The sequence below is a fragment of the Glycine soja genome, chromosome 15 (assembly GCF_004193775.1).
Source record: "Glycine soja cultivar W05 chromosome 15, ASM419377v2, whole genome shotgun sequence".
Classification (NCBI taxonomy): Eukaryota; Viridiplantae; Streptophyta; class Magnoliopsida; order Fabales; family Fabaceae; genus Glycine; species Glycine soja.
In genome coordinates this window covers 41,574,940-41,647,028 of record NC_041016.1, presented here as the reverse complement: position 1 = coordinate 41,647,028, position 72,089 = coordinate 41,574,940, and the positions used below count along the sequence as shown (strand labels likewise).

General features: G+C 33.4%; 6 protein-coding genes across 9 annotated transcripts; all 6 read right to left on the bottom strand.

Annotated features, from left to right (window-relative positions):
- Positions 1-8,377: 8,377 nt before the first annotated feature.
- Positions 8,378-13,492, bottom strand: LOC114387009 (transcription factor MYB33-like). 3 transcript variants are annotated; one of them, XM_028347107.1, is made up of 6 exons: positions 13,230-13,492; positions 13,056-13,132; positions 12,047-12,100; positions 11,301-11,675; positions 9,434-10,427; positions 8,378-9,117 (listed from the first exon to the last, which is right to left on the bottom strand). In XM_028347107.1, exons 4-6 carry the CDS (start codon positions 11,652-11,654, stop codon positions 8,864-8,866), a joined length of 1,602 nt encoding a protein of 533 aa, XP_028202908.1. In that variant the 5' UTR covers positions 11,655-11,675; positions 12,047-12,100; positions 13,056-13,132; positions 13,230-13,492; the 3' UTR covers positions 8,378-8,863. The 3 variants fall into 3 exon arrangements, with proteins under 3 accessions (XP_028202908.1, XP_028202906.1, XP_028202907.1); XM_028347105.1 differs by lacking the exon at positions 12,047-12,100; XM_028347106.1 differs by lacking the exon at positions 12,047-12,100 and having other exon boundaries at positions 13,056-13,492.
- Positions 13,493-18,577: 5,085 nt separating this feature from the next.
- Positions 18,578-27,053, bottom strand: LOC114386157 (serine/threonine-protein phosphatase 7 long form homolog). Its single transcript, XM_028346149.1, has 4 exons — positions 26,929-27,053; positions 24,638-25,486; positions 24,492-24,552; positions 18,578-18,631 (listed from the first exon to the last, which is right to left on the bottom strand). The coding sequence occupies exons 1-4, from the start codon at positions 27,051-27,053 to the stop codon at positions 18,578-18,580; spliced, it is 1,089 nt and encodes a 362-aa protein (XP_028201950.1).
- Positions 27,054-41,054: 14,001 nt separating this feature from the next.
- LOC114386155 lies at positions 41,055-41,639 on the bottom strand. Its single transcript, XM_028346148.1, has one exon. It carries the CDS (start codon positions 41,637-41,639, stop codon positions 41,055-41,057), a length of 585 nt encoding a protein of 194 aa, XP_028201949.1.
- A 78-nt stretch (positions 41,640-41,717) lies between these two features.
- LOC114386154 lies at positions 41,718-42,035 on the bottom strand. The gene has a single exon (XM_028346147.1). The coding sequence runs from the start codon at positions 42,033-42,035 to the stop codon at positions 41,718-41,720; it is 318 nt and encodes a 105-aa protein (XP_028201948.1).
- A 5,436-nt stretch (positions 42,036-47,471) lies between these two features.
- Positions 47,472-51,694, bottom strand: LOC114387791 (putative disease resistance protein At3g14460). 2 transcript variants are annotated; one of them, XR_003661411.1, is made up of 3 exons: positions 48,479-51,694; positions 48,218-48,343; positions 47,472-47,648 (listed from the first exon to the last, which is right to left on the bottom strand). XR_003661411.1 is itself a non-coding variant. In XM_028347993.1 (2 exons), exon 1 carries the CDS (start codon positions 51,655-51,657, stop codon positions 48,505-48,507), a length of 3,153 nt encoding a protein of 1,050 aa, XP_028203794.1. In that variant the 5' UTR covers positions 51,658-51,694; the 3' UTR covers positions 47,820-48,343; positions 48,479-48,504. The 2 variants fall into 2 exon arrangements, 1 of the variants encoding a protein (XP_028203794.1); XM_028347993.1 differs by lacking the exon at positions 47,472-47,648 and having other exon boundaries at positions 47,820-48,343.
- Positions 51,695-52,787: 1,093 nt separating this feature from the next.
- On the bottom strand, positions 52,788-54,076 carry LOC114386407 (putative disease resistance RPP13-like protein 1). The gene has a single exon (XM_028346410.1). The coding sequence runs from the start codon at positions 53,893-53,895 to the stop codon at positions 52,795-52,797; it is 1,101 nt and encodes a 366-aa protein (XP_028202211.1). The 5' UTR covers positions 53,896-54,076; the 3' UTR covers positions 52,788-52,794.
- Between the last annotated feature and the right edge of the window lie 18,013 nt (positions 54,077-72,089).

Here is a 72,089-nt window from a genome sequence, read left to right as displayed (position 1 = left end):
ATGGAATAAATTGATTCCTGTATGTTATTTTTTGGCTTTGACGGACAACTGTATTTCAAATTAAATGAAAACTAACAAAAATATGAATAAAATACGCTTATTAATTGAATGCTAACAAATTGAATATCATTACGGTAAAAAAAAATACAAAATTAAAGTTAGTTTTAATAACATGTTAAAATTGATAGTGTAATAATTAAAATTAATTGTTAAGTATATATTAATTAGGAATAAGTTAACGTCTAAGTTATCATTATTTTTATGTGCTAACAGAATATGATTATTAATTTGAAAATCATGATTGTTTCCATATCTTAACAGTAGGACATTTAAAATTGATTGTTAAGTAACTATTAATTCAAAATAAAAATTAACAAAAATACTAATAAAATATGCTTATTAACTAAATGTCATTAAATTGGTTGTGATTACGGGAAACACAAGAACAAAATTGAAGTTGGTTTTAATCATATATTTAATATTGATGGCTAAGAACCTACTAATTTGAATTGAAGCTGATTTACTATAATTTTTTATCAATCTAATGATTTGGTTAATTCTAATAAACTGAATCCTAAAAGTTTGATTTTAATCTTTGATATATTTAATTTTTTTTTCGTTTGAAACATTAATATTATGTTAATATTCAAAATTTGAAATAATTAATTCATTATAATGATTTGTTTGATTAAAGGAAAGATAACTATATAATTAGGAATATGAAATTGAAGTTGGTTTTAATAATATATTAAAATTGACACTGTAATATTTAAGAGTTGATTGTTAAGTAATATAATATTATGATTATTTTCATATCCTAACGGAATATTCTGATTAATTTGAAGAGCATGACCATTTTCATACTCCAACAGAATATTTCAAATTAATTGCCAGGTACCTATTAACGGAAAGGTTTTTTCAAAGTTTCTAACGTTTTTGTTTAATTTACAAATTATCAATAATTACTTTTACCAAAAATCTTCTTTCATATCTATAATGTTATTGGTGATGGACTCAAATTGAATAATAGGATTATGATTTCTCAATTGGTAAAACGTAGATGATGAGAATCAAATCACACCATTTTTGTAATAAGTGAATGCCTTTTTTTCTATTATTTGTAGTAAGATATTGGGCACAATTGAAAAGGTTTTATAAATAAAATTTCAATTTATCCAAGATCTAGGCATAGGTAAAAATCCATTCTATAATTTAATGGATTATTGTGTGAGAAATAATCAAACTCATTAATTTAATCAAATTTGCAAATTGCTCGCAACATCTAGACAGAACAAAGGAAATATATAATAGATATTAGCATTAAGAAAGGAAAGTATCAATTTTGATGACAATGCTTTAACAAAACACCTCAAAAATCAGATACCATAAAAATGGAGATACCATAAATAAAAAACAATCGTAATTAGTTAATCCAAAGAATATGTTTGATTCAAAATATACAACGATTCAATTTTGATTGATTCCAAATAATTTTGATTTTGTAATGTTTAAATTGATAGGATAACATTTAAAATTGATTGTTAAGTACCTACTAATTAGGAATAATTCAACGTCTAAATTATGAGTATTTACCTATACTAACATAATATGTTAATTAATTTGAAGATTATTTTTATTCCGATATCTGAACAAAATATTTAAAAATGATTGTTAAGTACTTGCTAATGTTTATTATAAATTTGTCTAACTTTGCGTTTGATTTGCAGCTGTATAAAAGATATATACTTTAAAATATGAATTTGATAGATTCAAAAATATAGTGATTCAATTTTGATAGTTCCAAACAATTTGATTGATTTCAGATAATTTCGTAATTAGTCGAAATAATTTTTAAAAGGGAAGATGACTTATGGTAACCGCATGTTTAAATTTTGATTGATTCCAAATAATAAATAATAAACACAATTAATTATTTTGTATTCATAGTAACATATCATTATATTGAATTTAGTTATATAATAAATCAAATGTAATAATGACAAAAATATGATACGATGATTCATCAATTAATTACGTATATATTAATATTTAATGAATTGTTATATATAGTAATCAATCATTATATGCTAATCAATGTAATGAAACTCATTATTTTTAAAGCTAATTAATTTCTCAGAGCAATCACGCATATTTCCATTAACAATAAACTGGAAAAACAAAAAAAAAATGACAGGTTGCATCACTTAGAAAAAAAAATGAAATTAATAGAAATTTGAATGCATGAAGGTTAAAATGTAACAATTTTTTTAACGGAAAAAATAAAATCATAGGTAATATGATTTTACACGTGTCGAGCATCACCGTTGTCACTTTAGTAGCAAAAATAAATCAGGATAGCTTAAGTATGACATTTTAATTAACAATTCTTTTTTTTCAATATATTAATATTTAATGAATTGTTATATATAGTAATCAATCATTATATGCTAATCAATGTAATGGAACTCATTATTTTTAAAGCTAATTAATTTTTTGGAGCAATCACGCATATTTCCATTAACAATAAACTAGAAAAACAAAAAAAAAAAGACAAATTGAATCACGTAGAAAAAAACATAAAAATAAAATTAATAGAAATTTGAAAGTATGGAGGTTAAAATGTAACAATTTTTTTAAGGGAAAAAATCAAATCATAGGTAATATGATTTTACACGTGTCCAGCACCACCGTTGTCACTTTAGTAGCAAAAATAAATCAGGATGGCTTAAGTATGACATTTTAATTATCAATAAATGCTGAGAACCATTGGTTAGTTATTCTAGGATTGGTGAGTATTTTCATTTTTTGTATTTTGTCATAGACCACGTATATATGATTGATTCAGTCGCTTGGCAGATAATATTTTATGCAACAATATAATAATAATAATTTAATTAAAATTAAACATTACAAAATATTCTTATAACATATAATGAATGAAGAGAAACAACAAATATAATATTGTCTAATACCCGAAGGCATTTGAAAGCCAAAAACATATCAATTTTTCTAAGGGACAACCAAAGTAACAAAACACTGTGATAACTGTTTTTTTCTCTTATTTAGGTGGATTGGTCTTCATCCCATCCGATGTCCTTCCTCAGAATGATCTCCCTCACACCTTGGTTTGGCAGATAATAAAAGACAACTTCATCTCGAGCCATCAAGTTGTTGTCCCTCCGAAATTGGTACCAAGGTGTAGTGATAGTTTGCAGCCCATCTTGGATAGACATCCTCTAAATCTGATGGCCACTGGGTGATTCAACAGTAAGATATTTATAAAAAAAGGGAAAAGAAAATCAATAGTTCTCCGTAAAAAATTTTAAAAAATAAAATAGAATAGAATACTACCTCCTTGTGAAACTGGTGAGGTAGAGCCACCATGATCCCTGCTCCATTATGAATAAAAAAGAGGGATATCATCCTGTTCCTGAGCGATATTCAAAGTTATCTTCCTTTCTTCTTTCTCCTTTGCTACATTCTCCTGCAAACCTCAAAAGCCTCATCTGTTTAATGACAACAGTAAGCACAAAAACAAAAGCTTTAGATCAAAATCTTACTTAGATATGAAAGGTGATAATGCTGAAGTTCAGATTAAACAGGACCAGATCTTAGGCTAATGTTCGATGACCAATAATTTCAAGCAATGGAGAGCCTACTTCAGTTCCTCCTAAATGTAATCTTACTTGTGTCAACATAATTTGGTAAGTAGCAATAGATTCTTGAACTGATATCCAATCCAATTAGACTTCATAACTTAAAATATGAAGAATAAAACCATGGTCAACCACTGCAAGATAATCTGGACCCCTAATGGGTTCATCAGATATCTCCAATATTTCCATTTCAACAACTTCTGTTAATTGTGTGTGTACATTATAAGTTTATAACAAAAAATAAACACAAAATATTCTTCAATTAAAATCATATTTCATCTCGTAACTAAAATTATCAGTTATTATCAAAATGAAATGCCACTTTTAATTTTGATTGGAGATAATATTATGATATTAGATTATATCCAAGTTCATTTTGTTCCAAAAAACAATAGTGTGCGTGAGAGAGAGATAAATCATAACTATGCACACCGTGGTATCTTCTTCATCATAGTAGCTAGGTCTCTCCTACACAAGCATCATGTCATATATCAACCTGCTAAATGAGCCAACATTGATGTTTCCTTCTATGTTGTGGCACAATTCACTCACAGCCTTCCCACTGCAAAATTCAACTAATTTTCTGCAATAGTTTCCCATTTCAGGGTTCCACCCCCCTTCAAAATCCACCATCAATTTCTCTACCGAAGTGTCCAGTTTCCTAAGTAACAAATAAACAAATGCAAAGTAAATTTAGATATAAGAAAATAATCTACCACAAAATTAGAACATGAAATTGGCTCCATTTTCTCTTAATTTTTCCAAGCTCTATGAGACCAACTACACCAACATGGAGAAAATTAAAAGGACAAAATACAAAACTACTTTCTTCCATGAAAAAACACTATACACGTGTTATAATTCTAATATACTTGTATAATAAGATTATTATCATTATTATTAGCATATGGCTATAAGAGTGGAAAGAGAGATTACTGTGAACATCTCTTGATGATGACATCCTCGACAATGGAAGACAGATATTTGAGTTTCATCGCCATAATAACCGTACGTGTGTTGTGGTTTCTTCCCTCTATGTTTCTCTCTCTTTTTTAGTGAGTAAAATACTAATGCTAAAATGCAATGAGGCACCAAAAATCAAAAGGGTTTGGTCTTGAAACGGACTGGCCAAACAACAAACCAAAATATTGTAAATAGAGCAGACGATAAAACCACAAAGTCATATTTAATAATAATTTTTTTGCTAAAATTTAGTAAAGTCATTAATATTAATCAGCTCAACATTGTCAAAAAATTAAATCTAGACATCAAGACCATATCAGAATTCAACAACATCACCAAACCAAAATTGGAAACAAAATTAAGTGTACTATTCATCGAGTTCTAGATGCTCTTTACCTTATCAATCTTCTCAAAAGTGTCAACCCTCCGAGGGGTTAATCCATTGATAGCCTCACCAGCAACCTTAGAGAGCCAAGAAGGCCACCCTGCTGCAACCTATGACTTTAGCTTGTATGAAAAAAGTCCATCACAATGGTCAAGCCAATCTCATTAGCAAAAATCACGATGGATATCAATTAAACGCTTATCGAAATAGCATATCATGATATCATATATTGATTTCATATTAGTAAAAAAACAATGTGGATTTAAATAATCTACGCGTAGTACAAATCAAGATCTTTTTGGCATCTTTTTCATACATAGCATAGACAAGTTCAAGCAGTCTCTTCCGGGTAAGCAAGCTGCATGCAATTGATAATAACATCAAAGATTACTGCAAATTGCCAAGAAAAATCATGAATTCCATTTTTCTCAATCCAAAACAACATGCATATAAAAACACATAAATCTTAACATCTTTTCACCCTATTTAATCAATCATCAAAGCATTTGATGTATATAATTAAGAACATCTCTATATGTATTGACTTTAATATTGCCAACATTGCAGTTTATTATTCTTCATTTCTACATTCAATCGGCGACACCTACCTTTGCCACCTGCATCAATTGCCACAACAACCAACAACTCCATGATTAAAATCAAATTGAAACCTTAGAAAGTCAGAATAATGTAAGAATCCAATGCAGACCTTGTAAAAATGGTTATACTGCCTGTTTCCAAGGCCAAACACACCATAATGAAGATTCTGAAGCCACCCTTCTCCTTTCTCACCCCCCTAAATTCTCCACAAAAACACAGTCAAAATAATACCACAAAAAATTAGACAAAAAATGGAAAAAAATAGATAAAAATGGGACATTTATTCTTCAACACCGCCCTGGTAATCATATTATTGCAATAAATCAGCAACAACTCTTGTAGCAAAAATGGTAGAAGATCATTTTTTTTATAAAAAAAAAACAACGAAAAAGAACATAAGAGAAACAATAAGAAATCAGCAACAACTCTAGTAGGAAAAATGGCAGGAGATAATTTTATTTTAAAAAAAAATGAAAAAGAGCAGAGCAGTAACCTCGAGTCTTTTAAAAAAACGAAAAAAAACATAGCAGTAACCTCGAGTCCTATTGTTGCAACCATTGCATGGGCAAAACGCGTAACCTTCAATACCGTCGTTAGCCTGTCCCAAAAATTAAATCACAAAAAATCAGACCACAAAAAATTAGACAAAAAAAGGGAAAAAATAGATAAAAATGGAACCTTTATTCTTCAATACCTTTGTTGTTGTGTGTGGTTGTGGTGGTGTTGTTGTTGGGGTGGTTCTTATGATAGGAGGAGAAATAATTGAACTTGGATTAGAGACTAGCTCCTTCATAAACCTTCTCTTTCCAATTACGCCCGATTCAGACTACCTCCTTCATAAGCACTTGTAAGAGAAGAAAATAAGAAAGTAAAATGAATAAAACTCCTCCCATAAGTTAGATGAGACAACTTTTATAATAGTTAAGTACATAAGTTGATCCAAACAGGGTTTTAAGGGCACTTCAAATAGGCTCAACAAAACTAAATGGAAAAGCTCATAAAAAGCATCAATGGTTGCTTTCAAGATTACTTCAACAAACATTCAAAGTTTAATCATTGCTTCAAGATTAAGACAAGGTTGCTTCAATAAACAAGCATTGCTTCAAGATTCATTCAAGATCAGCTTTTGCCTCAAAACACATTGTTTCCAACATGTCAAGGCTTTGGTAATCGATTACCAGGCAGTGTAATCAATTACCAGAAGACAAATTTGCAAATCATCTTCTTAAAAGGGTTTGAAATTTGAATTTTGAATGTGTAATCGATTACCATTGATGTGTAATCGATTACCAGCAACGAAACTCTTGAAATTCAATTTGAAAAGTCATGACCCTTTAAAATATAACTATGTAATTACCAGAAACCTATAATCGATTACCAGTGAAAAATTTCAGAAAAAGCTTTTTGAAAAGACACATCTTTTCAAACCATTTTGAAAAGGCACGAAGAGCCTATATATATGTGTGTGTCTAACTTCAAAAAGTAAGAGAGAGACATTCTAAGAGAACTTCATTGTCAAATGCTCTCTCAACAACTCTTGGGCAAACACTTGCAAATCTATTGAGAGTTCATCCAGGAACATCAAATTGAATTATCCACTCTGAAGGAGAGAAATCTTTTTGTTCATCTCAGAAAGTAATTTGTAATCAAGAGACTGGTTGTCTCTTGAATTGTGAGTTTCCTGAACACAAGGGAAAGGGATTCCTTGGGTGTTCAGAAGTTGTAAAAAGGTTTTTTACAAAGTTAGTGAAAATCTCAAGTGGTTTGCTTGAGGACTAGACATAGGCATGGGAAGTGACCGAACCAGAATAAATCAAGTTTGCATTTCTCTCTTACCTTATCTCAGTTATTTTACTGTAGTTTACTTTATCTTGCACATTTAAAAGAACATTATTAAATTGATTGCTTCTTCTTCTTCTTCTTCTTTTGCATTCTAAGTCTATCATTTAAAGGGGGGGGGATTAAAGTTTGTTAGTGAGAAAATTTTGAAACTTAATTCACCCCCCCCCCCCTCTTAAGTTATTGAGGCCACTTGTCCAACAATAACTTGTTAATGCAATGGAAAAGTAAAACTTTTTTTGCACAGTGCAAAATGTTTTTGATACTGTTGGGTCTATTAATTTTTAGATGAAAGATCCGTTTATTTTTATTATTTCTTTGTCTTTTCGAATTTGTCCAACTCCTGCAACTTGTGTACTGTGCGAATTATCAAAATTAGTTTCATGTGTGTGTGTGTGTGTGTTACCTTAAACTTGAATAAGGAAATTTCACACCACACTTTAACCAAAATCTTAATGCTCATGTTTATGGGTTTTCTCTTCATTTATATGGTGCTCAACATTTTCACTTTTAATCGATATGGGACTTCACCTCATACTTGTACTCCAACAAATATTTCATGTATTTTATCAATTGATATGTCATTATTTTATCAATTGTTTAGTTTTTATTTTTTCAAAGTCATGCATGGTCATGGTTCTTTTTTTTTCTTTTTCAACAAGAGGAGCACAATTATGTTGTTGGCTAGGTAACAACCAAGTTCTGTTCTACTACTACGCGGAATCAGCTAACCATGAACAACTTGAAAATTTATTGTTTATAGACTAAAGCCGACATTATACCAATTTTTTATCCTGTAGCCATTTTAAACATTTTGCAAGTTAGGTATGCTTCAAAATTAAAATGCAACTTAAGAAATTTTTATACATATTGTTTTTTGGCCTAATAATAATCATATAAATGGTAAAAATAGCATCTGTTCAAACAAAAAACATAAGCAAAGAAACTTAAGACGTTCTTAATCCATGCAGTCCAATGTTTCAACTGCAATGTAGTTCAACAATTAAATCAGGAGTTTGCAAAAGCATTCGTGTACACAAGATTCATGATGGTACAATACATGCAACACCCAAAACAAAATTGACAAAGCCACAAGAAATCATTAGTCTCTGACCAATTTTTTGGTACTCAATCTTTTTCAGCCCACCAAATATTGAAATTGGACAATCATATTAAAAAAATCAACACAAGTCTACTTAGTAATGGAGTTTCAAATCACACATCTCATAGAAGTTTTCTTAACCAAGGATGAACAGCTGAAATACAGCAAGCATTTTATTCACTGCCGTTGCACAACAACCAAACCCCCACACCTGACTTGACTTGGCGAGTGTTTGGATTTCCAGTGGAGAGGGCTCCAACGTACGTTCAGAGAAATAACCCATTTTTTATTTTTGCCCTGAATGTACATTTAGAGGGGCTAGAATGGATTTCCAAACATAGTTATAGAAGTTCCAGCAGTCATATATTTATGGTCAGTGGCTAAATCATCTCCAAGAAAGGCCGTTGCAGCATCAGTACTGATAGCCTGGTTCTTGCCATGCCCAGAACCTAGGTCATACCAATCTGAAGTAAGCAAGAAGTCCGGACAAGTATTATTCAACAGGGACAAGGTTTGATTTTCACTGTCAGGGGTCCAAACCTGGTCAACAGACTCTAAATTTGGAAGGTCGCCTGCACATGAATTGAGGAATTAAGGAGGAACTTTACAAAGAATAACAATAGATCTTTAGTAGCTGACAATTAACACAGGAATTAAGGATTAAATCTAACACATGCATTTTCAATAAAACTGATAAATGAATTCGTTGTGATGCAAACTCTATCATATAAAATAAGTATTAACAAGTTTTCAGGGACCCATAATATAACATGAAATCTCCAAAATAATTAAGAAATTTATGATTGAGCCAAAGAACTATGTGAACATGTATAAGAGTGAGATGTTTTCAATAATCATCATCCATACCACAGACAGAAAATTACTAACCAGTAATGGTCTGAACTGGTAGCTGTTCGTTCAATGAATTCATATTGGCTCTAAGACCAGTGCACTCATTCAATATTGAAGTTGCACCAAAGGGAGATACAGGATCAGCATAATCTTCCCATTCTGTCTCGTACACATTCAAAGCAGAGCTGTCAGCTCTGTCACCAGGGGTTGCAGTAGAAGAATTTGAACTCTTGTCAGAACAATGGTTCTTTGAACTGCTCATAGTCTTTGCCTGATAAAGTAAAGCATCCAGCAGGCCACTATTTTGTGGAGAAGAACAATCTGACTCCAGTGTACTGATTGGTGTAGGAGACTGAAGGAAATCATCAACTGACTCGAGCAAAGAAGGTGGGGGGGATGAACCCCAGCTACCTAAATCGAGTTCTGGATATTGGAGTGAAGGGAGCTCCAACTTCACAGCCTCATAAGGCTTAGAAGTAGAGGAATTGCCATTTGAAAGTGAATGGCTGTAACACATTGAGCTGTGCGAGGAGGGACCAGGATCAAGGGGTGCTTGCATTCCAAATGATTGTGCAATCTTATTAGAATTATTGTCTCGAATTTGATCAAATGAATATAAATCATATTTTTTCATATCACAGGAATCGATAAATGGTATTGTTGACTCTTTAAGACGCTTACACTTAGGTAATGTTGGTGGCACAAAACTACAATACTGAGAAGAATCAAGACCTTTTAGCATATTGCCATAAACAGAAATATCAGAAAGCCCGTGCACATAAGGTAAGATTCCCTGATTATCCTTCAGACTGTCAAATATACCATCATGTATCTCAAAACTGTTTTTCTGCAAGAAATCAGGATGCATTTTTTCGCCACCATTAAGTCCACCAGAGCTTTGGCTATGCTGGCTCTCTTGCAAAGCTTGCAAACTCACTTCTGGAGGATAAAGTGGCAACCCAGCCCTTTGACACCTTTTGATCCGGGTGTTCCAGTAGTTCTTTATCTCATTATCTGTGCGACCAGGCAACTACAAGCAAAACAAATTAACCATCATAACAGATTAAGGGGTTTAAATTATTCAAGAAACCTATAAGCTTTATTATTGATTTAATTGTCACTTCCCTGTTTTGGCAATATAATACTAGTCAATTGTTTTCCTAGTCAAGGGGCACAAGTCCACAACATCCAATAGAATGTAACATAGGCAACCTTCTAACTCTTAAAAATGAACAGTTACCATGATGTATTTTATTATCTACTTTGTAAGATTATTAATAACCTAATTTGCAATTGAAGTTGTAGATATGATAGAATTACAAATCATTTGCAAACACAGAAAATAAAAAACTGCATTGAAATGAATGTCTCCCAAGTATCATACCATAACAATGGTTATTTAACTTCTTAAACCAGTATGATGATATACAGAAAAAATTTACAAAAACACTGTAAAACTCTATACTGTGTAAAAGTTGACATACAAACATATTACAGCATTAAATAACACTTATACAGAATGAGTGATGTTATGCATTGGGATTTGGGAATCAAACAAAAGACATGTAAACTGTATTCTGCCACATTAGTTATAGTAGACCTCTACGTCAGCTTATCACCTATTTGGAGATACCTCTCCAAACGCTGATTATTTAATCAACTCTTTTCTTTATTTATGTGTGGATTTGTCATTGTATGACATCAAGAGATAAAACTAGCTTGCTCCATATTTTTAGGGAGAAGTCAAAAGCAAAAGAGGGTTATCAGATGGAAGTTCCTTGATAAAATACAAGAAAGATATAACAGTAGTGACATCACTAATAGCAAATAGAATCGAAGATTTCAAGAAAACATTTAAACTATAACTGCATATGTATGACAAAGAAATTATATATATGCTTACATGCGCTGCCATGCGTGCCCATTTGTTTCCCATTTTGGCATGAAGTTCAGCAATCACCCGCTCCTCTTCTGCGGTAAACGCCCCTTTCTTTAAATTCGGCCTTAGGTGATTAGCCCACCGCAGCCGACAACTTTTTCCGCAACGTAACAACCCGGTGTGCTTCTGAACAGCATTCCAGTTCCCCTCCCCATGCTTCTTGACATAATCCACCAAAATATCATCTTCAGTTGATGTCCATGGCCCTTTCTTCAGAACAATGCCAGCACCTCCTTCATAACTCTCATCATTCAATTGTGTCCCACTCATATCATTGGGAAGCACCTCATCTTCAATATCTATCTTCATTTGTCTCATCTTATATTATATAACTTCTGCCTAAATAATTCACAACCACAAAGAAAAGCCTTAAAATTTACAAAAGTGAAGAATGGTAGTAAAAAGTAGAAACCAAAAAAACTGCTAAATTTGCTTTCAGTTTCATTGCCATAAGCCACTTAATTTCATTTTTCAGATATTTCTTTTGCACAGGGGAAGGAGCTGCAAACCACATCAAGATAAAAAAAAGAGCATAATGATATCATAATTGATTCACACACACACAAAAAAAAAAAAACAGAGAAAACAAGAAATGATCTTTATGAAGACACTTTAAAAGCTAAAAAAGAACTACCACAGCTTAAATTGAAACGAAAATAATCTGAAGCACCATATTATTATATTAAGAAAATCATTAAAAGCATGAATACCCAGTTTCTACTTCAGCAAAATCTGACTCCGAGTATTTAATGATGCTCTCTTCTCTGGACCATGAAAGCACAAATTTCCAGACCCAAAAAAAGAAACAACCCATCAAAATCCATCTAATAATAATGCTTGCCTATAATACCCAATTAGGAATCAAATATATAGGAAAAAAAAAAGCTAGTACTTACCACTTATCACATGATCATCATTTCACACGAAAAATTACAACAAAATTCCCAAAAAAAAAAAAGCTAGTACTTGCCTATAATACCCAATTAGGAATCAAATATATAGGGAAAAAAAAAGCTAGTACTTACCACTTATCACATGATCATCATTTCACACGAAAAATTACAACAAAATTCCCATCCCTTAAAACCCACAAAGGCCAAGCACACACACATTACACATAACACGGAATTCATAGTTCCCACCAACCCCAACACCCCAAATCCGGTCACCACAGTACACATTTATTACAATGTTAATTACCCAAGTAAAGCGAAAAAAGCAAAATTAAAGAATAAAGGCATTTAAATGTACTTTCGTTATTTATTAATCCCAAGGTTTATTCTTGCCATTTATTACAGTATAAATAACCTGAGCAAAGAGAAAAACAAAATTAAAGAGAAGATGCATTTAATACCTTCCTTATTTATTAATCCCAAGGTTTTAAAAAGGGTCTGCGATTCTGGCCATTTTTGATAGTACAATATTAATAACCCGATCAAAGAGAAAAAAAATTAAAGAGAAAATGCATTTAATACTATTAATTTTTTAAGCTCGAGGTTTTAACAAATGATTGGGTTTCTTTCTGTAACCACAATTGTGACAGCATGTGTCAGTAATGTATTAGTAAAAAAATGTGATGAAATAGTGATCGTAATCTAAAACCTTGATTAGGACCATTTTTAAAAATTTTGATTTTAATTTTAATAATACATAAATTCAACAGATCGAGATTTTCCACTGAACAAAAAACAAGAAATGGAGAAAAAGAAAGATAGTTACCTGAATAGGACGCGACGCTAAATAGCTGAATTGAGCTCGGAAACTGAATGGAACAGTGAAAACCGAAAACCCTGTTCCTAAAATTGTGAGAGAGAGAGAGAGAGAAAACCATCACACGTTGGAAAGTGCGATCAACAGCGCAGGCCGCAAAACGGTGTGTTTAAGGAAACTAACCTCGGAATCGGAGCGAGTGCGAAGGGAAGGGGAGGACCGAGAGTGAGGGGTGAAATGAGAAATTCGTGTTTTAGAGAAAACGAAAATGAAATGAAAAGTGAGAGAGATGGGGAGTGAAGGGAGGAAGTATAGGGGGAGAGAGAGAGAGAGAAATGTGGGAAATGAAAATGAAAGGGTAGTAGGAGGAGGAGTTCCACCCCACACACATCACCTTTCACTTCAATGTTTCTAAATCTATGTTGTGTGTGTGTTCTTATATTATTCAGTTCTTCACTTCTTCATTTCCTCCTCCTCCTAGGCTAGCTATTAATAATAATGAAAATGAATGTAAAAAAATAAATAATAAATAATGAGAGAGGTCTTTTATTAATGAGCCGCAAAATTGAATCAGTTTTCTTTTCAGCATACTTTACTACTTCTTTTGTAGTATTGTGTGCTTTTTTAGATTGAATTGAAATGATTCCAAAGAATAATTTTAAATTAATCTCTTACTAATCATTGGTAGTATATTAACTGTATAAAATAGATTCATTATAATTTAATTTAAGATATTTATTGTGCGGTTAAAAAATTAAGATATTTATGAAAAGAGCTTTAGGAAAATATAATTGTATTTCATTCTTATTTAATTAGTATCATTATTTATATGACTTTTAACGATAATTTTATAAAAGTTAATAAACTTTTTATAAATATTAATTTTTGTTTGGATGATAGTTTATATTATTAGTATATAAATTTTTTCTCCATTTTAAAATTTATATTTATCATAATTTTTATTATTCATATTGTAATTTTTACTGATGTTGTATAAAATTTAAACTTTTAATATATTCATTTTTATTATTTTTTCTGGAAGTTATTGTTTCAATGATCGTAAAATAAGGCTTAAAAAATTAAAACTTTATAGAGAGAAAAAAGTGAGTATGAAATATTTTTTTGTATTATGTAGTTTTCATATATATATATATATATATATATATATATATATATATATATATATATATATATATATATATATATACACTGCAAATACTAATGGTGCCTTGGTATTATTGAGTGTCCCTTATTATAAGTGCCCTCAAATTTTCACTTAACTCAAGATTATTTGTAGTTTGAATAACTCCTAAGAGTTTATAAAATATAATGAAAAAGATATTTTAAAAGGTTTGCTTGATTTATTGAAACAAATTAAGGATAAAAAACAAAAAATGCTTACTATATAGTAGTATTTGATTAAATAATTATGAAATGAAAAAATGAAGCAAATAATAAAGCATAATACATGTTATTTAATAAATGAAAAAATAATTATTTTATTCCTCACGCAATATCACACACACACACACACACAAAATACTCGTCTATACAGCTAAATATCGTCAACACCAATTGCAAAATGTTGAACAAGTTCACGCGCAATCACTTTCTCCATTCCTGAAATGGCTAATTACATGCTTCGATTACCAACACGCAGAAAGTAGTACCCTAACCTAACCTTTTATAATATACTAGTATTATTTTGTTTGTAATGTCTAAAGGCACTCTTTTTGCAAAAGTAATGAATGAAACATAACCAAAATAAATAATAAACGTTTTGACATTTTCATGATTTTTCTCCATAAATAGAAGATAAAGTGCAAGTGAGCACGTGGATCAATAATTATTTTCAATTTAATCAATCATCTCAAAGTTAAGTCTCTTAACATTAAATACTCAAAAGAATTAATAGTACTTTCTTTATTTTGAGTAGTTAAAAGATGTTTTAAGAGGATATATTATTACACTACTTCATTACTTAGTTATAAAGGAATACAAGACAAATTTATGAATGAAATTTATGCGAGAATTATCATTATTCTGTAGATTATATAATCCTACCTTGGCTAGTTTTGTTTTTTCAATTTCATTTAGTAAAACTAATGCTAAAATGAGACAGATTTTATATAATGGAGTTAGAATAGAGAATAAAGCCTAAAGTGTAGTGTGAAAGTTAGAAATGAAAAAACGACAGATATTTCATTATTTGAAGTGTTTTTGTACATAATTTTAAGTATAATACAATACAATTTTTTTTTCATTTATTTTAGCTCCTTTTTTCCCCTTGATTTTTGCTTGTGCTATTGAAATGCTAACTTTAAGAGAAGAATTCATAGAGAATAAGTATTTAAAAAAGAGTGAGGACTAGAAGTCACTTTGGCATGAGGGTTTGAGTTCAAGGTAACTGGATTTGGGACAAAATCAAGGAAAATGGGTGGTGAGGTGTTTCAATATTTTTGGGAAGTGGGTATGAATGGACAATGATATCTTCAGAATAAATAACACTAACACGCAACACAACGAGGAACGCAAGGAATGGCAGAGAAACGTAATACACATTCACCCGTCAAATTAGATACGGTTAATAATTAAAAAGTAATTAGGTGAACATTTGTAAAATTGATTGGGAATGAGATTGATTTTAAAGGGAAGTATTGGATGTTTTGTTTTAAAAATAAGATAGAAATAAAACTCCGGATAAAATTTTAGACTCAACACAAAAAGTACTTAAAGCATGTTGAAAACACCTAGAGACAAAAGATTAATCAGGTATAAGATGCAGAAGTTATAATGAATTATACGATTGGTTTTGTAGTGAAGGAAGAATAGAAGTAAAGAGAACTTATGAATTTGAATCTCAATATTAAAGTCCTTTTCATTTCTAAAATATTTCCAATTTAGTGAATTTTAAGAATTAAAATCTTAGTATATGTTCTGTTTAACACTGAGAAATTGATTTTGGTTTAAATAGAACTTATGAATTTGAATCTCAATATTAAAGTGTTTCATTTCTAAAATATTTCCAATTTAGTGAATTTTAAGAATTAAAATCTGAGTACATGTTTTGCTTAACATTGAGAAATTGATTTCGAATTTAGAATTGATTTTAGTTTAAATATATTTTTACGTGTTTGAATTTATATTAGAAAAAATTTAAAATTAATTTTAAATTTAAGATTGATTTTGAGTTTAAATAATTTTAAATAAATTTTGTGTTGGATTAAAAATTTTATACTAAATTATACTCCTAACCTAATCTTATAATAAAACATCCCAATATAAATTACATAACTTCAAAATTAATTTTATTAAAAATCAATTTTATTAAGGACAACCAACCACGCACTTAAACAGTTGAAATTCAATGTAACTTTTTTTTTATAAAATAAAATAAATAAGCTGAAACGCGTGAGAACACGCGCGAAATGATTGTCGAAGCAATGACGTGGCACATTTCCCTGTTTGGGGTTCTTTTAGAAAGAATTTCCCAAACTAGGGCTGTTCTTGAGCGATTTCCCAGGGGGTGCTCTTTTTGCACGTACCCTGCATGGGAAATGCCATTGTTGATGGCGCCTTCAGCAGGAGTTTGGCACATGGCTATGGAAACGCCATTCCCAGCAGCGCTTCCACTTTTGTATGAAAACGCCAGCAGTGTTGGCGAATTGGTGAAGGCTAGCCCTAGGCTTGCAGTGTTGCAGTGCAGACTGACTGCAGCAGGGAAGCGCCAATTGCTCTTGTGAGTTTGGAAGCGCCATTGGTACCAGCGATTTGCCTGAAAACGCCAATGGTGATGGCGTTTGAAGCTGTTTAAATACCCCTCCCACCCCATAGTGTTGTACATTTGTTCTGCGCTTTCGGTTTCAATATTTTACTTTCGTTTTCGTATAGCTTTGTTTTGCGCTTCCCGTTTCAATATTTTACTTTCGTTTTCGTATACCTTTGGCATTTTGGTGACTTTGAAAATTTCAGTGGTATGAAGCATTTTATTTTTTAAAATTATATTAGCTTTCATGTTTTTTCTTGAGCGCTTTCCCTTTGAACATTTTGTTTTCGTTTTGGTAGCTTTGGCATTTTGATGGGTTTGGAAATTTTTGTGGTATGAAGCATTTTATTTTAAAAAAATTATATTAGCTTTTATGTTTAAAAGGCTTGTTAGTGTGTATTTAAATGTCAAAAATAAACAAAAAAATTGTGTAACGATGTGTATTTGAAGAAAATATTTTGAATATGAAATTTGTATAATTTTTTTAATTAAATTAGGTTGGTGTTGATGAACGTTTGAAGTTTGAATAAAAAAAATTATAGATGATATTTATTTGAAGTAAGTATTTTGAGTACGAAATTTTTTTTAATATGAAGTTGTAGTATTTTTTTAATTAGATTAGGTTGGTTTGTTGGTGTGTTAAAAATTTAGAAACGTTGAACTCGAAAGTGTTATTTGATGCTTTGTTTTTTCTTGTACTACAAAAATTTTATTATATTTGTAGTAATTTTGTAATTACCTTTTTCCATTTTAAAGTTATTAATGGTTAAGAATAATTATTTATACTACTAACTTCGGTAATGAATTAATAAATTTTCTGTTAAAAATGACTATGTTGAAATTGTTCATTTTTATAAGTTTGTCCCATAAAATTAAGTTGAAGTTAATTAAATTTTTTTAAAAGAGAAATTGAATGTGAAGTTCCAATAAAGAGATCTTTTGTGATTACATTTTATTAGTTTTGATTAAAAGTTTTATAAAATCGTTTGTGTTATTTAAATGTGTTGATGTGAAATTTATTTAAAATTAATAATTTGAATTACATCTTGATTAGTTTAAAATTACTACATTTAAATTGTTAATTTTTTTAAAGTGTCTTAATATGAAATTGATTTGAAATAATTTTTTTTAAAAAATTACGTTTTATTTTGAAGTTTTAGTAATGACTTTTTGTGATACCCATTTTGTAATTTATTTGACGTGTTCAAATATTGTTTTTGTAGGTACATGATGAATTCGGTTATAACAGTGTTGTATTTCAATGGAAGGGTGTATGAAGATAATGATGATGTAATATTTGAAGGCGGTAAAAAAGCGATTCAGATTAAACGTGGAACTAGTTTCAATGCTTTGAAGAAAAAAATTGGAGATAAGGTAAAGTTACAAAATAATGAAATTATTTCTGCTATTAGCTGTAGATTTTTAGTGTCAGGAAAATATATTGCCTTGCAAATTTGTGACGACGAAGACATTGAAACAATGTTGGAAAGTTTTAAACAACAAGACCAAATGTCAGTTCTGGAATTGTACATAGAAAAGGATGTGGCTGGTGGTTCAATGTTTCATTCTGCCAATTCGCTTACATCATGTGGAAATTATTTATCTAATGATGACACACAACCGGCAACAAATATGAGCAATTTACATATTGACGAAGACGATGATGATGATGATGATGATGATTATCTTGTGTCTAACTCATACGTTGAAGAGTCTTTAGACGAAGATGACAGTGTTGACGGTATATCTGATACAGACGATGGAGTCACAAACATTCCTCAACCAGTAAGAATTGTTCACCCGGCAGAAGGTATAATTTGTTGTATGAAAAAATTAGACAATACATTTATTATTTGATGACAATTGTATTTAATGCTAAATAAGTATTATTTGATTTTTTTTATTTTGAACTGTTAGGTGCACAACTAATTGAAAATTCATTTTGGAATGATGCCTCACATTATAACAATATCAACTGGAGTTATCTTGATGAGGAGGACATTTGCAGTTTGGAGATGCCATCGACCTTTAATGTTGGCCAAGAATTATATGTTGGCATGGAATTTGATAGTAAAGATGTGGTCAAAAATGCAGTGAAACAATATTTTATGAAGGTGCATCAAAGCTTCAAAGTTGTTGAAAGCAAAACGAACAAGTATGTGGTTTGTTGTGTGAATAAAAATGCAGAGTGTCCTTGCCCTTTCTATATGAGGGCAATTATATCTAAAAAAATAGATACGTGGAAAGTCACACAATGGGGTGGACCACACACATGTCTGAATATGACCATGACACAAGATCACGAGAAACTTGATTCAGATTTAATTGCCACTTGTGTAGTAGGTACGTATTTTATGTTCATATTATGTTCATTTTTTTGTTAATTATCATTTAAATTTTGTTATGTTATTGACAGGCATGATCAGAGAAGATCCATCAATAAAAATTTCTTTGATTCAAGAGAGGATTAACAGTGAATTTGCGTACAAGGTGTCGTACAAAAAAGCTTGGTTGGCAAAATAGAAAACCATTGCAATTGAATATGGCGATTGGGATGAGTCATATGCGAAACTTTCGTCGTGGCTAACACACATGCAAAATCATTCTCCTGGATCATATTTTCAAGTACTACATGACGATTTTATCATTGGGAATACGGTTAGTCGCGAACACCGTCAGTTTCATAGAGTTTTTTGGACTTTTGGGCAATGTAAAGAAGCTTTCAAGTACTGTAAGCCAATCATACAAGTTGACGGCACACATTTGTACGGCAAATACCGTGGGACCCTCTTAATGGCCGCCACATCACAAGATGGAAATGGTGGCGTTCTTCCTCTAGCATTCGCGGTGGTTGAAGGTGAGACGTTGACAGCATGGTCATGGTTTTTGGCACACTTGCGTGAACACGTCACTGATAAAAATGGTATTTGTCTCATTTCTGATCGGCACGCGAGTATAAAGTCCGCTGTCGCTAATGAAGCACTTGGTTGGAAACCTCCCCACGGTTATCATGTCTATTGTGTGCGACACATAGCAAGCAACTTCAATCGAAAATTCAATAACGCCAAACAAAAAGAAATGTTGAAGAAGTTGGGTAAGATTTCATATTTAATGGTCACGTTTATTTAACTTCCATATATACTTAAAATTGTTATTGATAACTAATTTTATGCAGCCTACACTCCTTGCAAGCACATTTTTGATCAAAATTTAGAAAAATTTCGTAAACTAAGTCCAGCCATAGCAACATGGATTGATCGCATTTCAAAGGAAAATTGGACGATGGCTTATGATAGAGAAGGACGTCGATAAGGCCACATGACAACCAACCTCTCAGAATGTATCAATAAGGTTTTGAAGGATTGTTGCAACATTCCCATAATAGCCTTGGTCAAAGCAACGTACAGTAGGTGTCGAAAGTACTTTGTTGAGCGTGGCCGCCAAGCCCAGAGACAGTTAAATGAAGGCCAAGTATATTGTTCAAAGCTTGTTAAAGAACTTAGAAAAAATCAAGAACAAGCTTGTTCGCACATCGTTCGCGTGTATGACATCCACTCCACAAGGTTTGAAGTAGAGGAGACCTTCAATCCTATTACGCAACATGGCGGACAAAAGTGGGCAGTTAACTTGAACGGTCATTATTGTCAATGCGGAAGGTATTTTGCGCTTCACTATCCATGTTCACATATTATTGCAGCTTGTGGTTACGTGAGCCTGAACTACTACCAATATATAGATGTTGTTTATACAAATGAGCACATCTTAAAAGCTTACTCCGCACAATGGTGGCCTCTTGGGAATGAAGCGGCTATTCCTCCTTCTAATGATGCATGGACACTTATCCCTGACCCAACCACAATTCGTGCGAAAGGTCGGCCAAAATCAACAAAGATAAGGAATGAGATGGATTGGGTCGAACCGTCTGAGCACCGAATAAAATGCAGTAGATGTGGAGCCGAAGGGCATAACAGGCGTCGCTGTCCAATGCAATCTGAGCGTGGGAGTTGTTCAAATCATTGATTTATGTATGTTAGCCGAGTGACTTGTATTTGTTTAAGTTCTCTTTAATGTATTGAATTTGTGGGGTTGAATACATTTGTTAGTTAAAAACATTACTTATTTTGGTTTGTGTGCATTAGCTATTTGTGGGTTTCAATGAATTCGTTACTTAAAAACACATCCATACACCCTAACACTAAACCCTAATCCTCAAACATAACCCTAAGCCCAACACACTAAGCTCCAACCCCAACCCGCCTAAACCCTAAGCCCAACACACTAAACCCCAAACACCTAAGCTATAACCCTATCCCAACCCCAAAGAGTAAAACCCCTAATCTCTAACCCTAACCCAACCACCTAAACCCTAACCCAAAGCACTAGGAAACAACCCTAATCCATATAATCCATAAAACCTAACCCTAATCTAAACCCTATACCCTAATCCAACCATATCCCTTAACTCCTTAATCTCTAACCCTAACCCAAACACCTAAACACTAACCCCAAGCACTAGGAAACAACCCTAATTCATAAATCCTAATCCTAATCCAAACCATATCCCCTAATCCAACCCTATCCCTAAATCCCTGAGCTTTAACCCTAATCCCTAACCCCTAATCCAAACACCTAAACCCTAACCCCAAGCACTAGGAAACAACCCTAATCCATATAATACATGAAACCTAACCCTAATCCAAACCCTATCCCTTAAATCCCTAAGCTATAACCCTAATCCATATAATCCATAAAACCTACCCTTCAACCCTAACCCTACCCCTAAATCATAACCCCTGTCCCCCCACTAATCCACACCCATAAGCTCTAACCCTAAACCCAAACTCACAAACCCTAATCCATATAATCCCCTAACCTACCCCTCACCCTTAAACCTACCCCTCCACCCTAACCCTAAATAATCATTGACTTTTTTATTACACCATTTGCCTTTCTTCCTTTTTTTTATAATATACCAATGGTTATAGCCTCCGATTTCTCTTATTTTCCCTGTTGTTATCTCTACCATTTCACATTTTTTTCTTTTATTGCCAGTTTGATTCTCTTTTTGGCCTTTGAATTTGCATCTTTCTTCCAGGTAATGACTTGATTCTAGTTTCATTTGTATTTTTAGCATGGCACGAGGTGGGACTTTTGATGGTTAGGTAGGTCTTATAGTCATTCCATTTTTTCCTTCATCCTTTTGGTCTTCTTGTGAAGTTGAGTCTTTAGTATTTAAAAGGCAATAACAACTTACTTTGACTGACGAGGGGATGTTGTGCACTCCACTTGTGATGTCGCCTCTAAGAAGTGTTCCTTTAGCCTGGGATTTAGGGGTGGGAAAAATTATGGTCTTCGTGATAAGTGTAATTGAATTGACTATGAGGTAGTGGAAGCAAGTTGTGAGTGAGAGTTGAAGGTTGATTTGGATGAGTTGCTCAATTGGGTGATGGTGGCTCGTGCTACTAAGGATTAAGGCAAATAGGCTTTTACCTTGCTGGGAGGAATAAGAGTATTTTCTCAAAAAGGAATGCTGAGAATGAACATTTCCTACCTATGTTCTTTTAGGTAGTTCAAGGTTAAGCCTTTGTTTTTTCCCCTAAATTTTAGAAGGATTGCTTGAATCGCCTTTTCACTTTCTATTTCAAGATATTGTTGTCCTGAAAAATGTTAGGAAAAAGACATTTGTAGCGTACTTGGTGTCCCTCAAGAATTTAAAGCATGGGTAATTTTTTCTTAGCTAACTAAAATGGACAAAAATATCTTTGTACTCCAAAAGGTCATTTCTGTTTTCCATTGTTTGGTATCGCAAGTGTATAATATCACCAAATAATAAAATTTACCATTCTCCATTGTTTGAAAAATTTACCATTTATGCTTTGAATGAAAATTGATTCATCACTACTATAAAAATGAACTTCAATTACGATTCTACCCAAATTAATGTCATAAAAAACATGATAATAATAGTTGCATCAAAGATTAGGTCTCAATTACAAAAAAAAAACTACTCAAGCATAACCATGAAAAAAAAGTTAAAAAGAAAGAACATTCGAAATCGGAGAAAGAAAGAGTTTGCTTCCACTCTTAAGTCATCTCTCTCCACTCTTAAACCCTTAAACCACTAACCTCTAAACCTAACCCCTACTCCAAACCCTAAACCCATAAATACCTAACCTCTAACCCTTACCATAACCCTAACCCTAACCCTAATCCAATTTATTTTTCATTTGTCTACTTTAGTTTTAGTTGTAAACTTGGTTAATTATTATAGTTTGATGCGCCACATAAACTCTATACATTAGTAAGGCATTAGTAAGGCATAATAAATGAGATGCGATAGATTAATTGTTAAAATCAAATGTCTAACAAACAACAACAAAATTACACAGATACATCAAAATCAGTCATTATGGTGTCCGTGATGTCATGAAGATGTGCCACATGGTCGATCCCATCTTTGCGCTTGACGATCAGGATTTCTTCTACCGCCACGTTGTGTCCCCGCTTCTGCTTGCTCAGTCTCTGCAGAAAACTCCTAACGCAAATCAACACCTAATAAGTCGCCCATATCAGGTATTGCTCCGGGTACATTCCATTGCGGAGCAAATGGGGCGTTAGGTGTTGCCATGGGGGCATCGTGCTGCTGTGAAGGAGTCATAGTGGGCCATGAAAAATGAGGCTATGTTTCCGCAACACCACCGAACGAATGTGAGGTCTCAGAAGTATCAATATGATGACCTGCAAAAGGATACTGATACATCTGTGAAGGATATTCGGAAAATGTTGTTGGCATGTAATACATTCCATGACCACGCTCCATCATTTGTTGGGAATATTGTTCCGCTTCAACAGGCTCCCTTCGTCTGCCTATGCCCCGAGTTTCAACACTTGACTGAAGAATGGGAAACTCTTGGGCTGGGAATTCACGCTCTGATGCTGGACCATGTGACACTGGTTCAGTGATTCTCTCTTGCTCTTCAGATATAATTGCTAACTTATCCACGTAAGGCACGAGATCATCAACCGTCCACGTGTTCCTCCCTTGTGGTGACACCATATATTGTAAAGTCTCCACAACTTCACCCTGCAATTAGTAACGTCAACAAATTAATGCTCACGCTTAAGAAATTAATTAGAAGTTAAACATTGAAAAACAGATAAATACCAATGCAGCTGTGTTTGCATTGTTTGGGTCGACAAACATCTTTGTTTTACGCCTATACCACACCATGTAGTTCGAGTTATAACCCAATAGGCTCTCCTGTCGAGGATAAACGTCGACCCTAAACTCTGCTCGATTGTTCCACTGACCAATGATTGGGGCCAACAGGTGGAACCAATTCTCATCTTCTTTGCCTTTGAGCGTTATGCCATGGATATTCTGCGGTTGCGAAGGACACCTGGGAATGGGTTGTTGCAATCCAAATTTTCGTAAAACTCTATCGGGTTGGTGCCACTCAACAACATGGAAACAAATCAGTGGCACCACCGCAAACCAGGGTACACTTCCAACCACACAAATTGGAGGCAACGCTGCCATCACAGTTGCTGTGTATGGCTCCCAGACAAACTGCATATAACAATACACTTGTCAATTTTCAGTCAAACATAACATATTAAAATTCCATTTAACCATTACATTACGATGTTCTTACCTCATGTCGTTTCATCAAATCCAATTTGCGACGGAAAAGTCTAAGATCATCATTGCCAATATGCTGATTTCCACGTCGCAACCACCTACAATAAAAATGAAATCATCATTGTCAACACGTTCCATCATTAAATATTTTTTCATTCAAACCTAATTTTTTAAACGACAAACCTGTGTCCGAGTGGTTTATTTTCTATGACGGGAGGCGTCCTCTTTGGAGCTAAGGTCGTGCATCGTTCCCATGCCCACATTTGGATTAAGATGCACATACCTCCGATTGATTTAACTTTGTAATCGGTGGCGCTGCACATCTCTCTATATAAATACGCAAGCACGGCAGGTCCCCACGCATACGTGCTGCACTGTTCAAAGTCACGTAGAAATTGTAGGTACCTTAAGGAAACTCTGCTACTACTTTTGTTAACAAAGAGGACACCTCCTATGAATCGAAGGATCCACGCACGGGTAAACCTTTGTAATTGCTCAACGTTACCCTCATCAATATTTATGTGAGAAAAATGGTGAGCCAACCAACTTAATTTGACGACACTGCCTTCAATTTCCCTTTCTTCTGGTCTGACTCCTAATAATTCTTCACACAAGTCGGCCCAAACAAGATTAGTTGAACCAATTAATGGTGCCCCGTCAGTACGTAGACCTAGTAAAACTGACACATCTTGGAGAGTAATGGTAGCCTCTCCGCATCTCAGGTGAAACGTGTGGGTTTCGGGCCTCCATCTTTCAATGAACGCACTAATTAAGGCCGCATTTATCTTTAGGTATCCCATCCTCATGATCCAATAAAACCCACATTGCCGAAGCAAAGAAACAATTTCCTCCGGTATTTGTTCTTCACCTTGATACGTCGGGACTGCTCGTCTGATGTGTAGTTTTTTGTCTGGTTCCCCATTCCAAACATGTTCTGAAACATGCTTAGGTTGCATCCACAACACGTCACTATCAATTGGACCAGACCTAGTTTGTATACTTGATGAGCATGAGACGAAGAAGCCATTGAGCCTACAAAATAAAATATAATACAATTAATTGACAATAAAATTTATACATTAATTATACATACACAAATTAAGTATATTTACAAAAAATTAATTAAAATAAATAAGAAATTATATTTTTTAAATTTCAATAACAAAATATATTATACAAATAACCTAATTCATATATATTCTATAAATAAATTAAATTACAAACAAATATAAATTTAAATATATAAATTAATGACTACAAATAATTACGCTTAAAATAATTTAACATACAAAATCAACAATTTAAAATACGTAAAACTATTCTAATTTAAACATAAAATATGAAACTAATAATAATAACTAAAAGTAACGTAATATAAAAAATTTAATTCTAACCTAATTTAAAAATACTAATTTACACTACATAAAATTATTCTTAATCTATCATAACAAATATATACAAAATTAATGACTTCAAATAATTACGAGAAAAATAATTTAACATACAACATCAATAATTTAAAATACCTAAAATTATTCTAATTTAAACATAACATATGAAACTAATAATAATTAAAATTAAAATTAACATAATATAAAAAATTTAATTCAAACCTATTTTTTAATTAATAATTTACAATACATAAAATTATTTCTAATCTATCATCAAATATTTAAACTAAATGTAATCTACCATATACAAAATTTAAACTAAAGCTAATCTAAACTTAATACGTTATGGTACCTAAAATTATTCCTAATCTAAAATTATTAAATTATGATACCTAAACCTATATAAAAAATTTCAACTAAACTTAATCTATCATATAATATTATTCCTAATTTATCATATAAAAAATTGTTCCTAATTTATCATATAAAAAATTTAAACTAAATCTATTATATCCTATAACATTAAGAATTCAAACTAAACTATACAAAATTATTATCTTACACTACCTAAACTATACAAAATTATTATTATTATCTTACACTACCTACCTAAACTATACAAAATTATTATCTTATACTACCTAAACTATACAAAATTATTATTATTATCTTACACTACCTACCTAAATTATACAAAATTATTATTATCTTACACTACCTAAACTATACAAAATTATTATCTTACACTACCTAAAACCATTATATTATCAGAATATAAACATCTATATAAATAAAAATATACAAAAGATTCAATATATAACTTACAATTTTTTTACGAAAATGGAAGAACACAAGCAAACAGCACCAACCAAGCAAGAACAACACCAACCAAGCACTCTCTCTTCACACAATATCACTCAGCAAACTCGAAAACGCAAGCTAAAATTTGAAGGCCAAACGGATTTTATAAACGAAGAAGCACGAGGCGCCAATGGCACCAGCGCCTTCAGGAGGCAGGAAGTGCCAATGGGAATGGCGTTTCCCTGCACCTATGGCCTAGCCCTACACTGCTGCTGCGGCTACCTGACGCTGCTGCTTGACGGGACAACACCAGTCAAAGCGCTAACGGGAATGGCGTGTTGCAATTCAAACGTGAAATCGCCAATGAGGTTTGCGCTTTCCTCCAGCACTTGACACTTGTCGCACATGCATGAAGTCGCCAGTTCTGCTGGCGCTTCCCATGCAGGGTACGTGCAAAAAAAGCACCCTTTGGAAAATATCTCCAGAATAGCCCTACTTTGGGAATTTCTTTCTAAAAGAACCCCAAACAGGGAAAATTGCCCAATGACGCTGGTGCCGTTGACACACACTCACACTAACCCCGACGAAGGTTGCAGCGCAAAAGTATCTTTGCCTCCACCAAGTCGCCGCCCCTCGCCGCCGCCGGAGGCCGAACAGCCAAACCAATTTCCCATCTCCTCCGCTCAATGATTTACAACTTTATGGAAGTTGGAGACTTGTAGTTGTAAGGATGAAGCAATTAAGTGGTGCTCCCTGTTCGGTGCTTTGTTCTCTTTCTCAAACCATCTTTGGTTTTCCTTTTTCCATTGAACGAATGAATGCAAACAATTCCAGATTATAAAATTTGATATTCGTTTATGTTATCTATAATTTCTTAAACGTGAACATAGTGATATAGACAGAGACAGAAATATAAACCCAAATATGAGCAATATTTAAAATGGTTGATAAAATTAATTTTAAATAAAATTCATTTTGTAAATAAAGTTATGTGTAAAATTATAAAATTTTAGATTCCAACACATAAATTATTCAAAATTATTTTAATTTATAATTAATTTAAAGTCAAGATTAATTCTTGGCTCAAACAATTCTGAAACATCAAAGAAACACGCACAGCACCAACGACGCCACCAATTTCATCCGTGGGTTAGTGAGGGGTAACTGGAAGAACAGCCAACAACGGTTATTAAACAAACAAATTCTTTCACAACCACTAAATTCTTTTAAGCCACCTCTATGATACGGATTATCCGAAAATTCCTCTAAGAAATGGAGAGGATTTAGAGTCCCAAATTTCTCAACTAAAAAAACTAATAACTAATATTTAGATTTATGTAAAAAAATTTAACACTGTAACAATTAATTTAATTTATGATATTATTTTGTATCTAATATTTTTGGAATAAAAATATATTTAATAAATTAATATTGAAATATTTATTATATAATTATGTAAAAATAATATTTAACCTTAATTTATAAATATTAATTAACAGAATTTCCGTATGTAAAGTTATAATATAGGGACAAAATATTATTTTATAACAAATATATTAATTAATTACATTTAAATTAATTTTAATATAAACATTACAATCATATGCGAAACTTTTGTCGTGGCTAAAACACATGCAAAATCATTCTTTTAGATCCTATTTTCAAATACTGCATGACAATTTTATTGTTGTGAATAGGGTGAGTCGCCAACACCGTCAGTTTCGCAGAGTATTTTGGACTTTCGATCAATGTAAAGAGGCTTTTAATTATTGTAAGTCAATCATACAAGTTGACGGCACACATTTATATGGGAAATACCGTGGGATCCTGTTAATGGCCACATCACAAGATTGAAATGGTGGTGTTCTTCCTCTAGTATACGCCGTAGTCGAAGGTGAAATGTTAACAGCGTGGTCATGGTTTTTGGCACACTTGCATGAACACGTGACAGATAAAAATGATATTTGTCTCATATCTGATCGTCACGCGAGTATAAAGTTTGTTGTTGCTAACGAAGCACTTGGTTGGCAACCTCCCCACGGTTATCATGTTTACTACGTCCGACACATAGCAAGCAAAAATAAATGTTGAAGAAATTGGGTAAGATTTAATTTACAATATGAAGTTAATTTAAGTTTCATATATACTTAAAATTGTTGTTGCTAACTAATTTTATGTAGGCTACACTCCTTGTAAGCATACATTTGATCAAAATTTAGAAAAATTTCATCAATTGAGTCCAGTCATAGCAACATGGATTGATCACATTTCAAAGGAAAAATGGACCATGGCTTATGATAAAGAAGGACGTAGATATGATTACATGACAACCAACCTCTCAGAATGTGTAAATAAGGTATTGAAGGATTTTCGCAACATACTGATAACAGCGTTGGTGAAATCAACATATAGTAGGTGTCGAAAGTACTTTGTTGATCGTGGTCAGCAAGCCCAAAGACAATTAAATGAAGGACAAATATTTTGTGTTGGACAAGTGGCCTCAGATATCTTAAGAAGGGGGATTGAATTAAGATATCACAGACTATTCCCCAATTAAAAAATTCTACTTTTAATTTAACCCAACAACCCAAGATTCCTTTTAAACAAGAACTCCTAGATAATAATGCAAATTAATCTTACTAAATAGAAATAATAAGCAATAAGCAATAAAGGAGTTTAAGGGAAGAGAAAATGCAAACTCAGATTTATACTGGTTCGGACACACCCTTGTGCCTACGTCTAGTCCTCAAGCAACCTCCAGATTTATTATCTAGTTTTTGACTTAAGTCTATCATATAAACATTGTTAAATCTATACCCTATATGCTTTATATTAGTATCATGTTTATGTTCAATAAGACATTTTTGAGAATCAAATGATACTAGATAGCCCTTATCACATAATTGACTAACACTAAGCAAGTTGTGCTTAAGGCCTTCAACAAGTAGAACATTTTCAATGGAGTTTGAAGAATTCGCACCTATTTTTTCCAACTCCAAGAATTCTACCTTTGTTGTTATCACCATAAGTAACATGCCCACTTTTCTTGGGAGAGATATGTGTGAATTTTGATGAATCTCCCGTCATATGCTTTGAACAGCCGCTATCTATGTACCATTTCTTCTTCAAAGATACCTACATGATTAAGTTTGTGACTTAGGTACCCAAACTTTATTGGGTCCTTGTGTGTTAGTGTTGACTAAAGATCCTTTTGGGACCCATATCATTTTGATATTGTTGCAATTTTTCCTAAAATAACATGTAGATGTGCCATGCCCTTTTCTTCCACAATAGAAACATGTAATGAAAGGAGAATTGTATTTTTGTGAGAAAGAAAAGAAATTTTTGTAAAACTTTTGTTGTTTTTCTGGTTTATATCCAATTCCTACTTTATCAAAAATACATCTTTGATTTCCTAATATGACATCTAGATTATTCTTGCCAATTGAAAATTTTGCAAGTGAGTTTTTCAAATTTTTAATTTCTTCTACATATTTGCTACAACATTTACATGAATTTACTTTTTCATTAATCATAGTAGAAACATAATCTTTATCACTAGATTTAGAGATTGAAACTTCAGTTTTAAGAATATTTATTTCTTTGTTTAATTTTGAAATTTCTTTCTCTAATTCTAAAATTGTTTTCTTAGATGAAGAGACAAGTTTTGCTAGTTTAATTGATTCACTATGTAATTCAAGAAATGCATCTTGTAACTCATCAAAAGAAATAGATTTGTTAGAAGATGTTACCTCTTCGTCGCTTTCATAATTTTTGCCCATTAGACATTGATTAACCATTTCTTTTTCAGAATCATCAGACGATTCTAAGTCATTGTCATCCCATGTGATATAGGCCTTCTTTGCCTTCTTATCTCCAATAGTTATCTTTTCATACTTCTCTATCTTTCTTTTAAAGATTGGACAATCAGCCCTCAGATGTCCGGGTTGATTGCACTCAAAGCATTTTGGGATTTGAAATGACTCTTCAGTTCTTTTTTTAGGTTTGAAGTTTTGTCTTCTTTGATTTCCTCTCATTCTAATAAATTTGTTGAATCTTTTGACAAAGAGGCTAAGATCTTCATCTTCATCTAAGTCAATTGAATCTTCTATGTCACTTTCCTCTTGGATTGAAGATGAGGCTTTAAGAGCAATTCCCTTCTTCTTTTTATCATTTTCTTCATGTTGATTTAGTCTTTGCAACTCCATCTCATGTTCATGTAATTTTCCAAATAGAGTAGCAAGAGACATAATAGACAAATCTCTAGATTCTGTGATGGCTGTTACCTTTGGTTGTCATTCTCTGCTTAAACATCTTAATACTTTATTTATGATATCCTCGCTTTGAAAAGTTCTTCCTAAAGATGCAAGATGATTAACTATGTGTAAATCTTTTTTGCATATCTTGTATACTTTCATTTGTCTTCATCCTAAATAATTCATACTCATGAGTTAGAGTATTTATCCTAGATCTTTTGACATCAGTTGTTCCCTCATGTGTAACTTGTAGAGTGTCCCACATATCCTTAGCAATCTTACAATTTGACACCCTCAAATATTCATCCATTCCTAGGGCAGAAGTAATGATATTTTTAGCCTTTAAATTGTACTGCACTAATCTTCTTTCTTCTTCAGACCACTCTTCTCTAGGTTTCTCTATTGTTGTATTTCCAGCCACCATGGTGGGTACATAAGGTCCAACTTCTATGGCTTCCCAAATGTTTAAGTCTATTGCCTCAATGAAAATTTGCATTTGGGTTTTCCAGTAGTGGTAACCCTCTCCATTAAAAATTGGAGGCCTATTTATTAAATTTCCTTCTGGGAATAAGAAGTTTTGCTGAGGCCATTATTCTTGAAGCTTCTAAACTTTATACAAGAATGAAGCTCTGATACCACTTGTTGGACAAGTGGCCTCAGATATCTTAAGAAGGGGGGTTGAATTAAGATATCACAGACTATTCCCCAATTAAAAAATTATACTTTTAATTTAACCCAACAACCCAAGATTCCTTTTAAACAAGAACTCCTAGATAATAATGCAAATTAATCTTGCTAAATAGAAATAATAAGCAATAAGCAATAAAGGAGTTTAAGGGAAGAGAAAATGCAAACTCGGATTTATACTGGTTCGGCCACACCCTTGTGCCTACGTCCAGTTCCCAAGCAACCCGCTTGAGAGTTCCACTATCTTGTAAAATCCCTTTACAAGTTCTGAACCATACAAGGACAGCCCTTCCTTTGTGTTCAGATTTCTTTACCACAAGAGACTCTTGGTCTCTTAATCCCTTTTGAGAAATAGAAAGAAGAGAAGAAGAAATCTCTCTTGAAAGAGATAGATTGTACAATTGAGCACTCAATTAATTCTTTATTGAATTGCAAATGTATTGGCCAAGGAATTCTTAAGAGGATAAAATGATTTTGCTTTTTGAGAGGATAAGACTTTTTTTGTTCTTAAAAACTCTCAACAAATTCGTGTTCCAAGTCACATATAAATAGACCTTTGATGGCCATGTAAAAACCATTTGAAAAGTTGTGACCCTTGGAAATAATTTTTTGAAAATCTCCTCTGGTAATCGATTACAAGACTTGTGTAATCGATTACACAGTGTAAAATTTGAATTCAAATTTCTAATAGCTGTTATAAGTCATTTTGGCCATTGGTAATCGATTACATCCTCTAGTAATCGATTACCAGAGAGTAAATCTCTTGAAAAAGACATTTTTGCTTAAATTTCTTGGCCAAACCTTTTGCAATTTCAATTTGGAATTCCCTTCCTAAAACACTATAGATCTTCTTGATGTTGTATCTTGTATTCTTGAATTTTTGTCTTGAATTAAACTTGAGAAGCACATTTTCATAAGGCATCAAATCATCACGATCATATGGCATCATCAAAACATCAAAGTCAAATTCTTTGCTACTACATTTTGTTCTAAGGTTGTTAAAGAACTTCAAAAAAATCAAGAACAAACTTGTTTGCACATCGTCCGCGTCTATGATATTCACTCGACAAGGTTTGAAGTAGAGGAGACCTTCAATCCTATAACGCAACGTGGTGGACAAAAGTGGGCAATTAACTTGAATGACCATTATTGTCAATGTGGAAAGTATTCTGCACTTCACTATCCATGTTCACACATTATTGCTGCTTGTGGTTACGTGAACATGAACTATTTCCAATACATAGATGTTGTTTACACAAATGAGCACATCTTAAAAGCTTACTCTGCACAATGGTGGCCTCTTGGGAATGAAACGACAATTCCTCCTTATGATGACTCATGGACACTTATCCCTGATCCAACTACAATTCGCGCGAAAGGTTGGCCAAAATCAACAAGGATAAGGAATGAGATGGATTGGCTCGAACTATCTGAGCACCGACAAAAATGTAGTAGATGTGAAACAGAAGGACACAACAGGCGTCGATGTCCAATGCAATCTGAACGTGGAAGTTGTTAAATTAATTGATTTATGTATTTAGTTTGTGTTCTTCAATGAAATCGTAGCTATCCATGATCAGTTTGTTTTTAAAATTATTTATTATTATATTTTTGAGCACGACATAAACTGCATCCATTAGTAAACCTTCATAAAATAAACGATAATAGAAGTCTCAAATTGAAATGAGAAACATACAACAACATATTTAAATAGATACATGAAAATCAATCGTTATGATGTTCATGATGACGTGAGGATGTGTCGCATGGTCCTTCCCATCTTCGTGCTTGTCTATTAGGATTTCTTCTGTCCCGATGTCTCCTCGCTTTAACTTGCTTAGCCTCAACAGAAAATTGGTGACGTAAATATCAACACTTAATAAGTCATCCATATCAAGTATTGCTCCGGGTACATTTCATTGAGTACCTAATAGGGCATTAGGTGTTGGAATTGGAGCATCATGTTGCTGTGAATGGGTCATAGTAGGCCATGAAAAATTGGGATATGTTTCTGCAACACCACCTAATGAATGTTCGCTTGTAGAAGTATCACTTTGATGACCTTCAAATGGATATTGATACATCTGTGTCGGATACTGAGAAAATGTTGGTGGTGTGTAATACATTCCATGGCAACGCTCTACCATCTGTAGGTACAAATATGGTTCCGCTTCAACAGCCTCCCTTCGTCTGGCTATGCCTTGAGTTTCAACACTTGACAGGAGAATATGAAACTCTTGTGCTGCAAATTGATGTTCTGTTGCTGGACCATGTGACACAAGTTCAGTGATTCTCTCTTGCTCTTCGGATAAAATGATTATTTTCTCCACATACGACACTAGATCATCCACTGTCCATGTATTTCTCCCTTGTGACGACACCATGTAGTGTAATGTCTCTGCAACTTCAGCATGCAATTATTAGGTGTTCAAATTAATGGACTAAAATTTCATAAATAATTTGAACTTAAATATTCAAAAAACAAAAAATACCAATGTAGTTGTGTTTGCATTTTTAGGGTCAACAAACATCTTCATTTTTCGCCTATACCAGACCATATAGTCGTAGTTATAGCTCAGTAGGCCTTCTTGTCGAGGATAACCGTCGACCCTAAAATCAACTCGATTGTTCTATTGATTGATCATTGGGCCTAACAGTTGCCCCTAATTTTCATCATGTTTTTCTTTCAATGTTATGCTATGAATATTCAAGGGTTGCGAAGGACACCCTGGAATTGGTTGTTGCATTCCAAATTGTCTCAACACTCTATCAGGTTGGTGCCAATCAATAACTTGGAAACAAATTTAGTGGCACCATCGCCCACCACGCTACACTTCCAACTAACAAATTGGAGGCAACATTGACGTAACATTTGCTGTGTAAGGCTCCCACACAAACTGCATATAACAACACAATTGTTTATTTTCAGTGAAATATGACATATTATTTATTATTTAACCAATACATTAACATGTTCTTACCTCGTGTCGTTTCATAATATCTAATTTACGACGAAAAACTATCAAATCATCATTGCCGATATGTTGATTTCCATGTCGTAGTCACCTAAAAAAATTATAAATTAATATACGTTACATTATTAATTATTTTGAAATGAAATCTAATTTTTTAAACGACTAACCTGTGCCCAAGTGGTTTATTTTTTATTAGGGGAGAAGTCCTCTTTGGAGCCAAACTTGTACACTGTTATCATGCCCACATTTGTATTACCTCTAATTGATTTAATTTTATAATCGGTGGCGCTGCACATCTCTCTATATATAAATAAGCAAGTATGGTAGGTCCCCATGCATACATGCTGCACTCTCTAAAGTCCCGTAAAAATTGCAGGTACCTTAGGGAAACTTTGCTACTACCTTTGTCAACAAATAAGATACCTCCAATGAATCCTAGGATCCATGCACGGGTAAACCAAATCTACTTGTTGTAAGTTACCATCATGGTTATTTAATTCTGGAAAATGGTGAGCCAACCAACTTAATTTAATCATATTACCTTGAAGTTCACTTTCTTGTGGTCTGACTCCTAACAATTCTTCACATAAATCAACCCAATTAAGGTTTGTTGGACCAATTAATGGTGACTCATCCACACGGAGACCTAATAAAACAAAGACATCTTGAAGAGTAATAGTGCACTCTCCGCATCTCATGTGAAAAGTATGTGTTTTCGACCTCCATCTTTCTATTAAGGCACTAATTAATGCCGCATTTATTTTTAAATATCCCATCTTCATAATCTAATAAAAACCAGATTGCCGCAGTAGAGGAATAATTTCGTCTGGTATTTCTTATTGACCTTGATACGTGGGGACAACTCGTCTAATGTGTAATTTTCTATCTTCTTCCCCATTCTAAATATGTTCTGAAACATGCTTATCTTGCATCCATAAAACGTCACCATCAATTGGACTAGATTTAATTTTTATATTTGATGAACATGATGAAGAAGATGCCATTAATACTGTAAAATAAAATATAATACAATAAGTTGACAAAGAAATTTATAAATTATTTGTACATAATAAAAAAATTAAGTACATTTATAAAAATTTAATTAAATATATATAAAAAATAAATTATGTAACAGAATATGTAACAAAAATTAATATGCAAAGAATATATTATACAAAAAACAGAATATATATATATATATATATATATATATATATATATATATATATATATATATATTTGAATTTATATATTTGAATAACAAAATATATTATATAAATAAGAAAAATTAAATTAAATATATTCTACAAATAAATTAAAATACATGCAAAGACAAATTTAAATAAATAACAATATATATATATATATTTGAATAACAAAATATATTATACAAATAACAAAAATTAAATTAAATATATTATACAAATAAATTAAAATACATGCAAAGACAAATTTAAATAAATAATAGAATATATATTTGAATAATAACTTAGCATATACTTTTATAATATTAACATATATATGTAAAATAAATATAGCATACAACTTTATAATACCAAAAACAAATAATTTAAATATCAACAACACAATAAAAAAAACACAAAAAATATTAGCAAGGTACCAAAATTTGACACAACGAAGCACTGGACAGGGAAGACCACACCCCAAAGAGTGTTTCACCAGTAGAACAGCACAAGCTTTTCGCCACCACCACAAGTGGAATAGCACCAGGGAAGCAGATGAATGTGTTCATTCATTCCAGAGAGCGTTTTATATAAAGGGAACGAGACATCCATGCATCACGTGAAGCTTATTTCGCCACTACGAATGGCGACATCTTCTGAAAAGGTATTTTGCCACTGCCAATGGCGACACCCTCTGAAAAGCTTTTTCTGCTGCCTTCTGCGACCCTCAGCTACGTTCTGCTACTACGACCTACATGCTCGCGCCACGTCAATCCTATTTCGCCACTGCTAGTGGCGAAACCCCTACCTCACGTGTTTCACCAATGCCAATGGCAAAACCTGCTCCACGTCAGTCGCTGTTTCGCCAGCATGCATGGCGACTCACGTGTGTCACCAGCGTGCATGGCAGAATACTTGTAAAAATAGACCCTCTCCAGAATTAGTTTCAAAAGAGACCCGTTTTAAGAAATAGTTTCTAAAAGAAACCCCATTAGGTTAATTTGCCTAATTAAGGTGTTATTGGAGTTATTGTGAGTTTTTGATTTTTAGCTTAAAAATATATTTTTGAAACAAAAATGTATTCAGCAAAAAATGGATTGAGTTGGTTTTTTTACATATTTTTAAAAGAGTTTTTATCCATCTGAGAAACAATAAAAATATGTTTATTTTTTATGATTTTACTCTTTACCCCAATGCTCACTTTCCCTTCCCTTACCATTTCACGTTTCCTGTTCCCTTCACGGTGCTCACTCCCCCTCTCTCTCTAGATTGTGGTGGTGCTTAGATCTACGAGTAATGCTTAGATATGAGGTCTGCATTTAGATCCATTCGCTATAGTGGCTTTCATTATAACAGTGACGAGCCCCATTAGGCGGGTGTCCTATATTAGACCTTTGTAAATCAACCCCATTGGCACAGGCAAGTGCTGATCATGTACAAGATCGACGATGTCGGGGTCATCACCATGAAAACCTTCTTGATGTAGGGGTTAAGAGAGGGCAAAGAGGTTTCAGAAAAAAAATTAATTTTTTTTTAGATTTCAAGGGAAAAAAAAGCACTTTTTTTTTTTGTTTCTACGATTTTCTGAAAGTGGGTGCTTTTTGTTTAATTCTTGTCTAATTTTGAGTTTCTCAAATGGCATGTGGATAGGGTGGGTTTTTGATCAAGTAGAGTGGTGTTTCATATCCTGGTGCATTGGGTCTGTTTTGGTAGTGACTTGGTGTGATGAGTCGGAGAGGAATGAGGTGAACGAACTTGTGTAGTAGCGAGGAGGGGCTGAGGCGGTGAGGTTTGGGAGCATCGTCTTTGTTGGTGATTAGCATCTCTAGCTTGGGGAGTTTGGGAGCGGGAGAACCCAAATAGAAACACAACACAAACCCAGTAGATTTTCAAAATCAAAAGTTGAAATTAAGAATGGCAAAATCAAAAGTTGAATGAAAGAAATTGTTTCCTTGAATAATTCATTAAGCACCATTCGCTTATATACAAGATTACAAGCTAAAGATATATAAGCTAAAGATATGGCTAAAGATAAATCTAATAGATATAAAAACTATAAAACTGAAGATAAACCTAATAGCTAAAGATATGATCAAAGATAAATCTAATAGATATAACAACTATATAAAATCAGAATATATTATCATATCTTCTAACACACCCCCACAGTCGAAGCGGGAGGTCGAAGAACACTGAGACTGTCTCAAAAATCCTTAAATAACACCAAAGGAAGTCCTTTGGTAAATATGTCTGCAATCTGATAACAAGACGGGACATGTAAAACTCGAACTTGACCACAAGCAACCTTTACACGAACAAAATGTATATCCATCTCAATGTGTTTAGTGCGTTGATGTTGAACCGGATTACCCGCAAGATATATCGCACTCACATTATCACAATAAACCAATGTAGCCTTCTGGATCGGACAATAAAGCTCCAAAAGCAGATTTGACAACCAACATGACTCTGAAACTACATTGGCAACCCCTCGGTATTCAGCCTCTGCACTAGACCTGGACAAAGTAGTCTGTCGTTTAGCTGACCAAGAGATCAAATTATCACCAAGAAATACACAATACCTAGAAGTAGACCGTCTTGTATCCAGACATCCACCCCAATCATCATCCGTATAAGAAATAATAGTGGATGCATATGATGGATAAAGATGAAGACCATGGTCTATAGTACCCTGAATGTAGCGCAATATGCGCTTGAGAGCGTGCATGTGCTCATCCTTTGGGTCATGCATGAATAAGCACACCTATTGCACTGCATATGTAATGTCAGGTCTGGTAAAAGTAAGGTATTGTAAAGCCCCAGCAAGGCTCTTGTAGAGAGTCGGATCCTCAAATGGAGTGTTTGAGGTAGCACTAAGCTTTGGTTTAGTATTAACAGGGGTAGGTGATGACTTACAAGAAGACATGCCAGCACGATCAATAATCTCCATGGCATATTTGAGATAAAAACAAACCACCTGCATGATGAGTTACAACAATGCCCAAAAAATAGCTCAACTGTCCCAAGTCCTTCATAGCAAATTCCGAGCTAAGAAGGGTAATAATAGACTTACGAAGCCCATCAAAGGAAGCAGTCAAAATGATGTCATCCATATATAACAAAATATAAGCCATAGAACTACCTTGTCGATAGATGAAAAGAGAATGATCCGAAGTGCTATGAGAGAACCCGAGTGTATGAACAAAATCAACAAATCTCTTATACCAAGCCCGTGGTGCCTGTTTAAGCCCGTATAGAGACTTCTTTAACAGACAAACATGATTAGGTTTTTGCGGGTCCCTAAAACCCATAGGCTGATGCATGTAGACAGTCTCATTAAGTTCACCATGTAAGAAGGCATTTTTGACGTCAAGTTGATGAATGGGCCATGCCTTAGACAAAGCCAAACTCAGAATTGTGCGAATAGTTGCTGGTTTGACCACCAGACTAAATGTGTCACCACAATCTATGCCAACCTGTTGAGTTTTGCCATCACCTACAAGACATGCTTTATGCCTCTCAAAAGAACCATCAGATTTTTCTTTATGAGCAAAAATCCACAATGACCAAATTACATTAACATCAGGTGGACGGGGCACCAACTCCCACGTCTTATTTTTAATAAGAGCATCAAATTCATCATCCATAGCCTTTTTCTAATTCGGGTCCCGAAGGGCTGACATGGGGTTATGTGGCAGAGGGGATTTAGCAACAGTGGTATGAAGATTAAAGATCTTCTTTGGCTTAACTATCCCATGTTGGCTGCATGTAACAGCCCGAGGATGTGGGCTGGGATGTGAAGAATGGGCTGGACTAGGAGGAGGGGAAGTAGTCGCTAGACAATTCGTACAATTAACAATATTCTTCTTTGGCTCAATGGTTGGGCTGGTTGCAATATTAGGGGAGTTGGGCTCGAATGGAACTAGACCAGGAGTTTGAGCATTAGTAGTAGTGGATTGAGACACTAAATGGTGGACCACGTATGGGTTTGGGCCATCATCTAAGAAATCATAAGTCTGAATATGAGGAGTATGTAATTTAGCAAATGGAAATTGTGTCTCATCAAAAATGACATGACGACTTATAATTATTTTCCCAGAAGATAAGTCATAGCATTTATAACCACGGCGATTCGAAGGATATCCCAAAAAAACACATGGAGTAGAGCGGGGTTGAAGTTTATTTATGGTAGTGGAAGGAAATAGAGGATAACATAAACACCCAAAAACCTGAAGATGAGAATAGGTTGGATCCTTATGATAAAGAACCCTAAGAGGAGATTTATAGTTCAATAACTTATGAGGAAGAATATTGAGAAGGTAAGTCGCCATTTGCAAGGCATGATGCCAAAAGGAAGGAGGTAATGACGCATGGGCAAGTGAAGTACGAACAATATTGTTAATTGTACGAATTGTCCTTTTGGCTTTCCTATTTTGAGGACAAGTATGAGGACAAGACAATCGGAAAGAAATACCATTTATGAATGTGGAAGAAGCATATAATTTGTTTGAAAAAGGAAAAGTCCATAAAAATTTAGAATAATCATCTAACAACAAGATATAATATCGGTGCCCTGAGGAACTCATAACAGGTGATGTCCAAAGATCAGTGTGAACAATATCAAATGGCATAAGAGTATGAGAATGTGACAAAACAAAAGGTAACTTAATATGTTTTCCAAGAGAACATGAATGAAAAATACGAGAATCTCTAATTTGATTACATTCAATAAATTTATTCTTCCTAAGAGAATGCAAGATAGATACTCCCGGGTGTCCCAACCGCTCATGCCAAAGAGAAGGAGCTAAGGCAGCAAAAGTAGAGGAAGAAGTGGCTGGAGTGGTGGACTCGGTGATAGGATAAAGCGCCCCCCGACTCTCACACCTCATTAGAGGCATCCCTGTATGAAAATCCTTCACAAAAAAACTAAAGGGATCAAATTCAATAGTCACAGAGTTATCAATGGTAAATTTTCTAACCGATACTAATTTTTTGATTAGTTTAGGAGCATGAAGGACATTTTTCAAGGCTAAAGGAGAATGTGGGGAAGGCAAGTTAGTTTGACCATAACCACGAATAGGAATTGATTGGCCATTACCAACAGTGATACCACGATGGTTGCTCATATTAAAATAAGACGTGAGATTACCTGAGGTGGACGTCATATGAGAGGTGGCACCGATGTCCATATACCAATTCGGGTCCGGAGAAGTAATACCGAGGGTGTGCATTGCAGCCTCGATGTATGTTGGAGTAGGAGTTGTGGCTGTGTATGCCTGTTGAGGTCTGGACCCAAGAATACCGGGCTATTGGTGCAAAGGTTGCTGATAATTGGGCCTGGCCCATGGAGCAGTTGGGTACGGACAAGGAGGAACAACCCATTGCATCCATTGCCAAGGCCATTGTTGTCTTGCAGGCCAGGGGTTGTTTTGGGGCTGCTGTTGTCCACCCCCACGATTGCTGCCACCGCCACCACAGCCTCCCTTGCCAGCGCCTGAGTTATCACGACCACCAGTGTTGTTGCGATTCTTTCTAGAATTGCCACGGTTTGAATACCGTTTTCCACCATTATTTGTGCGGCGTGCTGATGAATGATCAGACATCTCTTGAGATTCATCCAAGTCACGAGCCACCATGGCGGAGGACAAGGTTTGAGCCGCCTTCTTGAGGTCGGATTCTTTGAGAACAAGCATCGACCGTGCTTGATAAAACTGAGGCAAGGGATCACTTTGACGGATGAGTGTGGCCACTCCCTTGTAGGGTTCAGTGAGATCGGACACCAATTGCAGAACCAACCTACTGTTATCGACCAGAAAGCCGACGATCTTGAGTTGATTCGATAGTGATTTGAGATGTTGACAGTAAGCAGAGACACTTGAAAAGGCCTCCATGTTTGTGTGGGTGAAATCATACTCAAGTGTAACGGCATGAGAGTGTTTGTTATCTTGGAATATATCATGCAACCTATTCTAAGCCTCCATTATAGTGATGTCGGGTTCAAGAATAGTATGTAAAAGATCATAAGAAATGATGGCATAAATCCATTGTAGAACGGTGGTGTCTAGTGTCAACCAGAGTTCTGTCTCCTCCTCCGTTGGTGGCGCCTTCTGCTTGTCATCCTGCAGAGGAATTATATGATCAATTACCTTATGGGATTGTGCGTGAATTTTGAAAAGTTCATCCCATGTCGCGTATTGGACATTTTCCATCTCAAGAATGATTGAGACATGATTCTTGATGTTGGATACAACAAGAGCAGGGTGAAAGGTAGATTTTGAGTCAGGCATGGTGATGGAGAAGAAGGGGAGAAAAAGAAGAAAGAGGTTGAACGACGCTAGGGCCTGTGTGTGGAAGGCTAAGGAAGGTTAAAAAATCTTTCCCTAAGCAATCTGATACCATGAAAGAAATTGTTTCCTTGAATAATTCATTAAGCACCATTCACTTATATACAAGATTACAAGCTAAAGATATGACTAAAGATAAATCTAATAGATATAACAATTATAAAACTGAAGATAATTAACCTAATAGTTAAAGATATGATTAAAAATAAATCTAATAGATATAAAAATTATATAAAATCAGAATATATTATCATATCTTCTAACATTGAAACTAAAAATGGAAAACGAAAATTGGATTTGTTTTTCAAATATTTCAAAACTAAAAATGAAAAATCACATCAAACTTTTGGTGGTGATTGTGAGTTTTCGATATTAAAATGTTATTTCAAAATGGAAATGTGTTTAGGTGTTCCAAAAAATTGGAACTGAGTTTGTTTTTTAATAGTTTTTAAAACAACTTTATCCTTTATTTGTGAAACAATAAAAATTAGTTTCTCTAGTTTTGTTGTGAGTTTACCCTAAATCTCAATCCCCTTTATGTTGCTCTCTCTCTCTCTTGATCTCTCTCAATATTCTAATTCACTCTCTTGAGGTGATCATCGTCGATTGGTCATAGAACATTAACTTAATGACAAAATAAACTTATAAAACTTAAACAACAGAATGTAATTGTCACACTTTTTACACATTTAGAAGTTAAATTAATATTTCTATTTTTTCAGGGAATTAATTGTCATCGGTTGACACGTTCAAAACTAAAATAGTTATTTATCCTACATTGTATTAGCAAATTATTTTTGTTCATATAAAAAGTTAATTCATTTCATTAATAAATATGCTATTATAATATGTTATATTATGAATACAAAAATATATAATATTTATATTAACATTTTAGTTTCTATTATTCAATAAATGAAAATATCTTAATATGTTAATTTTTTATTTTAGTAAATGATATTTTTAGTATATATACACACATACACTTTATTATGCGAACGACAATTTCTCATACGCTTTTAATACTTTCTTTTTCATTGATTAAAATTCAATAAAAATCACCAATTTTAATGAGACTATATCTCATTTAATGATTCTCTTCTACTTTAAATACATGACTCACTAAAATTGATTATTTCCACTAAATATAAACTAATTATAAAAGATATGTCAAAAAAATTTCACTAGCATTTCTCTTATTTTCAATTACAAACATCAAGTACAATGGGCGAGGATTGAAAGTGACTTTGTTTTCAAACATTTGAAAGTGAATCATTGATTTCTCTTGGGGGAATTGCCACAAATTGTCCCATTTGGATCCTTGTTTGTGGCGCCAGTTATTAAAAAATAAAGAAGAAGAAGATGGCATTTGTTGGTTTGAGCCCAACTTGAAACATTCATGACACCAAAGCAAATGCTTTGTGCTCCTTTGGACATTAGACGTAATAGAGATATCCACTTCAACAAGTTGGGGAATGGTGTGGTGTCACTGAGGGGCAAAAATAATTGTTATCTTTTAAGAAAAAAATATTTTTGTCTTATTTCTTAAGTTGAACGGAATTTCTGGAGGTGCAATGTTTTGCTAGCTAGGTTTTCAATGTTCCACCCATATGATCACACACAGACACACAAAGTTGATTAATGAAGTACTGAAAGGTGTCACTTTGACAAAATACAATTAATGAATCGATTAAATGACTTATTCAATCTTTCAAAAACATAAAAAGTTGTTTATATAATTTTCTCAAATTCAAAATAAAAGAATTGTGTATATTATGAAAAATAACAATATGCGTTTTTCATAAATATTGAAGGAAAAACGACCTATTGTTTGTTTTGATACGAAGATTAATTTGGTATGAGCTGAAAAATAAATGAAATTAATGAATTTATGATAAATTACTGAAATACAATATTCTTACCTTATTTAACGAAAGTATCAAATTGACATTAATTTTTATAAAAAAATTATATAAATACTTTACTTAAAATAACAGAAATTAATATATGTAAATTAATCATTGAAAGTTTTCTTGAAATTTGAATGACGAATTGAAGTTCATCTGTAGAAGGTGCTTTCATCTTAGAGACAGATAAGGATCATATATAAATAACTTGGGCGGTTGTCGTATATATATGATTTTTCATCATTTGCATAACTTGCATATGTAAGAACAAGCTCGGAATACAACGATATTCATTGACTCAATCATTTAAGTTCTCTTGGATTTTGCAAACCAATTGATAGTATATTATTATATACAGCTGAAATAGATCAGAACAACGAATGTGGGAAAAAAAGGTTGGAAAGAAGAGATACTCAAATTTCAAGATTCCTGAAAAACATAGAACACTAAAAATGTCGACTGAATCATATACACAGTATCTATTGGAAACTACAAATTGATGGAATCTTTTAATTTTATGACGGGAAAACTTCCTATATATGATATCTCTTACGATATATTTTTATTTTTGTCCTCTGTAAACCACTAAAATAATTGTCATTTATTAATAAATAAATTAAATATTACTTGTTAACTAGGATTATTTTTGCAAATATAATCTTTGTATGATAAAAATTAATCTAAAGGTTATGTTAATAATATGATGTATTATTAATTGGATGCAAGTGATTAATGTGTTAAAGTTAAATAGACATGGCAACAACGCAGGATGGGTATTGCCTCTCCCGTCCCCAACCCCGATTCCCCAACATATACTCATATCTGTCCCCGAAATCTAACTGGTTAAAATTTGTTACCTCATTCTCGTACCTGTTAAGTATCGGGTATCTCTGTTCCCGATTTAGATTCGTAAAAAAAAAAATTTGTAAAAAAATTATATTGAAAATTTGATTTTTTTAAAAAAATTTGATTGTTACACATTTATTTTTAACTACTCGTAATTGCAGAGCATTTATCTACAAAAATTATCAAGAAAAGAATCTTAAATTATGTAAAAATTATAAAAAAAATTAACAAGCAATTAATAAAATTTTAATAATTTCATCATCAAGGGCAAGTATGGGAATGAATATGGGACGGGTAGTGACATCCTCGACCCCGACCCCGATTAAAAAAGTCGGGTAATCCCCGAACCCAAACCCGATCAACTCGGGTATTTCCCGTCAAAGTCGGGACGAGTTTGGGCGGATACCCACGAGTACGAGTTTCATTGTCATGCCTAAAGTTAAGGTTGAATTATTTTTATAATATCTTAGTCTGATCTTTGGCAAAACTAATTATTGAACAAACTTTATTTACCTTTCGGTCACACTTCAGATTAGTCAGAATTTATTTTCTTTGATGAACTAGAGGATTAAGACAAAAAAATATATATCATGTTATTAATATAAATTTTTAATATTTATACTAATAGTTTAATTTTCATTGGAAAAATCTATGCTAAGAAAAATAATTGTAGCACTTGTTAATAAACAACCATTTTTTTATAATGACATATTATTTTTGTGTTCATCGCTACTTGCAGAGTATACTGATGTAAGCAATGCTAAAGAACATAAATGAGTTATTCACGACTGATATTGCATGTATTTCGTGTATATTTAATTTTTTTTTTTGAAAAAGGAATTGGGGGTTGGGGGAGGGAGGTGTAACTTGTTAATTCCTAGTTATTTAATTTTCTTATTTTTTAAGGAAATTTTGAGTCACACTCATTTATCTTTAAATAAATGAATTTTAGATTAGAAAATATTATGTATTCTGTTTCTAATTTTTATTAGGCTTTTTGTTCTTAAACTTTTGTGTTTTATTTTCTAATCTTAGTTTTTAAGTTTTTAGAAGTTATCTCGTCTATTTCAATATTTTTCTCCACCTCTATTCTAATATTTTTAGTTTTTATTAAGATTTTATTTTCTTACACTTCTCTGTTTTATTTTCAAATTTTATTTTTTAAGTTTTTAAAAGTTATCTGGTCCATTTCAATTTTTTTCTCCACCCTTGTTCATCTCCTGCATAGTTCTTTATGCCTCTTGTTGTGCCAGCTGGAGATAATAAACTAGGTTTGTCCAACCAAACCTAACCTATTTAATGAAAGATATGAGTGGGCTAATCTAACAAAAGACTAAAATTACTTAATGCAGTCCACTTTTTTGCTTGGTGCATCCCATTATGCTCCTTGGTAGTGGTTTACTCCACCCATTGCCACTAGAGGTGGTGTTATTGTGATGTAGCTGACGAAAGGGAGACACGATGGCATAGGAGTCAAAGAGTGTGCCATCGTGAAATGGAAGCAAAGATAAAATTTAGAAATCATAATTTCAGATTGAGTAATTCGCAATACAAATGTATTATGGTACTTGGGGGTAGAGCGACATAATGGTGAGTTTGGTGTGGTGTGGAGGTTCGTGTGAATCACAATGATGCGCATGGCGATGGTGGGTGGTGGTTTGGTGCGGTATGGAGGTGGCGGTGGGTGGTTGAGGTGGTGTTGGGTGGAGCTGGGTGTGATGGCCATGAGGTTTGTGGGAGAGGAGGCTATGGCAGAGGAAGGATAAAAAGGAAATATTAGGAATTTTGGAGATACATCAAGTAAAATGGAGTGCATTAAATAATTTCATAAAAAAAATCATATAAATAGAGATTTGAATAGATTTTAGATCATTTTTGAGCTTGTGACTAACTTGGCTTGAACTTCACTCAATGTAATATAGAGCTTAAGCCCTTAAACTTTAAATTTCGAACACAAATTAAATTTATACGTTTTTAGTCTAATTAGATATGGTTCAATTTGGGCTTAACCTCCAAAAACTCGTACCAACTATACTTCATTAAACTTGATCCTTGCTTTAGAAAGTTGAATTCTTTTGGACTCTACCCACTATAACTTATATACAACCCACAATGAGTCCACAACTAGCTCAACTTAAACTAACAATGTTAAATTAGGGCAATGAATTTTTAGCTCCAATTAAATCTAGGATTTTTTTTTATACTGAACTTAGACCTTGTATAGAGCATGTGAAAATTGATCTTTGACCCGAACTTAGACCTTGTTAGGGGTAGCAATAGGCCATACCCCTTGACATCAGAGGGGTACATAAACTTCAAATTATTTATTTTGCACAAATAATGAAATGTTTGATCCTCAATATCTTTAGTCACAAGAAAATAATTTTCATTGTGTATTGGCAAGGGGGACCACTTAAACATAAATGCAAACACATTTTCATTTTGTATTGTGACTAATAAAAATGTGGAGAGACGTCGAATACAACCAAGGAAGACTGTGCAGCTGAGGAAGATTCTGAAGTGGTGGAGGAAAGGCATTGTTGGTTTCGATCATGTTTTCTGGTAAGCTATGGACTCAATATCATAAGAAAAGATTATTTTATTCTAATTTTAACTTGTATCCAGTAGTCATGTACAAAAGTTACGAGACCTCAATAGCTCAAAAGCTAAGAGTACACGAGAAACAGTAAACACGGTGAAAATTTGTTACAACAACTATTTCAAAATGACATATACATGTTCATTCTATAATGTAGCACACATGTTTTCAAACCTTAACGTCAAATACAAGAAAGAGGAGTTCCTGAAATTTATCAATAGAATGATGATTAGTTGAAGGCAAAATTTATCATATAACATATTAACAAAAAAAGAAAAAGTATAGAGCTTTGTTTTTTCGAAATAACCTCAAACTGCCTGATCTTAACAAATCTGGCATTCTACTGAAATATTTCTAGTTACTTTTGTGTTGGAAGATATATGTTTGTATTTATTATGATTATGCCTCTCTCAATGCTGTTATCAGATTGGACTTGTAAGCCAAAAGTTATGTGCAAGGCATGAGCAAATAGACTTTTAGAGATGTTGATTCAATCTCTTCTACAAACAAACATAATATTTCTTTTTTTGGAAAGAAAGATGCAATGAACTTCAAAAGTCAGGTACATATATCTGCTCTTTAAGTATTCTCACATTAGGTTCAGATTTGAGAGAATCTATTTGAAGCTATGTGCTGGTTGCTTTGAAAAGAGAATATTATTACACAGGACTCCCTGAAAGATATCCGAGAGTTGACCTTAAATTACCAAATGGTATGATCTAATGATTTGGTTGCTGTAATTTAGATTTAAGGGAACATTTAAGATTCCATACCTGGAACCATGGATGATTCATTACTCATGTACCCTTTTCCAGTCTGAAGATCCTATCATAGACAAGGACTTGACTCGCCAACAGGTTCCCTCATTAGTGTGACATAGATACTACAATGTGGTAAACCTGAGATTGAAAAAGGGAAGTATGAAGAAACTAAAATGATGTTATGAAAAATAATGCAGAGAAAGATATAGTTAGTTCTTGTAAATAATAAGGAGGAAGAAGTAATAATTTAATTCATCATCTTCTAAGTTTTACCTATTCATAAAGCTAGACAAAATTCTTCAATCCTCATAATCCGAGTCATAGATAAATTTGCCATCAATCTCAACATAAGGAACGTCAGCAATCTTCAACCAGTCTCTCCCTTTATCTTTCCTGCACTGTTCTTTCAGGAAAGGACAGTCTTGTATATATAGCTCCAAAAGTGAGGAAGGAAGGCCCTTTTCTGGTAAACATAAGAGCTTGGGACAGTTATAAATAGAAAGCTCTTCAAGAGAGGTAAGGTATTTAAACCCCGAGAAAGGTAGGAATGTTAGATTTGAGAGATGTCTTAGGGTTAGGCTAGATAAAGAGGTAAGTTTATGAAAGCCCTCTGATGACAGGTTTTCCAAGTGTGGAAAGCCTTGAACAGTGAGGCTAGTTAAAGTGGATGGAAGCATTGTCCCCAGCTTTTCAAGTGGCATAAACAAATTTCCACCTATGATGGTGAGGTCCCTAAGAAAAGAGAGCTTGTATAAGCCCCAATTGAACATTGCTTCACAGGCATTATGGTCATTGATCCAAAGGGATGTTAAGTTGTCTGGAAAGTTTATTTCCGGAAAATATTGAATGCTTGGACAGTATCCAATCTCCAGCTCTTTCAGGGAGTCGAGATTGTACATGCTGTTCGGCAGGGCCACTAGTTTCTCACAGCTCATGATGGAAAGTTCTGACAGACTTGAGGCGGGCAAACCTTCTTCTGGGAAGGAAACCAAATTTGGGCAACCAATAATTTTGATCTCCTTTAAATTCACAAGGAAATGCAATCCTTCAGGGAGGGATTTGAGGTTTTCACAGTTCCATATCTGAATAGATTCCAAGGAGGTGTTTCTGTGCAACCTGTTTGCTATTGACTCAAGCTTTGGACAGGATTGAATCTCCAGTCTCTCAATACTTTTTGGTAATTGGCCTTTCATTGACAAGCACGATAGCTCTGAACAATTCCAAATGAACAAATGTTTGACAGATTCAGGTAACTCACCACTTCTTGATATGCAGGTGAGAGATGGACACCAGCCAATGTACACATACTCCAAATGAGAAATGATTGTGCTACCATGCTGTACATTGTCATCATGCATAATTATTGATGAAGAAGTGCATGTTCCATTATCCAGTAAACATCTCAAGTTCTTGCAATTTGATATCTCCAATGATTTCAGAGAGTGAGGCAGTTGATCCATTGTGACAAAGACTATGGAATCACAGTGACATATGTACAAGCGTTCGAGAAAATGGCTGTTGACCATTAGTACTTTAGGTATAGATTTCATGATGTTGCAATTTCTAATCTCAATTAATCTGAGAATAGATGACAAACCATGTGGATTCTTCTCAAGCCAAACCTCATTTACCCATAAATCATTCAGAACTGTTTCATCAAGAGCACAACTGACAATTTTGAGTTCTTCTACAGTTTTGAAAGCCTGCACTAACCTCTCCATTAAGAATGTGAACTCCAAGATTCTGGAAACAGACATTGAATTCAGTGAATTGAATTCATTTGCGCAATTAAGGACCAAGCCTTTGCATCCTTCAATTTCTAGTTTGTAGAGCACAGGAAGGCTTGAAATGGTAACCAGCAATTGTTCACATTCTTTAACTATTACATGTTTGAGAGAAGGGAGATTTTCTGGTAGTTTACCTAAAAGTTTGGGACACTTCACAATGAAAAGCTGTTGCAAAGAAGAAAACATGTCATTCTGCTCATTGTTATCTGAGAGGAACCAATTTTCCCATTTTTCCATGTCCATAAAGTATAGTCTCTCCAAGGAAGGAAAAGGTCTTAAGCAAGCATTACCACAGAACTCACCATCGATACAACATACTTCTTTCATTCCAATGATGTAAAGTTCTTTGAGGGCATGAAGGTTTCCAAGTGCCGGCAAAGATGTACAATGTGCACAATCTTTCAACTTTAAGAACACTAGGCTCTTGTAGGATGGATCTCCTATCCATTTTGGGAAACTCGTACCACCATAGCACTTAATAGTAAGCTTTGCAAGATTTTTGTGAGGTTGTAGCATCTGAAGCACTTCTTTTGCTCTTTCAGTATGTGACTGATTATTCATACAACTAGTCCACTTCAATTTCAGCACATCAATGCCTACCTTTTTATTTATCATAGCTTCACTTGCCTCTCGAGTGTCAGTCACATGCTCTAACCTGGACACAGAAAGTACTCCTCGGATATTTGACAGCTTCATCAATTCTCCTATCCCACTTGAGCCTACAACAAAATTTGACAAAGTTTGAAGATGTGTCAATTTACCAATACCATGTGGCATACGTGTTAAAGAATGAGATCTGGTGATATCTAGATGACGTAGGTTGATCAAATCACTCATGTTTGATGGCAGTTCTTCAAGATTAAAACAATCTCTCAGTAGTAATGTTTGCATATTGCATAGACTGCAGATTGATTCTGGCAACTGTCTGAGGTCAGTCGAAGAAAGATTCAGGTAGCGTAGAAGATTCAAATTGCTAACCGAATTTGGAAGCTTACTGATGAAATATCCACTCAATGATAATGCCCTCAAGCATCTTAACTCAGGTAACAATTCAAAAGGAACATGATTAGTTATGTAGGACCATTCTTCTAGCCTTCGATGCTTTAGAGGGAGGAATGTTCTTAAGGACTTGGCTTCTTTAAAGGCCTGAAACATTTGAATACCATCATATTCACCACCAACGTATGATGCATACCGAGTCATTTTGGAAATTTTCTTTTTCTTTTGTTTGTGAGATTGAAAATTATTGTCCAATTTGAAACAGGACTCTCCAGCCACCCATTGAGCTAGATCATTTATAAGGTCATGCATTACATACAATGATCTGTTGCTACTTGACTTCTGAAAAAGTGATGCAGAGAGTAGCTCTTGAAAGTACTCATGGCCAACATCTTCCATTTGCTTCTGTGATTTTTGCTCTAAAAGTCCTTCAGCCATCCATAGCAACACTATCTCTTTCTCCTCAAATTCAAAGCCTTTTGGTAGTATGGAGCAGTATGCAAAACACCTCTTCAGGTATGAAGGAAGCTGATTATAACTCAATCTTAATGTTTGGAGGATGTTACTTTCCTCCTCTGCAAGATCCCATATTTCAAAATCCATTACATTTTCCCAGTCTCTTGCGTCTTTCTGTGAGGACAAAATACCCCCAAATGTTGTTGCCATTAATGGCGAGCCTTTGCATTTCTCAGCAATCTTCTTACCTATTAAAAACTACAGGAATTTAGGTATGGAAGTGATATATGAATATTATTTGAATCCCATATAAAATACAAGGAGTTGTACTTATTTATGATCCTAGAGTTTTACAGTGATAAATATATGAAGGGAGAAATGTCTTTTTAGTTCATACGTTTTTGGTCAAACGTGGTTAAAGTCCCTGTACTTTCACATTGATGATTTTAGTATTTAAACTTGAAAAAACATGTGGATTTAGTCTCTCTTCTCTAATAATTTATCATCTTTTTTAAAACATGTTTTTATTTTAAAGTTTGAGGATCAAATTCATTGATATAAAAGTATAAAGATCTTGACCATGTTTGATTGAAAGTACAAGGACTAAACACACATTTTTCCCATAAATGAAATAGAGAAAGGAAATCAATTAATTAATTAACCACAAAAATAAATAAAAACACAAAATAGGTCCTGGGGGGAGGAGATCAAGTTCCATGAACTAAACACAGAGAAAAAGAAAAACTATTCTTTAAGGTGGATATTATAGCTCTAATACCATATTCAAATGGCAAGGAATTAGGTAAGTAAGGAATATATGAATATTATTTGAAGTACATATAAATACAACAAATAAGACAAAGGTGTATTTGCATAGCCTCATATTGCACGTGTTATGATTGGCAATGTATATCCGTTTAGGTGCTGATCCAATGTGGAGTACAAGGGTGTATTTGCTGGGTGATGTTTGTGGATGATGGTGGACTGTTCGTTTTGTCTGTGGATCTATTTGGCGTGGAAGTACCTTCATAAAGATGAACTTATGTGCAGTTTGGTGTGTGTTGTCTTGTGTTGGATCGTGACTAGATTCAGGGGGAGACAATGTTGGTCTTTTAATATTTGCTAAGTGGTGGGGATAAATGATGGTTATTTAATATTTGCTAGCATGTTCAAATATACGGTGAGCCATTTTTATTTCTTTAAACTCTTGTATTCTTTTGTTGGGTATTACTTGTACCTAACGTTATATATTTAAATCCTTTATTTGCTGATAAAAAAAAATACAACAAATAAGACAAGACAATCAATCAATTACAAATAATGACACTAATTATGCCAAACAAACATTTAAATGCATCTATCAACTTTGCTAACATTACCAATTTCTGCAAAAGCTTGATTTGCATCAATAGTTTTACTCCTAAAAGCATGCTGCACAAACACTGACCAACAGTCCTTATCAGACAATTGGTTGACATGGTGAGATTCAACAGTTCCCATCATGTTGGCAACTTCTGCACTCCTTGTTGTTACAATAACTGAGCTTCCCCGTGCAGCTCCTCTGAATGGAGCTACCAGCTTAATCCATTCATTGTAATTCTTGTTCCAAACGTCATCCAGAACAATCAGAAACTTCTTGCCACTCAAGACTGCTCTGAGTTTAACTTGAAGCTGATGTAAGTTATTGAAATCACAGGTTACGCAAGTGACTGACTCTAGAATTTTTCTAGTTACAACCTTGACATCAAAATCATAAGGTACAGATACCCATGCCTTGAGTTCAAAGTGCGTATTCACCTCGTCATCATTGAACACAACCTGAGCCAATGTAGTTTTCCCAATCCCTGGCATTCCCACAATGGGAATGACCAAGACTTCATCACCATGACTTGGCCTATTCTCCATCAGGAACTGGATAATCTTCTTTTTGTCATTATCTCTGCCATGAATATAGGACTCGTTCACCATGGAACTTGTTTCATTGATTTTGTATGAACATCCAGCAGCAACCTCACTTAAACCAAGCTCATGCCTTTCATTTGCAAGAGTCGCCAGTCTCTCAGTGATCGCCTTCATGTTAGATTCCATACTTGAGCTGAGAGAAGTTGGGAAAAGATTCCATACATGAGCAAAGGTGGTTTGAACCTGAGATTGAGACATCGATTCCAACCTCCTCTTCAATACTTCAGTAGCAAACCTATCTAGAACATCTTCTGCATCAAAAGCAACATCTTTAAGCTCAACTAGCCACATTCTCACAGCCTCATTCTTTAAATGGTTGTCTTCTGCATCATTAAGTACTGCTTTGAGGAGCAGCAAAGTCTTCTGAAATTTCTTTAGGATTTTGCTTTTGTCTCCTGCAAGAATAACCTCTATAACATTCTTTGAGGCCAGCCTGTCAAACAAAACTTGAAGGAAAGCTGACAAAAATGCTTCTCCTACAGGCATGGCTACTGTGAAAACTTGAAGAGCAGAAGAGGAAAAACACTGGATTACAAATTCTTTGTAAGAAAAATCTGTTGTCTAGAGGATTATGGTAGAAAATTGAAAATCTACGTGAATATAAATGTTTAAATGTATAATTCAGCAATTGTGTATAATTTAATCCTGATAACAAAAGTGGCGAGCAAAAGGGTTGAAAATAGAAACATCCTAGTTTTTCGAATGCCGTTTGTACTACATGTAAAGCATATGCTGGTCTTAAATTCTTCTGTCAACGTTGGTAATGAGATACACATGATAGTGACGCTTTGTCTATATTCTATATCAATGATATTTAATTTGTTCAAATTGTCAAAGTGGGGACAAGCTCTAAATTCATGCAATTGTCATGTAATTTTAAGCTAAGACAAAAAAGGAGAAAGTACAAATGTGCAATAACAGCAAGAAGAGTTGAAATACAAATTCAAAACTATATTGAACAATTCGCTTATGGAATATTTAAATATAGTTAGGGCTAAAAGATAAAAAAACAAGAGAAAATGATACATCTTTAAAAAGAACAATACAGGAAAAAACAAAGACAAAATCACAGCCAAAGAGGCTAACAAATATATTGGAATTGATCTTTCAATAGAAATATCAAACGTGAAGACTCAAAGAAAGCAATCATGAACACATCATACAGACTATATCTGAGAATTAACTAGCGTATTGATTAACTTCCCATCGATGATAAGAAATTCATAATTCCAATAAGTTTTCTCCTTGGACAAAAAAAAGGACTTTTCTTCCCAAATTTATCCAAGTTATATTCATTTCAAGAACTCAAACCCAAATGCTTAAGTCAAGAAATGTTGTTGGTCCAATTAGTAAGGATCAAACTCATATTATACGAGAATGTGAATTCAAATCCTGCCGACAATATGAGAAATTAGTTGGTGGATGATTTGTAAGTATTTTTTTAAATGCTTTTTAGCCTTGAGACATGTTATGACCTTAGTGGGCCGTCAAAATTCAACTCAGTTAAACTTTTCACTACAAAACAAAAAACACCTAAATGCTTATTTTTTTCCCTTATGTTCTGCAATAAATTAAATATTTCCTTTTTGAAGGCTTTAAAGATGTAGCTTCTTAGTTCTAACATTTATTACCAGTTTTCGCCTTTAAGAGAAATTGATTTTTCTTCTTTTCGGTGTGCTTTTACAATTGAGACATCTCTACTAAATCATTTTGCTAGTTTTGTCTATGGTTAGATCTATTTTTTATAGGATAAAATGACTCAATTTCTACGAAAAGGTAATTTAAATTTTTAAAACATTGTTGAAATTTGACGGTAATTAAGCTTTGGTATAACAGATACAGATGCGACTTAATATCAGCAAATGTCCAAGGAAGTACTTTCCTAGCAATTTCTCAAATCTAATTCTGCCAGTATGATACAATTAGGTCGGGACAGATTGGCATATATAATATTTAATTGATATCATATACCAAAAACTAAGTCAACTCAAAAAATTATCCAAGTCATTATTAATTGGTATATGTGATGATATTTAATTGATAAGTTTGCTTACATATGATGTGATATAATAGTAAAAAATTTGACAATGTGTACAAGAAAACATTGGAAGAAAGAGTTAATTAACCTTTATAAATAAATATCAGTGCCTTGAAAATTAATCTTCGATCAACTCTCAATTGGGGATACCTGAAACTGGGGTTTGTTGCTTATGGTAGGTCAAATCAAGAACCACGATCATCACAAATATGTATGATCACGAACCCCAACTCAGTTTCTAGCTCGTAGAACATAGCAACACATAAATACAAATAGTCTGAGGTGTGTGTTAGACACACTATCCTCAAGAATTTATCTGCGTAAAGCACAAATTCTTCAGAATTTAACAAGCCCATCCCAAATCAATTGTGTATCAAAACTAGCAAGTAAGAGATCAATAAAGAACCCAAAGAGAGACAGGGGTGGGATTGTGTTTTTCAGAATGTGAAAGCAATAGGGAGAACATCCCTTTTATAGATAGAAAATGAGTCTAACTGTCATATTTAAGGTTTTAAAATAGTAATTAAGGCCATTAAATTTGCATCATACAAGCCTTTGAAATGGAAATTGTTCGAAGTTTAAAAATAACAAGTATAAACCTTTTGAAATACTAAAAAAAATACAATAATCTCCCACATATTTCAAAAGGTTTCTAGGTTCTCATCTAGGATGTAATGTGTCAGACCCGAGTGTACAAGCTATATGAACATAAACTAGTAAGACTTAATAACACATGTCCACAACGTTTTTGGTGTAGCAAACTATATGAACCAAAATCATATGATATAAATTAGTGGTCTACCAATCACATTACAATCCCACAATTCTTGTCATTGTCGTAGTTTTGTGTCAATCAGCCATGCAGGCACCACTATAAGAAATTCTCATTTTAATGAGGACATTAGGGAGGGAAATATTCTATCTATGATCCCTTGCAAATTAGTGACCAACTAGCGAAGAAATTCTTGGCTTCCTGTTTCGTCGCTGATTAGACAAAGTTGAATGCCAAATATTTGATAGTGTTTATTGAAATAATAGTATTTATTCATTAAGTTTGTTATCATTATTATTTTAAATGGATACTTTGGTGAGTGATAAATTCACTAAACAAAAATTAGAAAATAAAATCATTTTTTTATATTTCTACATGTATAGGTAATATGTGTCTTTTAAATTGAGGCTTTAAATGTGCATTTTGACATGCAAATAAAACATACTTTGTTGAGTGATGCATTTGTTTTCATTGTTTCATTTCCACATACGTTGCTACTATTGTTACACAAATGTCTCAAATGTAAGAGCAAATGTCTCAAATAAGGGAGCAGATGCAAACCCAATTGCAAATACAGTTATAGTTGCAAATGGAGGCGCAAATGAATGCTTAGGAAGAGATGAAGGCAACATTTAAGGAGAGATGAGGTCGGAAAGGAAGAGATGCATGCACAAATGCAAATGCAAATGGAGTTCTTTCGGACGGAAATATTGCCTACCTTACAACAAAAAACTATTTTTTTTATTTGGTGGTACTTTTGGTTAAATCAAGTTTTTCTTATGATCCTTTGTAGAAATTATGACAAATTCAATTGTCATACACTTACTTTATGTTTGAATGTTGCACTTTGGGTTAAATTATGTTTTTAAGTTTATCTTTGTATGGCTTTATGATTGATTTAGTTATATCATGTGTTAAGAATTCAAAGTTTATTGCATTTTTTTAATTATTTATGGGTTGATAATGTTTTATTTATTTTTTCCTTCATTATCTAAATTCAGTTATATTATGTGTTAATTTCAAATACAGAGTGTACTATAATAAATGAAACATTTGTTTTAATTTTGTATAAATTTGGATACAATTTAGTCTAAACTTTTTAGCGACAAAATAGCAAGGTAATCGCGAGGGAAATAATTTGATAAGTGATGCAATCTACGAGTGAATTTGGAGGGAATAGCAAGGGGGATATTTGTGAGGGACTGGGGATGGGATGATTCATTGGGGAATAATGAGAGAATGGCAAGGGATATTTGCAAGAAATTAACAAGGGAATAGCGATGCTAGATGGAGGATTTTCAAAGAGAATGAGATGGTATATGTATGAGGGAATAACGAGGGATAATTTGCAAAGAATTTAAGATGGATTAGCAAGGGGTTAGTTGTCGCTAAATAGTGAGGGAATTATCTGCATTTGCACACATGATTAGCGAGGGATTTTGTGAAGTAATTGCAAGGGAGTTGTATGAGATTAGCAAAGGATATATGCCTCACTAATCTCTAATCTATCACAAACAATATTTACACCGGATTAGCGAGGGAATAACGAGGGATCTATCCCTTGCTGTTATGTGAATTTCTTGTAATGGATTAGTATTTGTGAGTGCTAGCTTTATTGATTTCGCCCCAATATCATACAAGTGATCCAACTTGACAATCATATAAGTGATTTCATGAAGTGTAGGCTACAAATATACACCACTCATAAGAGAGATGAAAACCATTAAAAGCTTTATATGTTGTTAAGCTTTCTGACACCCACACAAAGCTTAACGGTAAAGTTTAGCCGCTCATTAATGCATCGTCTAATGCTTTCTCACACCACAGGAAGGAACTGATTTTTTTTTAATTAAAATCAGTTTTAGTGCTAACTAAACTCACAAGTGACTTGTTCTTACCCATATGAACCTTCTTCATGGGATCTCTAATCACAAAGGTTGGATTACCATCACTTATTTGTTTTCAAGTGGCTTAATAAAGTTCATTCCCCTCTATGTTTTGTGTAATAATCTCTTTCCTCAAAGTTTAAGTCAGAGGATCGGGCGATTCCATTTTTCACTCTGTAAAATTAAAGATTTTTTTATCTTTTAAACAATTGCTTTACCACATTAATTATTTCTCACTTTATATCCCAAAGGCATATTTTCTTAAGTGATATTTTAACCACTAAGCCTCATAATCAATCATCTCCAAAAAAAAACAATGGTAACTCTATTATAATTTGTTTGGTTGATCACTAAATAATGCACCACAATAGCGACACAACCCTCTAGTGAATTTTATCTCATTCGGATCAAGGATCCATTTTGTATTTTCTAATACAATGGGAAATCGACAATCTTTAATCAATACCATGATTTATTAAAAATTTATAGACTATAATCTTAAATCTGTGCAATACACGAATTATTAAAGTAGTTTATTTTAATAAAAAAATTTATTTATGTCAATAATTTAAGATGATATACATATATAATATCTAATTTTTTCATTTTGACTTCAATTAAGGGGCTAAAGCCCAAAACCAAAAAAAACTACATAAAGACTCCTAATAATGCTGACATATCAGCATGTACCAAAAAAGTATTAGCATGTAACAAATGGGTAACAAACAAGGGGGATCAATAAATGAGAGCAATCCTTGACTCATGGAGAGATTGTGCTTAGCAAAAACACCCATTGCAGTGCTCATTGTAAAGCCTTTGATGATGGACCTTCCATGACGGTTTTCAATCGTCATGGAATCCACCGTTGTTAAATGTATATTTAGGCAATCCTAACCAAATTAAAAATAAATAAATTAATATTAATAAATATGATATAAATGGTGTATAATATCATCAAACATTGTTCAATGCATTGTTTTTACATTTTAAAAAGTATGTTACCCATTTCTTGCAAATTCTTGTAATCTTCTCCAATTCCATTGGTGTTCTATCACTAAACCACTACAACATATAATAAACATAAGTTAATTTCATTAAATAATGAAAAGTGTAATAATTAAAAATGTGAAAGTAAACTAGTATATTATTAAACTAGCATCCTTATGCATTCAATGCTCTAATTCTTAGTCCAAGAAAATATCTTGCCCACCATTTATGAATTGCTTCAACTTCACTCAAAGACAAGTTGACCAATCTCATGGTCAAAGATGAGAAGACCGGCACATGCTACCTTTGATGTGGCCACTTAGCTCCAGGTTCAACGTGGTTGAAGGGAATAGAGAGGCAGAGATCGACGATGCATTACTCAAAAAGTTTTTATTACAACGCGTTAACTACGACGGTTGGCCAAAAACCATTTTTGAAGAGTTTCCGATGACAATATTGTAATAAATTTATTAATAATGAAGACGGTTTTCAAATAACTGTCTTAAAATTGTGATTTTAAGGATGATTATTTGAAAAACCATCATAATTGAATGATGTACAAAGACTGTTTTACAAAACCTTTTTTGTATCTTTACACTTTTTTCACTTTCTCTCTCTTATCAGATAGCTGTTAGCCTCTTCTCTCTGTTATTCTCACTTTCTCTCTCTCTTATTGGGCAGCACATTGGTCGTGCTTCTACACCTTGACTTCTTGGTCGCGGCACTGAGGGAGTTGATTCACTCTCTCTCAGCCTCTTTCTCTTCTATGTCCCTAGAAACAAACCATCCTTTTCTTAGATCTATACCAACATCGAAGGAAATAAACTTTCTCTATCTAAACCACACTTAAAGTCTTGTGTGTGTGATGGTGAATGCCTCAAACTCGATGCCATGAGAAGAGTACCTTCCAAGTGAGGGTGAAAGTGGGAGATATTTGATTGTGTTGTGAATCAATATCAGATGTGATGCCATGAGAAAGGTACCTTCCATTCTCTTCAGAACACTTGCTGCCCCTCGCGCCACCACCTTTTTCACTGTCCCCAACTGCTTTCTCCAGGCTGTGCTCTACGGCAGCGCCACCGCTGCCGCTTCTCCTCCCTCCAAGGTCCCTTCACCACCGTGTCCCTTAGCGTCGTCGGGGCTCTGATCTCATAGGAAGTCCTCGCCAAGGAGCCCCCACTGCCAGAGGCTCTCCCAATCGACATCGTTCTCTACCAGTTCGAGGCTTGCTATTTTTGCAACAAAGTCAAAGGTAAAAAAACAAAACAAAAAACTAACCGTTGATTTAAATAGAAGCATAGAGTAAAGAGGATGGAAAAATGACTCATTGGTAGTCAATTGTCACTTCTAAATGTGGTTGCATTCTTCACCCTATTGGTTTATCTCATATATAATGGTGAGCATAGGCTACGATGTTGGTGATTATTCTGCTATATATCTTACAAAGTTATGGAGGTTAACCCTCTCAATAAGAAAGAAATCAAATGGACTGAGTATCAAAAGGTGCCAATATTGATGGTAGATGGCGAGCAGCTAAATGATTCATCAGGTTTTTACATTTTCCCATAAAAATTGATTGTAAAGTTTTGTGATGGACTTGTGTCCATTGCATGTGTCACTATAATTTTTCACTGATGTTTGTTTGTTTGGTAGTTATAATTGATAACCTGGGACATAAGATTTTGTCAAAGATAATTGTAGATTCAACTTTTGAGGATGAAGAGACAAAATGGCGGTGATATGGTTTTCTTTCTTTTGGTCTTGTTTTATTTTTCAATCAAGCATGTGTCTAATAAATGTAACAGGGTGAAGTGGCTGAATTTTTTCTTTAACAATTTGATTAAATTTCATTTTTCCAATTTTAAGAAGTTGTTTTCAGTTTCACACTTTCATATTCATTGCTTTTGATTTTTGTTTTTCCTTTTTATGAAGCATTACACTATGAAAGAAAATAAAATTCCTTGCATGTATAAAGAAGAATGCTCTCAGTTTATCACAAGCAAGTGAAGTGTGATATCTGAAATATTGTCCTCTATAATTTTCAAGCTTACATATTTTTTTTTACTATTTTATGCATTGCTCTTGCAAACCATACCAATGATCAAAATGGTCTTTACTTAATTATGATTATTAGTTAAGCAACAATAATGTCACTTTCAGCAATACTAGTTATTCTGATCAACTTAAGGCCATTGTCTTAGATCATCAAAAACTGAACTCAACTAACAATTGGTTTGACTACTCTTACAATGTTTTGGAATTGGAACAAATACTAATTCCAATTCCTTTTCCAATGTCTCGGGAATTAGAGGCTTTTAATTATACACTCTAAGGAAGTTGTAGTGCACCACCACCCTCTAAGGAAGTTTCAATGCTTGCCAATGCAGACAAACATACACTATGGTTTGGTTATGACCATACTAGTCAAGATGATCCAAATTTGCTTGAGTTTATGCTTGATGATGATCTGCTGAATCATGGATTTGTTTCTCAAGACAAAAGCTGCAGCCAAGTTGGTCCACCATATGGGTAATTAACCAAGATTACTCACTCTTTCTACTCGTCAAAAACTTGAAAAACCAAGGCTACAAAAAATAAAGGTAAAATGGAATATTGATCAAGTTATTATAGTATAGTACTAGTGATTAATTATATACCTCTAAATCTAACTGGTGTTATTATAGTATAATACTAGTGATTAATTATAGTATATTCTACATTAGCTTATTTATTGTAAAATTGTAAATTTCACGTGCTTATAAATAGCCTATGCTGTGGAATGAAAGGTAATTGCTTGGTGTTTCACAATAGGGGAAATTAGTAGTGTCATTCATTGAGTTCTTGCCTTTATTGTGTGTTAAACGTTTTTAGGAATTGTCATATTCACAAATTATACATGATGCTTCTAGAGAAATAAATGTTAAAATCTTTTAATGGTCTCTACATGGCTTTTTTTTTATTTTTTTAAAATAAACATTCTAAGACAATTATTTGAAAAACCTTCATAGAATGTAGACATTATAAGGTTTTTCGAAAAACCGTCTTAGAATCCTAAAATTATTTTAATTTTTTTGTTTTAAAAAAATTATAAAATGGTTCTATGAAAAAATCATCTTAGATTGTAGGCATTCTAAGACGGTTATCCAAAAAATGGTCTTAGAATACTAAATTTATATTAATTTTTTTAAAAAAAATATATTCTAAGGCAACGGTTATTTTCTTGACAACTGTTTTAGAATGAGTAGTTTTTCTAAGACGATTTTTTAAGAACCAATGTGAAAGTTTTGACTTTCTACAACATTGGCTAGAAAGATAGTTTTCGAAAACCGTCTTTGAGAGTACCATAGAACGATGTAGGATCATCTTTTTGCAGTAGTGATGGTGAACCATTTTAATTTTATTAAAATTATTTATTTTTTATAAATTATAAATTTTGGTGGTATAAAATAACATTTATTTTGTGCAATACCGAGGCTACAAATACTAGTAGGGAATCACTTTTGTATATAGGTACTCCTTTTAAGATAACTTTGACAACACGTACTAGTAATCACAAAGCATTATTGCTTTCTTTATATCTAGAATTTAATGAGCATTGTCATGCAAAAAGTATAAAAGCAATATAAACATATGGAAAATATCCATAAACCCAAAATCAAGTAGTTCGAAAATAAGTAAATTCATTTAAAGAATTAAAGGTTTCTAAACATTTTAGTTATACTGGGTTAGTAACAAAATCATATGTTATGATCATGAAAATTCTGGGAGAAGAATTTTGAAGCATTAATTTACAAAATTTCCTCCTTCCAACTTGTTCTTAAATACTAGATTATTGAACTTTCCAAAAAAAAAAACAAGTCAGGTTATACCTATGAGTTGTCATGGACATTTCAACATGCTCTTTTTACTCCTACATTTGCTTTTTATTTTGAATTAATGATTGTTGATGGAATGACAAGTGTACCAATTCGTCCAAAGTAGTAAAGTTAAAACGGAAGTTCGAGTGTCCAATCCATAGAGACTTTGCTTGTACTTAAGTAGATAATATTCAATTAAGAAAATGATTTGGAAAATGTTGTAGAAAAATAGTAAATTAAATTGGCAAGGAATTAAAATAATCGGGGAAGAAAGTAAATTATAAAGGTAAAATAATTAATTAAAACAGAAAGATTAGAGAACCCAATATTATTGTAGAAGTAAATTCAGAAGATGAGAATATTGGAAACTTAGCATACCAGAGCTACTCTTGATGTAATATTAATGATTTTTCTATATTTATAATTATTCCAATGTACATCTGCATCTACTAATATACTCTAACCCTGATGTATTCCTCTAGTGAAAGAGCCTAACTTATCTATCTTCTCTCCCAAATCCCTTTGCAGAGATAAAATAGTAAATTGCATTAAGAATAGAGATGTATAACAGGCTAAACAAAATCAACCTATCCCTAGTGATGACTTTATTTAGATACCCTTTCCTAGTTCTATTAGAAAACAACGTTTCCCAGCACTACCCCTAAAACTTACCATGCAAATGGGTGATCAAGCCACATGCAATAATATTAAGCACAAGAAAGGATAATGCAAAAGTAATATTATTAAATAGATTAGGAAGAAAAATTACATCAAAAGTAGTTGATTGCCAAGTTCCCAACAAAGGGGATTTAGCCTCTCATTATTATAGGAGACTTTACAATTGCAAGAAGAGAATATTTAATGAAAAGGGGAATAGATAAGAAAGGGAATGGAAGGAAGAAATGACTTCTAATGTTTGCTTCTCCTTCTTCTAACCTTTGCCTTCTATAAGGAATTATATTCTCTTGAATTTTCTATGTGTTTTTTCCTTATTCTCTCTCCTTCTTTTATAGGTGCAGATCAACTTAGTTTTCACGCAACCTTTGTGGTGAGCGTGCTTGTCGCGCTTAGCAAGTATGGCAATAATCCCTCGTGCTAAGCGTGACTCTTTCATTAATTAGCCTTCTTTCCTAAATTAGCCCTGTTTTCCTGAATCATCCTATTGGCGCTAAGCGTGTTGCTCCCGCAAAGCGCCTGGGTCGTGCTAAACACGCTTGTTTAGATTTCCAATTTGCTCTTTTGGGATTTGTTTTACTTACTAAGCATAATAAATTCATCAACTTTTAATATTTTATGCACAAAAACTTAAATGATGTTAAAATAACAATTATTTGCACAAAAAGGAAGAGATAGGAGAGAAAAATTACAAATTTCTATATAATTTAACCCCAAAATATACTTATAATTAGCAGTTATCAATGACATAGGCCAACTAAGCAACAATATCATTTCCATTTATTGTCAGGTAAAGCAGGATGGGTAATTTCATGATGAAGGAATTTGAGGCTACAACATGCGTTGTTATATGGTTCACTTCCTATGGCTCCACAGGTAAGTCTAATTAGGGAAAAGCTTGAACCCACTAGTCTGGAATGCTAAAAGTTCCTGAGCTATAACACATTTTTCATCATTTTTATATGGTTCACTTCCTATGGCTCTACAGGTAAGTCTAATTAGGGAAATAAAAGCCTGAACCCACTAGTCTGGAATGCTAAAAGTTCCTAAGCTATAACACATTTTTCATGCAAAAAGAAAGAACACTTCAATCAAGTAACAACACTCAACTATTCTAGCATCAATGCAAGAAGATTTTATGATTTAACAAATAATTCAGAACGTTCTTAAGAACAAGCTAGACAGAGGATGATGTATTAATTACCTTTGTTTCATGGGACGACATACTTTATACATTGATATCCATTGAGTAGCAGGACTCCCCAATCACAATTTCTTCTTAGGTTGCTCATCTTCTTCCAGATTGATAAGCATCCTTCCTCGCTTTTGACCAGCCTATTTATACAAAAGGTTTAGCATTCTTATTATTATTGGACAATCGACAAGTGTATTGATTCGCACAAGTAATATAAAATGGTAAGATCGAGTATCGTATCCACAGAGAATTTGTTTCACCTAGACTATGTATATTCAGTATGTAAACACTTTTAAAGCTTGAAATAAAATAAATATTGAGTGTGAATTGAGTTTCTGCACTATTGAACTATTTGAACAAAAACAAAATATTCAAAGCTATAAAATGTGACAACTATCAAGTTAAAAGTGTAGGGGAGTTCCTACTGAAATATCTATTGCTGAATAAAAGGTTTTTCTCTATTTAACGCTATCCTAGTGTTCTTACATTGAGAAAATACTCAGACCATGATTCTTCACATGAATGAACCTAACTCTCTTAACTTTCGTTCTTGATTCCTCAACAAACTCGCTCTAACAGAGTTGCACTAAGCACACAGTGTAAAATAAACTAGATCACTACACTCCATTCCTAGACATACAGATTTCTAACTTGCTCTATCAAGTTCTAGGGTTTTAAAGCATTTTCCAATACTAAAAAACCTAACTACACATACAAATGGGTGGTCAAGCCACAAGCATGTAAAATAAGTATAGATAGAAGCAAAGAACACCAGAAAACAACATTAAATAGATGGTAAGAGTATTACATCAAGAGTTTCAGTAGTTACTCCTCAACAAAGAGGCTCTAGCCTTCCATTACAAGCAAAGCTTCAAAATACAAGAAAGAAACTATTTTTGGTGAAAGAAAATGGAAGAAGATGATGGAGAATGTCTTCTCCAGCCTCTCAACCCTAAATCTCTCTATTTTTCACGAAGCTAGGCCCTTCTTATTGCTCTTGATCGGTTGTGTCTTTTCATTTCTGCCAACCTCAGTGTTTTAAAGGCTCTTGGACTTCTCAGTATGCGAAGGCTCGCTTAGCGAGCATGTCTCACTAATCAAGAGTAAGTGGAATTCCGCTAAGCAAGAGTGGGCGCGCTGAGCGCGAGAAGAGACAATGTCCTCATTGGGCGGACTGGCTACGCGCTTGGCGTGCAGATCTCTAACTTATCCTCTTCTAGGGTTTCCCATCCGTTAAGTGAGCTAGATGCCTCGCTAAGCGAGTCATCAGTTGCAGCTTTTTGCACATTCTCTTCTTTGGCCTACAAACTGAGTTGGATTCAACATTAGGTCACAAAAATGGAGTTTCTACTCTATAAAATCACCCAATAAGGAAAATACATACAATTTCTACAAAAAGAACCATAAATTGGAGACACATTGTTATTTCCTTACAAATTTTCAATACAAAACTAACTCATGAATAGCAACTAACAATTATACACAATGTAATCAAACAAAATGGATAACACCTTAACATCCTAAACTAAAAACACCATAGCAACCTTTAAAGCTTCATCTATTCTAATTAGTCTCAACATAGTGCATGGTTCAATCAAGCTTTTGAAAAGTGATATAAGCTTGACATAATTTGGATCCTCATCAAATACCATATTAGTAACAACTTCAAGAAATTGCTTAAATGGAGTAGGAACAATGCAACCGATCCGAGAGCATATGCGAAGGAAAAATTTATTAGGGATCAAATGCAAAAGTCAGGTATATATTGCGGATCAAAAACATGTTTAAGCAAAAAAAAATGAATATGTCCATAAAATTTTAGACTTCAATAGGCGGTAAAGATAAAACATATTTGGATAACCAATCCATGTACCATAATAATCTACATGCTCCAAATACCAACACAATTTTATGTATTTTATGAGTCAACAAAATATTAAAAAGAGGAACCTAATTCAGCAACATGCTTGTACACCTGGTAGTCAAGGAATTGCAATTTTTTTGTAGAGAAGTGATCCAAGTTTGGGAGAAACCCTTTAATTTCTTGTAAATACACACGATCATCCAAAACCAGTTCCCCCAAAGAGTAACATTCACCATTACTTGGAGGAATAATATTGAGGTCTACACATTTCAATGATGTGCATGCTTTTGCAGGCAATGTTTCTAGTTTCATTAGAATCCCTCTAATTTATAGAAGAAAATGCAATTGTCCAGCTTAAGGTTCTTCAAAAGGTGACATTCTTTGATGCATGCATGAAGAATTGTGAAATTATTCCTTGACAAGTTTAAATCTTTAACATTAGCAAACCAAGCAAGACCTATAGAAAGGAAAGTTGAAAGGACAAGGTTGTAAGAAGTATTTGAGAGAAATGGAAGAGAGGATATTTGAAAGAAGACTAATTTTTATTAATTGAGAAATACTTTTGTTTTGGCTTAGTTTACAAATGACAACCTCTCCCCTTTTTATAGGCTCCAAGGGAGAGTTCTAGATACATCAAGAAAAAATTCCACTCACATCAAGGGAGAGTTCTACACACTTCTCCCAACTACTTAGTTCTACACACTTCTCCCAACTACTTAGTTCTACACACTTCTTCCAATTACTTATTAAATATTACTTATACCTATCTCTACACTTCTCTAGAATTTTCTTTGGAGTAGTAACACAAATTTAAATGGGCCTAACACTTGATTAATTGGCTAAATCAAGTTTATGTTATTCAACACCCTCTTTAAACTTGATTTTTCATTCCAGGTAAGCTTCTTAACTTGATAAAGTCTTCTTGCTTAAGCTGCTTGGTGAAGATGTCAGCTACTTGATCTTGAGACTTCACATATTTCGCATGTACATCCTTTCTTGCTATGTACTCCCGTATGCAATGGTAATGGGTATTAATATGTTTGCTTCAATCATGGAACACTGGATTCTTTGCTAGAGCAATGAATGACTTATTATCCATAAAGATCTTGGTCGGCTCTTTTGGTTACATGCCCAACTCTTTTAACAAATTCTTGAGCCAGACTGCATGGCAAACACATGAAGTAGCTGCTACGTATTCTGCCTCACAAGTTGAAAAAGTGAATATCGATTGCTTTTTTGACATCCAAGTAAGTGAAGGTTATGTTCCCCATGAAAAAAAAATCTACTGATACCTTTCCGATCATCTTCATCTCCAGTCCTATCGCTATCATTGTAACCTACAAGCTTATAGTCATTACTTGTTGAGAACCATAAGCCAAAGCTGATTATTCCCTTGAGATAAGCAGTGGTTGGAGTCTCCATGTATCGACTGATGAGTCTAGTAGCATATAGAATGTTTGGTCTTATGCACATCAAATATCATAAACTAGTCACCAAACTCTTGAAATTTGTAGCATCCACCTTTTTTGCTTCATCGAAATTTGATAACTTCATTTTGCACACCATCCGTGTTCCAATTGGCTTCCAACTATCCATCTTGAATTTCTTGAGCATCTCTTTATCATAGTTTTGTTGTGAAATGAAGATTCCATCTTTCTTCTGCTTTACCTCAATGCCAAGATAGTATGACATTAGTTCGATATTGGTTATGTTGAACTCCCTGATCAGTACTTTCTTGAACTCTTTAAAATACTTGGATTACTTCCCGTGAAGATCAAGTCATTCATATACATGCACATGATCAAGATATCTCCATCTTTAATCTTGAAATACAGGGTATGCTCATGTGGGCCCTTTGTGAAGTTATTTTCTTGGGAGTACTTATCAATGTGACTGTACTATGCTCTCGATGCTTGTTTTAGTTCATAAATCGCCCTTTTTAGCTTGAGAACTTTGTCTTCTTCTCCTTTCACCTTGTATCCCAACGGTTGCTCGATGTGCACTTCTTCCTCAAGGACTCTATTCAAGAAGGTAGACTTTATGTCTATCCGATGAATTCTCCACCAGTGTTGAGGTGTAATAGAGATTATTAGTCTTATGGTCTCTAGGCGAGCGACCATAGCAAACACTTCATTGTAATCAATCCTGGCCTTTTGACTGTAACCTTTTGGATCTAGCCTTGTTGTATCTTTCAATATCTCCCTTGGCATTCTTCTTTGTTTTGTACACCTACTTGACTCCAATAGCCTTATGCCCTTTTGGAAGGAAGACGAGTTCCCATGTGTCGTTCTTCTTGATGGATCTAATTTCTTCATCAATTGCATCTCTCCATCTTTTATCTTGCACAACTTCTTCAAAGTCCACTGGTTCACTACAATCTCCAAGTTTGATCATAAAGATCTTGGAGGGTTCTTGTGTGTGACACGACTCTTTCACTCTCAGGAGATGGCAAAGTATCTTCGTGAGTGGTTGATGTTGATGGGGTGAGGTCTTGCCCAACATGTTGAGGTGTCTTATCTTCTTCAAGTGGAGGAAAAAATTTGTATTCCTTTCCATGAGTCTCAAAGTCCCATTTTCCTTCTTCATCGTACACCACATCTCAACTGACTACCATTTTCTTGCTGTTTGGGTTATACAATTTGTACCTCTTTGAGCTTGAATCATAACCAATGAAGATGAATCTCTCACTTTTGTCATCAAGTTTTGCTCTTCTCGTTTGGGACATGAACATGAGCCATACTCCCAAAATCAATAAACATTTTTTTCTCACACATATGGTTGCTTGCAGTAGTGTCAAGGTACCATGTGTTTTCTTGGCTACCTTCATTACCTCCATATGCTAGGAGCATTGTTTCAAACTTCTCATCTTTAAACTCCACATAGTTAGTCTCCTCCTCAACTCTATTATGGGAAAATCTACATTCTGAAGCATAGTGGCCAATCTTTTGATAGTTGTAGCATCGGGTTTGAGATTTATCATACCTTGTGCTTGTATAGTTTGTCCCGTGTTCTGTTGTTGAGCTTTTTCCTTTCTTGTAACTACTGTTGATGACATTTGAACCTCGTCCGTTGTTGCCATGTCCAACCTATCCTCGATCGCGACGTTGACCTCTACCTCAGCCTCATTGAATTCTTTCATTTCCTTGACTTTCTTCCTTCTCCTTCAGTTGCATCTTGAAGAGTTGCTCAATGATCTCTTGCTTCTTCTTATGCTTCTCCTCATAAGCTTACAGTGATCCTTGAAGTTGTTCTATCATCATGGTTTCTAAATCTTTGGTTTCCTGGATAGTTATAACAATGTTCTCAAATTTGGGATCTAACGAGCCTAGTATCTTCTCTCCATAATTCTTACATTTTCTAAGTTCTCACCATTTCCTTTTAGTTGATTTGAAATAGTGAGAATTCTTGAAAAATAATCAAAAATGGACTCGGACTCTCATACATAAGGATTTGAAGTCACCTCTCAGAGTTTGGAGATTCACCTTTTTTACTTTGTCTTCTCCTTTGTGTGAGGTTTGAAGCTTATCCATGCCTCCTTAGTGGATGTTGCATCAAAAATCTTCTCGAACGCACCATCATCTAATCCTTGATAGATGAGGAAGAGAGCTTTCTTGTCTCTCTTTCTTGAATCCTTAAAAGTCTATTTTTGTGCTTGGGGTAGTGAAGTCACTACTAGAAAATAAGGTTTTAACATTGGTTATTTATGACTTTCAAGATCGGTTATTAACAAATGTTGAAAGTACCGACGTTGAAAGTATTAACGTTAACATCAGTTTTTGAAAACTGATGTTAACGTAAAATAACAACATCAGTTATTTAAATAACCAATGTTATATAATAAGAATTACAAAAAAAAGGTATATATGTTCATACCAACGTTGACAGTTAACATCGATTTTTCATCAAAACCGATGTTAACTTCCAAACGTTAACACGTTAACATCGGTTTTTTTAAAAAACTGATGTTAAGTTACAAACGTTAACATTGGTTTTCTTAAAAAACCGATATTAACTTGGAAACGTTAACATCAATTTTTTGCAAAAACTGATGTTAACTGCTAATGTTAACATCGGTTTTTCAAAAAACTGATGTTGTTATTATACCTTAACATCAGTTTTATTTTTTTAAAAAAAACCAATGTTGTTTTTAGGAATTTTTTTAATATAGTGTCTGTTTTTTTCAATAAACCCAAAAATTAACCTGCAAATTTTAAATCAGACCACACGACAAAGCATTTGTAATTTTTATTCTGTTTTGAAACAGTTTTTAGCAGAAAAATTCCATGATAAATTTATTAATAACTAAGAATTAAAAGAATATTTAACGTTAAAAGGAGACATCAATTGTAAAAAATGTAAAACAATAACTAAAATTACAAAATTGCCTAAACTAAAATTATAAAATTGCCTAAACATCCTAAGTTTCATTTCTAACTTTCAAATAATACTTTGCCCACTGGATGCGAAGCTCCTTCAATCCCTTTGGTTCCAATGGTAGCATCATTGAAATACTGCATGATAAAATAAAACATAAGTTAATAATAGGTTAAATTACTCATTTGGTCCCTATAGTTTCATGATTCTTATCTTTTTGGTCCCTATAGTTTGAAACTAGTATTTTTAGTCCTTATTGTCGCAACCTACTCGGCTAATAAAAATCCAAATGTTGACAAACAACGAAATTAGGGTATGACACTTATAATTTACATTTTAATTCTATTTTATTCCCTATAGTTTTGAAAATGGTTTTTTTAGTCCTTATAATTTGTATTTTAATTCTCTTTTAGTTCTTATAGTTTGAAAGTGGTCTTTTTAGTCCTTATACTTTATATTTTAATTCCCTTTTAGTCCTTACCATCAAAATATGAATAATATTATCAATTATAATTAACTATAAAAATATTAGTAATGAATTTGTAACTAATTTATCGTACGATAATTTATAATAAATAAATAAATAATAATTTATAACTAATTTGTAGCTAATTATTTTTATATTTTTTTTGTTGCAAGGACTAAAAGGTAATTAAAATACAAATTATAGGCACTAAAAATATCACTTTCAAACTATAGGGACTAAAAGAGAATTAAAATACAAACTATAAGGACTAAAAAGAACACTTTTAAATTACATGGACTAAAAGAGAATTAAAATGTAAATTATAGGGACTAAAAAAACTACTTTCAAACTATAGGGACTAAAAAGGTAAAAATCATAAAACTATAGGGACTTGAGTAATTTAACCTGAATAATATAATAGCAAACATAACAAAATCAGATTTGTTTGAATTAAACAATTACCGTTTCCCAATTATTCTTGAAAGTTCCTAAGATTATTGTTGACATCTAGTGCATCACGTAATACCCACACCCAGTGCTTCCTTTTTGTCTATTACACTAACTAC

What these genes read in the sequence shown, in the direction of transcription:
- LOC114387009 (XM_028347106.1), bottom strand. Translation starts at nt 11,654, where the DNA reads ATGAGACAAATGAAGATAGATATTGAAGATGAGGTGCTTCCCAATGAT. An exon ending in GGGCACGCATGGCAGCGCAT is followed by an intron (nt 10,428 to 11,300) that starts GTAAGCATATAT and finishes TTTTGCTTGTAG; the next exon opens with TTGCCTGGTCGCACAGATAA. An exon ending in ACCAGTTCAGACCATTACTG is followed by an intron (nt 9,118 to 9,433) that starts GTTAGTAATTTT and finishes ATTCATGTGCAG; the next exon opens with GCGACCTTCCAAATTTAGAG.
- LOC114386157 (XM_028346149.1), bottom strand. Translation starts at nt 27,053, where the DNA reads ATGTGCGACAAGTGTCAAGTGCTGGAGGAAAGCGCAAACCTCATTGGC. An exon ending in CCGTCAAGCAGCAGCGTCAG is followed by an intron (nt 25,487 to 26,928) that starts GTAGCCGCAGCA and finishes TTTATTTTGTAG; the next exon opens with GCTCAATGGCTTCTTCGTCT. An exon ending in AATAAACCACTCGGACACAG is followed by an intron (nt 24,553 to 24,637) that starts GTTTGTCGTTTA and finishes TTTTTATTGTAG; the next exon opens with GTGGTTGCGACGTGGAAATC.
- LOC114386155 (XM_028346148.1), bottom strand. Translation starts at nt 41,639, where the DNA reads ATGGAGGCCTTTTCAAGTGTCTCTGCTTACTGTCAACATCTCAAATCA.
- LOC114386154 (XM_028346147.1), bottom strand. Translation starts at nt 42,035, where the DNA reads ATGCCTGACTCAAAATCTACCTTTCACCCTGCTCTTGTTGTATCCAAC.
- LOC114387791 (XM_028347993.1), bottom strand. Translation starts at nt 51,657, where the DNA reads ATGGCAACAACATTTGGGGGTATTTTGTCCTCACAGAAAGACGCAAGA.
- LOC114386407 (XM_028346410.1), bottom strand. Translation starts at nt 53,895, where the DNA reads ATGCCTGTAGGAGAAGCATTTTTGTCAGCTTTCCTTCAAGTTTTGTTT.